We start from the raw sequence: 72,089 nt of genomic DNA on the forward strand, positions 1-72,089 counted from the left end.
AGTAAATAAAAAGGAACGAATATACTCAGTATTTTTTTTTTTCTATACCTTTACTCAACCAAGAAGGCTGTGACTTGGAACATAAACTGCTACTGTTTGCTATTCATCATCTACAACTGTCCCCACACATGAAATACAGCTGACTATCCTATCTGGACAGCTGATGTACTGAGAATGTGTTTTCTTTTTAATATATATATATATATATATATATATATATATATATATATATATATATATATATATATATATATATGTATTCTTCTTCCTGTACTAATGAAATTAACCAGTAACACGTTTAGCCTATCCCAGGAGCATTAGTGTAAATGTCACTCACGCCCATCTCCTTCACAGTGACAGTCAGGGAGGCCAACACCTTATAGCGATGTCACTATATTTCCTTGAGAGTATCTTAGATTGGAAGGCTATGGATATTACCTGTCACTGCACATGCTGCTTCATTACTTCACATACAACAATTTTATTGTAACTTCATACACTATGGGGCCGATTTATTAAGATGTGGGCGGACATGATCCGCTGTAGCGGATCATGTCTGCCCGACATGGCTAAATGCCGACAGCGTACAATGTCAGCATTTAACATTGCACAAGCATTCTAGTGAAATGCTTGTGCAATGCCGCCCCATGCAGATTTGCGGCCAATCGCATCTGATTGGGATGATTGCTATTCGCCGCCTCAGAGGTGGCAGATACGTTAAGGAGCAGTGGTCTTAAGACCGCTGTTTCTTAACACATGTTTCCGGCGAACCTGACGGCTTGTGCGGAAACTACTGCATTTGCAGTATGTTAAATTGGCCACAGTAACTTTACTGCACACACACAACAACTTTGCTGTCATTATACACACATACAACACACAAATCACCCTCATTATTTTTGCACATATAGCAGCCTCAATGTTACTGCATGCACAGCAGACTCATTTTCATCCCAGACACAGCAACATCATTCTCACTGAACACACAGTACCATAAATACCACTGCACTCACATCAACCTTTATTATCTCTGCACACACAAGAGTTTCATTATCACTGCACACAGCAGCCTCAGTTTCACTGTACACACAGTACCCTAAACTTCACTGCAACATCTGCCTCATTATCACTGCATGTACAACAGATTCATTCTCACTGCACACCCCACAGCCTCAGTCTCACTGCACACACAGTACCCTAAATATCACACATCAGCTTTATTATTACAGCACAATTAGCACCCTCATTCTCACTGCACACACAGCACCTCAGAAAAAATACAGATAAAGAAAGAATATCAGTCTTCAGAGCTGTAAATGCCAGAAAAGGATGTATTATGATAAAAAAAAATACATCAAAGGAAGAATGTTTTATTGCTAAATACAGTTATCAATCGTGAAGATATACATTCTTAACAGCACAAAGAAATGATATAATATTACCTTTAGCTTGTGGAGGTTATAAAAGACAAGTTGGTGATGAAAAGGGAGCTAGTATGGATTTTTGAGATGGAAACTAAAATCATAGATTGAATTTTTAGTAGGAGTTAAGCTATTTTGTATAATGGTACAATTACACGTTTTTTTGGGTATGAAATTGTACCAGATGTGTTTTACAAAAAAGTTAAACTGCAGTTTAGTGCTGCCATTATGATGCAGTACACATTTTCCTTATGTGTATATATTATATATTATTCATATTTAGAAATGGTTACAAGTCAGTGAGATTTTATTATTCTGTATAGTGGATATTCACTGTTCAATGCATGTGTGAAATTATGTTGTTGTGAATCATTATGAGGTAACAATAATGTTTTATTAGAGATATTAAAAAGCTACATCAGGTTTTAAATATTGCAAACTTAAAGATTTTGTGACTTGTCATGCTATGAATTCATTTATCGATCACATTTGCTAAGCATATTTTTGTGTTTAAATTATGCTATATTATACATACTATGCACATACATCAATCCCAGATCTTGCAGCTTTATCACAGACTGGTAGGTCTGTCTGCTGATCCTCAAATGTCCACGTTAGTCAACATACAATTAAAAACAAAACTAAATACCTCATTAAATGCATAGTACTAAGTAAACTTTGCAATTTACTTTCATTATTTATTTTACCTGCTTTTTGTTGAAATGCTTTTCAATGAGTATATCTGTGACGTGTTTTAGAAGCAGTTTAAATGCTTCTAAAATAATAATTTTGTAGATGTTTTGCAATGCAATGGTTAATAGCTAATATGTAAACTATTCATATACACAAAATGTCACTTTAAATAAGTTTTCTATAAATGTTGACCCCATAATTAGGCACCCCATTCCCTAGAAAATATACAACATAAATGTATGGGTTATAAAGGCCACAGCTTATAAGCAAACAACATAAACAAATAATAAGAAGCAACATAAATCAAATGATTTATAATTTCCCTGCGACTCTTGTCAGATAAGCCTCATTTCTCTGTTCTACAATTCTCAACTACATCTTAAACCTCTCCTGAAATACAGAAGGCACCCGCACAATATAACTCCATCACCCAAAGTCACGCACCCCACCAGCTGGAACTAAATACTAACAGCTAGAAATAGTAGGCTGTGGAGTGGGAACAAAAAAAAACTGAATTTACCTTGCAAGACATCGTTATAATTGTTGTGCTTCTTGCTATGTTTGATGCAGCAAATAGGGCACAGCATTCTCCAATTGCCACAGTGGATGGCAGTAAGTATAACAATAGTGAAAGCTTAATATTTTAACAGGTCTAGAGACTATATTGCTCCTTTTTTTAAGGTTTAAAAGGTGGTCTTTTGGGACTAACTTACATCAAGGAACTACCACAAGCATGAGTTCATCTGCTTAAATTGTATGTGCTACTTGGCCTAGACACATGTATAACAACAGTTATGTATGCCTTTTTTACATATATTCTTTATAATACTCCCTACAATCTTTAGATTATCTGGGTATACATAATATGGGGCTTGCAAGTTACATGATTATACTCATATAAATAGGCCTGGTGCATTAATTCAGATACCCTGCCTATGTTTAATTGCATACAGGTTTAAAGCATTGGCTTATTCTCCCCCCCCCCCCAGGGAAATGTTCTCAGCTCTCAAAATCCTTGATTGGTTCCTTCTAACCCCCCCCCCCCTTACTAATGTACTCTGGAAACACTTAACTGTGTCCAGAGGTTAACTATGAGGCTTCTCTTGCCAATGCCGCAACCTTACCTATTATTACTCCTTGAATAATAATGTTATGACCCCATATAGGTATACATTCCGCCCATAAATAACACTCAACACACAAAGAAATGGGTGTAAAGGCCGCAGCCCGCATTTATTAAATTATTTAATAAATATAACTTTATCAAATTCAACAAACTCCAATAACATAATAAATTAACTTGATAACCATAAAGTGCTTGTCCACAGGGATGAACCTTCCACCGGCTTACCACCAGGAACATCCCCCCCCACAACTCTCCCGCCTCTTAGGGAGGTCCCCACTTTTCTTAACTTACAGCATATAAAACAAGCACCCCCGCCACAGCACGTCAACGACGGGCCCACCCCACCCGGGCTAAGGCCTTTAATACCCCCTCCTTGATGTTAAAATTAAAGAGGTGAAGACCCACCTCGTTCAGGTGTACCCCATCTTTTAAGAAGAAACACCTCCCCGTTTCTCCCTCAAATTCTACATGGCGAATGCCAAACCCCCCAAGCCTTGCTACAAAACTGGTAATAGACCTATTAATCTTTTTTCTTGAGGCCTCCAACTTCTTAAAGTCCCAAGCCGCCCTCCACACTGAACGAGGTTCAATGTCAGACCATACTAACACCAAGTCTGGAAATAATTCCCTTAACCTGCCCAAGTCCTTCTTGATCCTATCTAACAACTCCTTTTGTGACTGAAAGCCAAAATCGTTCCCACCATGGATCACTAAAATAGCCGAAGGCCGAAACAATCTTGCAAAGTCTACTACCTTCCTGAGCATTTGGTCCCATCTCAGCCCCCTAACCCCAAACCACCTTAACAACACTGTCTCCTTGTCCAACCTCAACTGCATGCCTTGTTCCAAAACTGCTGCTGCCTTTCGAGCCCAATAAATGTAGGAATGACCTACAATCCAACACTCCACCGGACCTGTCAAAACAAAGTAACATTCTAAACTTCTAACTCCGGCCTCACATACAACTTAAAGCATCCAGACTTCCAGCCTCCAATCTTTCTAATCACACTCTCACCCAACCCCAAGCTGGCGGCTTCCATAGGTGCTCCTATCCTAAAAGAATGATTGCCAAACTCCTCCGCCGCATACCCCAGACTGACCAACACCCGCCTGAATACCACCAAAAACTGAAAGCGAGATAGACAAGACCCATCCCTGTGAATGAATAACGGCTTGGGCCCTGCTGGCCGAACCTCCAAAAAGGCAGCCATATTACCCACCGGACAGCACACACCAGTTGTTTCTCCAATTTGCACCCAATGCTCTACTCCTTCCTGATCCGTCTTAGACTTTCTAAGCCAAATCCATAACACCCTATCTTTAATTGAAACATCCCTAACATGCAGGCCCCCGACAGCTCTCTTATTCACCCCTACCAACTCCGAGATACGTAAAGCCCCAAAAACGCCAACACGAACGCCGCCTTAAATAACCGAACTTCAAACTCTGAGTTACACACCGACACCAAAGATTCCACAACCTGTACCAACGTACCAAAAACCACTGGTCACCTCTTATCTCTTCCTCTCTGACCTTTGCACACTCCTCTCACCGCCAACTGGACCACAAAAACTTTGTTAAATCCTCCCAATCCAACAGCTTAAACAAAAACCCCAATGCCGCCACATTCCTTCTCACCCCTGATTTCAACAAACCACTTACTCCCCATTCCCCAATCCACTCCAACAATCCTTGAGTCCACCCCTCCCGGGAAGATTCCCACCCCTTGACCTTCAGAACCTCAAGCCACCTACCCCACATCCTCACATAAGCCATCCAGGTACCTTGAGCTAACGCTTCCCTGGCCACTTTAATCAGATCCAACGTTCCAGCTGTAACAGTTCTGGTAGGCATCCGATTCCTGCCTCCTCCGCCCCTGGGGCCACCTCTCAAAAACTCTCCCACTGGAATCGAGAAAGAGCATTAGCTATTATGTTTATACAACCTGGCACATGAACAGCTCGAAACAAGACATTCAGCCGCATGCAATCCAGCACAAACACCCTCAGCAATCGCACTACCGGCAGAGAGCTAGATGTTAACCTGTTGATTGCAATTACCACACCAGAATTATCTGTGTTAAACACAACCCTCTTGTCCCTCAAGTGGCCTTGCCACACCTTCAATGCCACCACCAAAGGAAATAACTCCAGAAAAAATGAGTTCCTCGTAAGACCTACCTCCTTCCACTCCTGGGGTTCACTTCCCCGCTGACCAGCTCCCCTGACAAAAGGCCCCAATACCCACTAACCCAGCCGCATCCGTAAACAGGTGCAGCTCCCCACTTGAAACCGCCTTCTCCTGCACCAATGCCCTCCCATTAAACTCATCCAATAACAGCAACCACACCTTTAGGTCCTCTCTCAGGTCAGCCCTCAAACGAATCCAATGCTTCGGATCCCGTATGCCCACTGAGGCCAGCGACAGTCTCCTGCAAAACACCCTCCCCACCAGAATGATCCTACAAGCAAAATTAAGCTTCCCCACCAAGGACTGCAGCTCACGAAGCTGGATCTTCCTTCTCCTCATTACCCCCCCAATGGTTCCTTTCAGATCGTCCAACTTGTCCACCGGCAATCGGCATTCCATTGCCACAGAATCGATCTCAATGCCCAAAATCCTCGGCCACAGTAAAAAATTGCTCCATCAATAGACAACAAACTGAATCATTTGCCCTGCCCACTAATAAGAAATCGTCCAAATAATGGACAACAGACTTTAACCCAGAGGCCTGCTTCACCACCCGTTCCACAAAGGTGCTGAACTTCTCAAAGTACGCACACGATATGGAAGAACCCATCGGTAAGCAGAGATCCACATAATAAGCGCCCCGGAAAAAACACCCAAGCAAGTGATGGCAGACCGGATGTACTGGTAACAGCCGAAAGGCAGCCTCCACGTCCACTTTCCCTAACAAGGCTCTTGTGCCTGCGTCCCTAACCAAACTCACTGCCTTGTCAAAAGAAGCATACTTCACCGCCGTCAAGTCTGGATCAATGCCATCATTCACCGATGTTCCCTTCGGGTAAGACAGGTGGTGAATCATCCAGAACTGCCCCTCTATTTTCTTGGGCACCACTCCCAGTGGGGACACCCTCAAATTCTGGAAAGGCGGGTGGGCAAACGGGCCTGCCATCCTCCCCAATGCCACCTCCTTATCCAATTTCCCTTGGACCACCTCTGGGAATTCCCTAGCCAATTTTAAGTTACCTGAGATCTCAACGCCCCCCCCTCTACGAACGGAATCCAAAACCCTGAGCTAAAGCCCGTGAGCAACAGCTCCGCATCCCCCGCCTTCCCCTTCACCGTTCTAACCATGGCACCATTCTTGTTACCCTCACTGGGGTCCTGGCCCTTAGGAGTAACCTCACCTGCTTTCCCACTTCCTCCACCTTTCTTAAAGCATTTGCCCACAGGTGGGCCCCCTCACAACCCGAGCAGGCATGTTTATATTTGCAACTGCTCCCGAATCTACACTGGCCATCATTGTATTGGAAACACAGGCCTTTCTTACTGGCCAACGTTGTTCCCCCACCCGCGGTACCACTGGACACTCCTCCCCCCACTGCTCCGCTTGAGCCACGAAAGGACCCTCGCAATGGAGTCATTAAGTCCAACCACATGCCCATATTCCTATCATCCCATCTCATCTCTTGTCTCACCGCCAGACGCTGACGAAACTGTTCATCATAACGCCACCACGCCAATCCCCCGTAAGTTCGATAGGCCCCGGCGATTTCATCGTAATAACAGAATAATGCAGAACATTGTTCTGGAAACTTTTCCCCGATAACCGCTGCCAAAATACAAAAAGCTTTTGACCAATTAGATAGTGTTTTCGGTAGCTTGCGATACCTCTTCTTCCTCTCGTCTTCTTCCTTCTTCTCTTTGTCCTTCGAATCCTCCTTGATCTCCATCACTTATTCCAACGGTAAAAGAGAAAATATTTCCAAGAATTCTCTTTTCCAAATTTTTTCCTTCACGTCCTGCGTCAGGTGGATCCCCAAAGGCCCGATTGAACACAAACATGGACTCCTCAAAGCGCTTTCCGGAACCTTCAACACCTCACCGCTGCTCCCCCCGGTCTGCCCTGCTGTGGCCACTCCTAGCGCCTGGCCGCCTCCTCCCGAAACCATGACACCCGCCGTCCCAGCAGCCGTATTTGTGGAGAGGAAACAGTGAGACCCCTAATCTGCCTCCCCCCTAACACTCCCTTCTGTAGGTTCACTCCCTACCCTGCCTGCCCCCCTTAACTCCTGCCCGCTATTCTCTGATGCCAAAACCCTAATCAAATGCTCCAATGTGACAAGGTCCCCTACCTGCCGTTGCCTCACTGGTCCTGCCGACGTTCCCTCTCCAGGTTCCTCCATCTCCAAGTCACTGCAGGAGTAATCCAAGCACAGCAAATCCACCTCCTCATCCGGACTCACAGCTGCCCCAGAAGCCTCTGCCCCGCCGCCCACTTTCTCTTCAGCCTCTTCCCCCACACCTGTAAGGGATAAACGTGACAAGTTATACACTCCCGCCTCCTCATCCCCCCCCCCTGCTGCCCCCTTATCCAAACTTGCTCCCTGGCTCCCTGCACCCCTCTTTTTTCCCCTTTCCCTCATAGCAGCCTTATCCCCTGGCCTGCTATCAACCACCTGCAACCCAGTACCCCGCCCCTTTCCTCTCATAGCAGCCTTATCCCCTGGCCTGCTATCAGCAATCTGCATCCCAGCCCCAGTCCCCTCTGCACTATATCCTTCTCTCTCTACGTGCTGCTGTTCCATACCCCCTGCTTTTTTATCCCTCTGATCAGATCTCCCTTTATCACCCCTCCTTTATTCCCCCTCTCCCCGCCTGCTCTCTCCCTCTCCCCCCTCTCCTCTTTCCTCTGCCTATGCCCTCAGACTCATCACTGCCCCTGCCCTTCTCTAAATGCCGGCCTCTTTTGTTTCCCGCCCTCACAGCCAGCTCCCGACCATTCTCATTAGCCTGGGGAGATCCCTCCCCTGCCGTGTGGCTCCCGGTATGCGTGGCCTGCCCTCTTCCCCGTTAGCAGCTCTCCTAGTCAGATCAAGTCACAGCCCTCCACAGCTGGCCGTCTTACCTGTTGCTCCGCTGCTCCAAACAAGCTGCTCCCGCCTCCGGCCGTCATCCACCTCCTGCGTCACCATCCGGTCAATAAGCTCTGCTCCTCCTGCGCGACTCACCCCCTGTGCCTCACTCGCGTGCCCCGCCTCACAGTCTTGGGCCCTCCTCTGCTCCTCTCCGCTCCTCTGACTCACCGACCGGCTTCTCCGTTCATCTCCTGCATGATGTGGCCCCATGCCGTATCTGCTCCTGCTGCCGCCACCATCAGGAGATAAACGCTCTGGAGGCCTCGACCGCCTCAGCGGTCTGACGTTCCTGGTCCCTCCTCCATCCGCCGTTTCAACCATCTCAGGGAGGTTAGCAGCAGCCAGGTAAGCCCTCAGCCATGCCGTGCCCCTTGCCGCAGCCACCCTCTGAAAATCCTCAAGAACGCTATCCATTCTCCTAGGCCACTGCAAAACGCAAGCTCAGCTACACAAACTTCACCTTGCGCTTGCAGAAGCCAAAGAGAAAGGACAGCTTTTGCTACCAGCCTTTTATCCCTTCTCCCCAAGATCCACCTATCCTACCCCCTGGACTGCTCCATTACCTGAATGGGGTCAAATTCCCCTCCATCCAGGCTCTCCTCCAGGGAGCAATTACAGTTATTAATACTAATCTTACCTTGGTTTGAGCATTTTACAGTCACTAAAAAGTTAAATGAGGTTTTTCAGTTCAGGATCCAAAAGTGGTCCTATTTATTGGTATCAACCTCCATTGTCTTAATTATCTAGAGAGGAGGTCCAAAAGTGGCCTCGCTTATCATGATGGAGGCATATAGAATATTAGGCACAATACCTACATATTGTCATCTACTTTTGTCATTCATAGGAACGTATGTTATTTACTTGCAATGTCGATTGTTATTTGTATCCCAACATTGTCATTGTGTTATACCATTACATATTCCATGTATGCCTTTTCTTTCAAACCTCAATAAAAAAATAAAATTAAATAAAAAAAACAAAAACAAAAAAAAACCTCTGAATGCACAATTTTTTAAAAATCTGAATCTCCTTCATAAAAGCTAAATATATAATACAAATGATAAACTTACTACTATAGTAAATTATACCATAAAATATTTCATCATCACCATCTGAATAATTAGGATACATTTTAAATGTATAACCTTTATTTAAGTAGATTTAACATTATGGCTTTTTTCTGTATTTACATTTTTTGTGATATTACATTAATGAACATATGTGTATATATATATATATATATATATATATATATATATATATATATATACACTGTTTACACATACATAGAGAGAGTGAGAGAGAGAGAGAGAGAGAGAGAGAGAGAGAGAGAGAGAGAGAGAGAGAGAGAGAGAGAGAGAGAGAGAGAGAGTGAGAGTGTACAACCTCAGGTTATAAGGCAACTACTCCATGCAATGTAAATTTTGATCAACAGTCACATTTTTCAAATTTCTTTAGTGCATTTGAATAAACATATTTAAAAGGACAGGAAACCCACATTTTTTTTCTTTCATGATTTAGGTAAAGCATGCAGTTATAAACAGTTGTTAAATTTACTTTTTTTATCAATCTAATTTCATTCTCTTGGAATTGTTGAATAAGCAGCTATGAACTACAGGAAGTTAGATGAACTCATCTGGTGAACAAATGACAAAAGGCATTTGTGTGCAGCCACCAATCACCAGCTAGCTCCCAGTAGTGCATTGCTGCTCATAATCCCACCAATGTATGCCTTTCAATGAAGGATATGAGGAAAACAAAGCAAATCCAATAATAATAGAAGCAAATTGGAAAGTTGATTAAAATCACAGGCTGTATCCGAATCATGAAAGAAAAAAATTAGCTAAACATTTCTTCACAAGTTTGTTATTTTTTTATTTTTATTTTTCTAAACAGGACTTTGCATGTTCCCATTGATCCACATCTTTTAAAATGTAGTTCCTTATCAGTGATAAAGCCCAACTAAGTTCTTCTTCCAAACTAGTTATTTGTTCATCATTCAAAATAATTCTATGCATTGGGTCTACCAACTGTAAATAGCAGCCAATAAAATCTAACTTTCTAGTAAAAGTACCTCCCGTGTCTTAATAGATTTAGCAATGACATCAGCACTCAGCCCTCCAGTTGGGGACAAATGGAATGTTAGATTATTCCACTCCTTTAACAATGTACCAGAAGTTAAGTCCTCAACGTGTAGCTTTTTAGTGACAGAATATGGATGACAAAGCAAACATTCTAATTCCATCACCTGTGAACATTTTCTTTCACTTACATTTACATTTGCATTGCCCCCTTTCCTGCACCTCTCTTCATAAATGCATATATTTTAGGGTTTCCGGCTAAAGTAACTAACATCCTTCCCATGATTTTCTTGCAGACCTTTTATTGCCATCTAAAATATAATTTTGTCCTGCTTCTGTAAATTAACCTCATCTGTATTCATTCATTTGTTTGTGCTTAGCATGTTTGAAACATTGTTAGTTATGATGTATATAACCTGTTCTTTTTTATTATTTCAAAATCATTTAGAACTTACCCCACTAACATCTGAAGGTATTCACTGGTGTTATGAGGTTCTGTGTATTTTACTGCTAGTGGTAGAGTCACAATTGTATTGCTTTCATCTACAAAACACACATTAATAGCAAAATCATTTACTTTATGGTTTGTGCAGGCATCCATTTTGAGAAATATCAAGCGTCTTTTCAGAGTTCTTTGAAACTCTTCTTTTTTTTATTGTTGGCTTCTTCAATCCCCATATTTCTTATATTGGGCCAGATTATGAGTGGCATCGCAAAATTGTGCTTTCGCAAGCAAGATATTTGCTCTCCACTCGTAATGTGTACTGATATTAGACGTTAAGCGCAATGCTTCCATAGACTCCAATGGGAGCCTCGTTATGAAACAGATAGACATGGCACAGAACCTAGTACAGCGAAGGGGGTAAGTCACGCAGTGTTGGGCAGCAAAGTTTAAATATATATATTTATATAAATATATACTGTACATATATATATATATATATGTGTGTGTGTTTGTTAATATGTGTATATACACATATTAACACATAAATATATATGAATATAAGCATATACATATCTATTAACAGTTAAAACACAGTCCCCCTAGACCGCAATGTAAAGGCACCCCATATTCCCTCACTTTAACCGCTTATAACAGCTTTGTGCAGTTATTTAATAAAAAGTAAAAACACATGTTCATGTATTTTTTTCTTTTAACAATGAACAGTACACTTTATTTTGAGGTAATTGGGGGACATTTATTTCTGGTTAATGGAGTCTAGTGCAAAGTGCTACTGCTAGCTCGCTTGTAATAGCTGGTTACTTAACGTGCACCCGTAAATGGGCAAATTTGCCTATTTATGGGTGCACGTTAAATTAGCGTTCCACTTGTAATCTAGGTTGTTGTCTTTCAGAGAGAAATGCCATGTTTCTGTGCCATTTCTTCATTCAGAACAAAAATGTCTGGTTGTTAGAATAATAATAGAGACAAGCTATGTCTGGATACTAGTCCAGTGATGTTCTTCCTGAATTTCCAATGTCATAGTTATAGTAAGTTTGTTACTTACAAAGTATCTTCTAATTGCTGTTTGAGATGTTTTGGGATGATTTTCTTATTTCTTATTCCAATGCTCTTCACATAGAAGAATATGTTCTATGTATTGTTAAATATATATATATATATATATATATATATATATATATATATATATATAAAATCCCATCAGTTGTACAGTGTTACCCTCCAGTGGTCATCTGCCTGGGTGCCAACATGCAATTAATATTCCGGACAAATAGTCGCACTCTCAGGTCTTTTGGTGAAAATAGTAGATAATTTTAATGAAACGTTTTCGGGGTATTCCTCCCCATCATCAGCATAAACATACAGTGCATCAAACAAACTTAAATAGAGGCATATTACTCATCAAACTAATACAAAATACCTGTGTGTAAAAAAAATTTCTCAGTGTGGTGGCGCCAAACAGTGTGTGTGTGGACTGCATATTCTGCGTTCCACTGTGAGAACCGGAAGTGTTCAGTGCAGTGTTATTTCCGGTATTCTCGGTTTTACAGAAAAATAATAATACTAATGTTTTCGCAAATAAACTTGCGGTGTTCAAATGTATTTAACCACAAGTGACTAAGTGTATCATAGTGATTCATTGTCTGTGCCATTGTTGACAGTGCATCTCATTCTTTGTGAGTTATTCGTATTACGTAAATCTATTTTACTGATGCATTGTCCACTACTCATAAACTCTTATATGTGCACATGTGTATTATCATGATATTATTCCCTATTACCTTACATTACATCCCCCTGTTTGTTGTCTTACTAGTGTCCGTCTCGATCTTTTGTATGAATGGTTCAATAGGACACGCTGTCATAATCTGGTTGGCATAGGAACCGTTTGTTATGCCGGTTCTACTTAGGCGGATTGATCTGTTTATTTCTCTTTATTTTATCCGACTTTACTATGTCATATAACCAGTATTGGCTACCTACGTGCCTTGCTATTGTCTTGGTACTTGCAAGGTTTTGTTGAGTTTATTCATTTATGTGTGTCTTTTGCATGTCCTAGAACATGCCTGTTAGGGGTATATGTAGGGGCTAAAGGGTATTCTCTGACACTTGTTGTATGTACTATCTGTGTATCATCCCTGTTATCGTTAGGGTGCTTCTAAGTTATCAATATGGACTATGTGTTTGATCCACACAAATAGACCTAGGTTACAGTGAAAAAATAAAAGCATCAAAAAATCTAACATAGATAGAAAATGAAAAGCAACCTATACGCTGTTGCTACATTGTACACTTAGCATTAGTAATGTATAATTGGTTTCGATGTTGTTCTGAATTGTATGTATCCCTCTTGTGCCTGCATACTCTTTACATATAATGTACACATCTTAGCTCTCTTATTACATATTAAAGGAAGCTATTATTGCCCTATTAGTCCATATAGTTATTTTGTGTCACATTACTATATAGTAACTTCCATCCGTGATTCAATCTTTAGATTCATCATAGTTTGATAGTCCTAGTACAGTGTCCCTAGTTTTTTGTATTAGCACAACCTGACACTGGGGTATATGGGGTGTATTCCTCAATTTTGGGGTTAATGTCATCTCTGACATGGTTGTATGTCCATGGTTCATAGATCTGTGGCTTAGTGGTATTCCTGTTGCTTGATTTCTCATATTCTGCACGTTGAGATTATCACCTTAGGTTGATGTAGATGGATGATCTCTATGAAATTGCTATGTATTTAAAGGAGGCTCAGTGTTTTAAGATTGCATGAGAACTTATTGACAATTGGCATTGATAGCCCGAGTGCTGCTACATTGGAGGGGATCATTACCATGACTCCCCCAACAACAGGTAGTGCGCCCTGCACTAAATAGTCTACCCCCCAAGAGGCCTGACTCCCAGTGCATCGTCACATACTACTCGAGGTGTATTTGCCATGCCCCAGTGTGTGTCTCTGCTTAAATGAGCGCTTTAAAGTCTGGAGGTGAGTTTAACCCTCCTGGGGCTATAGTGCCCAATCTGTATATCCACTCTGCCTCTCTTCTAAGCAGGGCCTTGTTTCTATCACCTCCCCTATCGAGGGGGGGGATATGATCAATCAGGATATACCTGATAGTGGACACCTGGTGTCTCATATTGGCGCAATGTCTGGCCACTGGTTGATCCGATCCTCCTTGATCCAATGCCAGTCGTATTGCCCGTCTATGGTTAGCCATCCTGTCGCGGAGTGTTCCGCTCGTCTTGCCCACATAGAACCGGGCACATGGGCAGAATAACAGATAGACTACAAATGTTGTGGTGCAGGATATTGAGTGCTTGATCTTAAACACTTTATTTGTGTGAGGATGGTGAAAGTTCTTAGTTGTCATGAGGCCATTGCATGTTGTGCACCCTAGGCACCTGTATGAGCCTTTGATGTTAATATGGGCAGTGTCCATGTAGCTTGATTTAGGGTCTGTGCGTACCAAGCTATCCTTGAGATTAGTACCCCTCCGGTATGCTACCATTGGTGTCAGGTTGTGCGTAAAGGTCAATTTTGGGTCAGACTGTACTATTGGCCAGTGTTCTCTTAGTATGTTCCCAGCCTGTGTTGTGTTAGGTGAAAACGTTGTTGCCATTATCAATTTGTTCGGTTTCTCTGTCAGATTCCCCTTGTATATCAGACTGTCCTGGGTGTATGGAAGGACTTCTCTTAGGGTACTATCAATTATCTGTTGCTTGTATCCCCGCTGCAAGAATTTGTCCCTCATGAGCTGCAACTGTGAGACCCCTGTAGCTTTGTTGGAATTATTGCGCACAACTCTAGTCATCTGTGATTTGACTATACCTTTTAGTAAGGCTGGGGGGTGGCAGCTTGTTGCACTTAAAATGGAATTTTTATCAGTAGGCTTACTGTAGAGTGTGGTGCCTAAGGTACTTCCCTCTATGTAGATATTGAGGTCTAGAAATTGTATCTCCTTGTGATGGTGCGTGATCTTGAATCTCACTGGTGTAGGGGTATTGTTCCATTTCATGAACCACTCTAACAGTGCCTGTTGTCCGCCACGCCACACCATGAACACATCATCGATGTATCTTGCGTAGAAAACAACCGGCGATGTGTCAGTGCTCCATAGGAATTGGTTTTCAAACTGAGACATATATATGTTGGCATACGATGGGGCCATATTTGACCCCATCGCAGTGCCCGTAAGTTGCAAATAAAAGGATGTCTCAAAGCGAAAATAGTTCCTAGTGAGGCAATACTCCATTAGTGTCAAAAAGTAGTCAATAGGGGGTCCCTCATATTGTGTGCTGTCTATGAGGTGTTGTTTGGTAGCCATGAGTCCTGTATCATGAGGGATGATAGTGTAGAGACTGTTGACATCCAGGGTGACCAGGATGTCCCCAGTCTCCACACGCACATCCCTCATCTTCCTAATAAGGTTGTTGGTGTCTGAAATAAATGATCTGACTGTCTTGACAATGGGTTGAAGGAAAATATCTATTACTTGTGCCACAGGCTGTGTGAGTGACTGTACTGCGGAGACTATGGGTCGCCCTGGTGGGTGGTGTAGGGTTTTGTGTATTTTCGGGGTGGTGTATAATATTGGGATTCTTGGGTGTGTTGTAGTGCAGTACTCGAAGAGTTGTTCCGTTAGGTATCCTTGTTCAAATCCTAATTTAAGGATGCCATCCAGTTCTTGTTTGTATTTGACCGTAGGGTCACCTAGTAGCTTTCTATAGGTGTTGTTGTCAGTCAACTGCATAAGTATATCCTCTTTGTAATCCTCATAGTCCATTAGGACTATTGCCCCGCCTTTATCCGCGGGGCGGATGACCAAAGCATGGTCGTTTTGTAAGGTTTTAATGGCTGCTCTTTCTGTGTGTGTGAGGTTATGTCTCCATTTGTTGGACTTTCTATGTGTTTCCATGTCTTGTGCTACTAGCCTTATAAAGGTCTTAGTGCTAGCACTGCTGTTTGTTGGCTCAAATGTACTAGGCTTTTTGCACTTATATATAGGATTAGTTAGTTCTGGTCTTATTGGGGCGTTTTGAAAATATTCTTTAATTTTCATTGTCCGGTTCAATTTATGCAAGTCTAACTTAAGGTCCATTTCATTAGTATTGTGACTAGGTATAAATGATAGACCTTTGTTTAACATGGAGCTCTCTGCTGTTGTAAGAACATGCTTACTAAGGTTGATCACTATATCCTCCGTCTGTTGCGGCGTGTGGGTCTGTACCTGCCCCCTTGCCCTCCTGATGTGTGGTCTAGAGTGCCTCCCCCTCCTCTGCGTGACCTCGTGGTAACCCCTAAAAAATGATCTGGGGTAGATTGTCCCCTGTGTGTATATGGGGGATGGTATGGAGGTTGCGTCTGGTATGTATTTGGTGATGTGGGTGTGTGTCTTGTAATGCTAGTGTCTGTTTCTGACGAGTCAGCACCGCTGGTGTCAACTGTTGTAAATTGCACTCTCCTAGGTCGATAGGGTCTCCTAGCTCTACCTTCTAGTGAGTTAGTTAACCACTTGTAAACTCTACCATTAGTGTAGTCTGCTTTCACTGAGTCAGTAATGGTAGACAAGACATGGAAACACATAGAAAGTCCAACAAATGGAGACATAACCTCACACACACAGAAAGAGCAGCCATTAAAACCTTACAAAACGACCATGCTTTGGTCATCCGCCCCGCGGATAAAGGCGGGGCAATAGTCCTAATGGACTATGAGGATTACAAAGAGGATATACTTATGCAGTTGACTGACAACAACACCTATAGAAAGCTACTAGGTGACCCTACGGTCAAATACAAACAAGAACTGGATGGCATCCTTAAATTAGGATTTGAACAAGGATACCTAACGGAACAACTCTTCGAGTACTGCACTACAACACACCCAAGAATCCCAATATTATACACCACCCCGAAAATACACAAAACCCTACACCACCCACCAGGGCGACCCATAGTCTCCGCAGTACAGTCACTCACACAGCCTGTGGCACAAGTAATAGATATTTTCCTTCAACCCATTGTCAAGACAGTCAGATCATTTATTTCAGACACCAACGACCTTATTAGGAAGATGAGGGATGTGCGTGTGGAGACTGGGGACATCCTGGTCACCCTGGATGTCAACAGTCTCTACACTATCATCCCTCATGATACAGGACTCATGGCTACCAAGCAACACCTCATAGACAGCACACAATATGAGGGACCACCTATTGACTACTTTTTGACACTAATGGAGTATTGCCTCACTAGGAACTATTTTCGCTTTGAGACATCCTTTTATTTGCAACTTACGGGCACTGCGATGGGGTCAAATATGGCCCCATCGTATGCCAACATATATATGTCTCAGTTTGAAAACCAATTCCTATGGAGCACTGACACATCACCGGTTGTTTTCTACGCAAGATACATCGATGATGTGTTCATGGTGTGGCGTGGCGGACAACAGGCACTGTTAGAGTGGTTCATGAAATGGAACAATACCCCTACACCAGTGAGATTCAAGATCACGCACCATCACAAGGAGATACAATTTCTAGACCTCAATATCTACATAGAGGGAAGTACCTTAGGCACCACACTCTACAGTAAGCCTACTGATAAAAATTCCATTTTAAGTGCAACAAGCTGCCACCCCCCAGCCTTACTAAAAGGTATAGTCAAATCACAGATGACTAGAGTTGTGCGCAATAATTCCAACAAAGCTACAGGGGTCTCACAGTTGCAGCTCATGAGGGACAAATTCTTGCAGCGGGGATACAAGCAACAGATAATTGATAGTACCCTAAGAGAAGTCCTTCCATACACCCAGGACAGTCTGATATACAAGGGGAATCTGACAGAGAAACCGAACAAATTGATAATGGCAACAACGTTTTCACCTAACACAACACAGGCTGGGAACATACTAAGAGAACACTGGCCAATAGTACAGTCTGACCCAAAATTGACCTTTACGCACAACCTGACACCAATGGTAGCATACCGGAGGGGTACTAATCTCAAGGATAGCTTGGTACGCACAGACCCTAAATCAAGCTACATGGACACTGCCCATATTAACATCAAAGGCTCATACAGGTGCCTAGGGTGCACAACATGCAATGGCCTCATGACAACTAAGAACTTTCACCATCCTCACACAAATAAAGTGTTTAAGATCAAGCACTCAATATCCTGCACCACAACATTTGTAGTCTATCTGTTATTCTGCCCATGTGCCCGGTTCTATGTGGGCAAGACGAGCGGAACACTCCGTGACAGGATGGCTAACCATAGACGGGCAATACGGCTGGCATTGGATCAAGGAGGATCGGATCAACCAGTGGCCAGACATTGCGCCAATATGAGACACCAGGTGTCCACTATCAGGTATATCCTGATTGATCATATCCCCCCCCTCGATAGGGGAGGTGATAGAAACAAGGCCCTGCTTAGAAGAGAGGCGGAGTGGATATACAGATTGGGCACTATAGCCCCAGGAGGGTTAAACTCACCTCCAGACTTTAAAGCGCTCATTTAAGCAGAGACACACACTGGGGCATGGCAAATACACCTCGAGTAGTATGTGACGATGCACTGGGAGTCAGGCCTCTTGGGGGGTAGACTATTTAGTGCAGGGCGCACTACCTGTTGTTGGGGGAGTCATGGTAATGATCCCCTCCAATGTAGCAGCACTCGGGCTATCAATGCCAATTGCCAATAAGTTCTCATGCAATCTTAAAACACTGAGCCTCCTTTAAATACATAGCAATTTCATAGAGATCATCCATCTACATCAACCTAAGGTGATAATCTCAACGTGCAGAATATGAGAAATCAAGCAACAGGAATACCACTAAGCCACAGATCTATGAACCATGGACATACAACCATGTCAGAGATGACATTAACCCCAAAATTGAGGAATACACCCCATATACCCCAGTGTCAGGTTGTGCTAATACAAAAAACTAGGGACACTGTACTAGGACTATCAAACTATGATGAATCTAAAGATTGAATCACGGATGGAAGTTACTATATAGTAATGTGACACAAAATAACTATATGGACTAATAGGGCAATAATAGCTTCCTTTAATATGTAATAAGAGAGCTAAGATGTGTACATTATATGTAAAGAGTATGCAGGCACAAGAGGGATACATACAATTCAGAACAACATCGAAACCAATTATACATTACTAATGCTAAGTGTACAATGTAGCAACAGCGTATAGGTTGCTTTTCATTTTCTATCTATGTTAGATTTTTTGATGCTTTTATTTTTTCACTGTAACCTAGGTCTATTTGTGTGGATCAAACACATAGTCCATATTGATAACTTAGAAGCACCCTAACGATAACAGGGATGATACACAGATAGTACATACAACAAGTGACAGAGAATACCCTTTAGCCCCTACATATACCCCTAACAGGCATGTTCTAGGACATGCAAAAGACACACATAAATGAATAAACTCAACAAAACCTTGCAAGTACCAAGACAATAGCAAGGCACGTAGGTAGCCAATACTGGTTATATGACATAGTAAAGTCGGATAAAATAAAGAGATATAAACAGATCAATCCGCCTAAGTAGAACAGGCATAACAAACGGTTCCTATGCCAACCAGATTATGACAGCGTGTCCTATTGAACCATTCATACAAAAGATCGAGACGGACACTAGTAAGACAACAAACAGGGGGATGTAATGTAAGGTAATAGGGAATAATATCATGATAATACACATGTGCACATATAAGAGTTTATGAGTAGTGGACAATGCATCAGTAAAATAGATTTACGTAATACGAATAACTCACAAAGAATGAGATGCACTGTCAACAATGGCACAGACAATGAATCACTATGATACACTTAGTCACTTGTGGTTAAATACATTTGAACACCGCAAGTTTATTTGCGAAAACATTAGTATTATTATTTTTCTGTAAAACCGAGAATGCCGGAAATAACACTGCACTGAACACTTCCGGTTCTCACAGTGGAACGCAGAATATGCGGTCCACACACACACTGTTTGGCGCCACCACACTGAGAATTTTTTTTTACACACAGGTATTTTGTATTAGTTTGATGAGTAATATGCCTCTATTTAAGTTTGTTTGATGCACTGTATGTTTATGCTGATGATGGGGAGGAATACCCCGAAAACGTTTCATTAAAATTATCTACTATTTTCACCAAAAGACCTGAGAGTGCGACTATTTGTCCGGAATATATATATATATATATATATATATATATATATATATATTTATATTTATATATACAGTATATATGTGTGTGATTATTTTGTAAAATATATTTCTATACTCGTGTATATATATACAGTATATAATGTGCATGTGTGTATAGAGAGAGAGAGAGATGCTTTATTAAATATTTTTATCAGATGGTGTTTATATGTATGTAACTGTACTTTTTAATCTGATACGTGCAAAAAGCTGAAAAAAGCTGATATCGCATGTGTGTAATAGTTAGTGCTCCACTCGTAATCTAGCCCAACATTTTTACCATCTGAGGCACTTGTAAATTGTTCAAACACAGCTGACTTAGTTGGGATTCTCATTGCCATTTTAATGGCAGTTTAGAATTAGAGGCCGATTTATCAATGTCTGTCCGACATAATACGCTGTAGCTGAATGCTGAATGCCGACAGCATACGCTGTCGGCATTTAACATTGCACAAGCAGTTCACCAGAACTGCTTGTGCAATGCTGCCCCCTGCAGATTTGCGGCCAATCCGCTGCTAACAGGTAGTGTCAATCAGCCAGATCGTATAGAATCATGGAGGATTGCAGACCGCAGCCTCAGAGGCAGCAGACCAGTTATGGAGCAGTGGTCTTAAGACCACTGCTTCATAACTGCTGTTTCCGGCAAGCCTGAAGGCAAGCACAGAAACAGGGGCATTAAGCTCCATTCGGAGCTTGATAATTCGGCCCCTTACTCTTGTTCTGCACACAGAGTTACTGTAATTTTACAGTGAACTTCTGACCTTTTTCAGCTGGTTATGTGAATAGAACTCTTAATTAATAAATTATTGCTGGGAGAGAGTCAAGGCAAAGAGAGGAAGAGAAGAAATTTAAAAAGGCTATGCTTTCTCCAGAAAAAAATGCCTTATTGCATCCAGGACCTACTGTATTTATTGCATGTGCAGCAGCTGTAAAGAGGCAATGTATAATGACTATTTCATAAAGCTTTCTTGCAGTTGTTTTAATAATGTTTGTTTGTAGCAGTTCATACATTTTGTCATTGATGACAAGTGTGAGGTATTCCAGTGAAAGAGGTCGGTTTTCTCAGTAAAGTAAAGCAGCATTTCTTTAAAGGAGCCGAAATGGCAAAAGACAGCCAATAAGAAAGTTGAACAAATATATGATTGCCTTGGGTTGCTATTTCCCTAATTCAGATGGCAATTGGCTTTTATTCAGGACTGGACTTTCCTTTCTAGGAGGGATCAGACTGATAGCATAGTACTCCTCTGTGAAAGACACAATTGGGCTAAGAGAGGGTGCTCCCAGGGGGTGACCATTAGAGAACAAACCACAGAGTGGTTGTTCATTCATGCTTCAGTGCTTCTCTTTCTTGTATATCTGAGCGAATATATAAATTTATATATATATATATATATACACACACAATATATATATATATATATATATATATATATATATATATATATATATATATATATATACAGGGAGTGCAGAATTATTAGGCAAGTTGTATTTTTGAGGATTAATTTTATTATTGAACAACAACCATGTTCTCAATGAACCCAAAAAACTCATTAATGTTAAAGCTGAATAGTTTTGGAAGTAGTTTTTAGTTTGTTTTTAGTTACAGCTATTTTAGGGGGATATCTGTGTTTGCAGGTGACTATTACTGTGCATAATTATTAGGCAACTTAACAAAAAACAAATATATACCCATTTCAATTATTTATTTTTACCAGTGAAACCAATATAACATCTCAACATTCACAAATATACATTTCTGACATTCAAAAACAAAACAAAAACAAATCAGTGACCAATATAGCCACCTTTCTTTGCAAGGACACTCAAAAGCCTGCCATCCATGGATTCTGTCAGTGTTTTGATCTGTTCACCATCAACATTGCGTGCAGCAGCAACCAAAGCCTCCCAGACACTGTTCAGAGAGGTGTACTGTTTTCCCTCCTTGTAAATCTCACATTTGATGATGGACCACAGGTTCTCAATGGGGTTCAGATCAGGTGAACAAGCAGGCCATGTCATTAGATTTTCTTCTTTTATACCCTTTCTTGCTAGCCACGCTGTGGAGTACTTGGACGCGTGTGATGGAGCATTGTCCTGCATGAAAATCATGTTTTTCTTGAAGGATGCAGACTCCTTCCTGTACCACTGCTTGAAGAAGGTGTCTTCCAGAAACTGGCAGTAGGACTGGGAGTTGAGCTTGACTCCATCCTCAACCCGAAAAGGCCCCACAAGCTCATCTTTGATGATACCAGCCCAAACCAGTACTCCACCTCCACCTTGCTGGCGTCTGAGTCGGACTGGAGCTCTCTGCCCTTTACCAATCCAGCCACGGGCCCATCCATCTGGCCCATCAAGACTCACTCTCATTTCATCAGTCCATAAAACCTTAGAAAAATCAGTCTTGAGATATTTCTTGGCCAAGTCTTGACGTTTCAGCTTGTGTGTCTTGTTCAGTGGTGGTCGTCTTTCAGCCTTTCTTACCTTGGCCATGTCTCTGAGTATTGCACACCTTGTGCTTTTGGGCACTCCAGTGATGTTGCAGCTCTGAAATATGGCCAAACCGGTGGCAAGTGGCATCTTGGCAGCTGCACGCTTGACTTTTCTCAGTTCATGGGCAGTTATTTTGCGCCTTGGTTTTTCCACACGCTTCTTGTGACCCTGTTGACTATTTTGAATGAAACGCTTGATTGTTCGATGATCACGCTTCAGAAGCTTTGCAATTTTAAGAGTGCTGCATCCCTCTGCAAGATATCTCACCATTTTTGACTTTTCTGAGCCTGTCAAGTCCTTCTTTTGACCCATTTTGCCAAAGGAAAGGAAGTTGCCTAATAATTATGCACACCTGATATAGGGTGTTGATGTCATTAGACCACACCCCTTCTCATTACAGAGCTGCACATCACCTAATATGCTTAATTGGTAGTAGGCTTTCGAGCCTATACAGCTTGGAGTAAGACAACATGCATAAAGAGGATGATGTGGTCAAAATACTAATTTGCCTAATAATTCTGCACTCCCTGTATATATGCATATAATAAGGTACTTATTACCTGAAATACTTCTGTTCAAATACTCCTCTTGTGGTCTAGCTACTCCAGTCTCCTCTCTTAACCGGTACATTGCAAAATATAATTTCCTTACTGCATGCGTTAGTTCACAGCATTAGGGACTTAAGGAATATGTACAGGGACACTCACCACTAGCTGCCACGCAAGATCTAAGAGATGGCCAGCAGAAAGTGGCCTAATTCAGGTATCACAGTAACTTTTAAGGTAGCTTACAAAATGATGCATCCTGAGAATGCATGTGATCTGCAAGTGAAGGCCCTGCACAATGACTAACATGGCTATAAAGTGAAGTCTGTTACACACTGACCCAGCTATTCATGCTGTCTGTAGAGCTTCTCTGCAGTTTCCTGGACAGAGGCTGCTTGAGGATTAGTGTTAAAGAGAAAGTTAAGTACTTTAGTGAATTTAGAAGAGGGTATATTGTTACATTTGTACAATATTTTGTATTTTTAAAATGGATGTTCCTATGCTGAATATGTAAAGTATTCTAGTCTTATACTTGTGGAGAGGGCTTCTGTTTATTCAATAGAACTGTGAAATGGATACTTGTGTATGCTCTCCTACCAATCAGTGTGATCTACCTGTTAGTTTCAAACTCAATATAAACAGCTTTAATCTCACCTTGTCATGCAAACAAATAGTTTTAATAGGTTCAAATAGTGTTTTTAATATGCTTGATGGGAATATTTTGTGTTTCATGTCTCCATAAAATAGTGTTTCATTTAAAGAATATGTCTAAATTCTCTAAACAAAAAACAGACCTTTCTATTTAATATTTTTTTTGTTTCTTGCATCCTGTGTGAGACCTTGCAGAGCAACAGCAGTTCTTTTTCATTATTGCATATAGGTCACTGCTTGCTGTGGGCTGTTGCATGTATTCTAAATAAAACAAAAAAAAATGTTATAGACAGGGTTATTCACAAGAACCTGAAATCAGGAACATGGAAAATTACCCTCTTTTACAGACCCAAGGTGTGAGAAGATATGGGGCTGTGTAGTCGTAGTCGTGGGGTTGTGGAGTCTGACGCATTTTAAAGTGGAGCAAGGGTCAGTAAAAATAAATCACCCACCAATATAAAATCTAACTTTCTTACCAATAATGAGAGACAATCAAATGCGCTACAACATGCAACAGTACATACATTATGAAGCTATAAAAAATACATTTGACTCTTTTAACCTTAACCAAACAATTCCTTTCTATCTTTCTCTTTTTTTCTCTCCTACACCCCTTTTTCTTTATCACCCCTTTTGTCTATCACTGTTCTCCTTTGTAACTTACAATCTATTCCACTATCACTGTCATTTTTCCCTAGTTATCCCCACTTAATAGCAAAGATGTCTGTGTGTGATATTTTTCTTTGGGAACTGACTTCAAAGAACTAACAGCAAACCATACTACTAGCAACAGCTGCAACGTTGTACTAGACAGAATCCTGTCTTATTTAATATTCCACATAACCAATTTAAACACACAGGCACACATATTGTCTTGTATTTTTCAAATTCAATAACTACTGGAAAACATAGGTATAGAATAGTAAAGGGACATTACAGCCAACATTTTCCTCCACATGGATGCCAGTGACTTACGGCACTTTAGAAACTGCCGGCGCCTAAGAAAAGTTAAAAATATTTTTAAATCTCCCGTAACTGTCTAACCTGCCTCCCAAAAATAAGCCCGATACGTATACCCCTATATCCGCAATCCCCCCTCTCACTCCTAATAATAAATGTATTAACCCCTAGACCGACAACCCCCCACAATGCAATAAGCCTGATTATTAACCCCGAAACCACCATAGCCCACACCGCAATAAACCTATCCTAGTATTAACCCCTAAACCGCCGCTCCCGGAGCCCAACGCCACCTACATTATATGTATTAACCCCTAAACCCTCCTGGACCCCGCCGCACCTAAATAAAGTGTTTAACCCCTAAACCGTGTAGTGTTAGGTGTATTTCTAACTTAGGTTAGGATTTATTTTACAGGTAATTTTGTAATTATTTTAACTAGGTAGCTATTAAATAGTTATTAACTATTTAATAGCTATTGTACCTAGTTAAAATAAATATAAAGTTACCTGTAAAATAAAAATAAATCCTAAAATAGCTACAATGTAATTATTAATTATATTGTAGCTATCTTAGGGTTTATTTTATAGGTAAGTATTTAGTTTTAAATAGGAATAATTTAGTTAATAATAGTAATATTATTTATATTTATTTAAATAATAATTAAGTTAGGAGGGTGTTAGGGTTAGACTTAGGTTTAGGGGGTTATAAATTTAATGTAGGTGGCAGCGGTGTAGGGAGGTCAGATTAGGGGTTAATAAATTTAATGTAGGTGGCGGCGGGGTCCGGGAGCGGTGGTTTAGGGGTTAAACACTTTATTTAGGTGCGGCGGGGGCCAGGAGTGGTGATTTAGGGGTTAATACATATAATGTAGGTGGTGGTGGGCTCCAGGAGCGGCGGTTTAGGGGTTAATACACTTTATTAGGTATTGCGGTGGGGGATTGCGGTTGACAGGTAGATAGACATTGCGCATGCGTTAGGTTTTTTTTGCAGGCATTTTAGGGAGTTACGATGCTAATGTTCCATAGGCCCCTTATGGTTGCATTTGGTGGCTGAGGTTAAGGGGAGAATATGCAAGAGGGACTTCTTAGAATTTTTTTCCCTCCTCCCCCTGGATCAGTTTGTTGAAGTTAAGGAGGACCCGAAAGGGGAACAGGGGGAGAAGGAGGAGGAGGAAAGGAAGAAGCGGTATTGGAAGATTCCGAAGACCTTTGCTAAATGGTCTAGGGCTTTCTGTATTTTGGCTAGCGTGATTACACAGAAGTTTCCCGAACAGGGTTCAGCGCTATGACAAGCAGTTTTGTCAGAGGATAGCAGTTTTTCCTGAAATTAGGTGGGACAACAGGGACATGGGAATTTGGCTGGAGATAATGACTCCATTACGCGGTGGCCAGTCCTTTTCGGTCGGGGGGAGCGGCCCCCTGGGAACAGCCAGTAATGGTTCAGCAGTGGCCCTCCGAAAAGGCCTATGCTTCCAGTTTAACGATGGGCAATGCTGGTTCGGGGCATAGCGTAAGTATAAGCACTAATGTTCAGGATGTGGGGGAATCCACCCTTATGTTAAATGCTTCAGAAAAGGAAAGGCTGGAGGAAGACCGGGGGATAAGGGTGTTCAGGGCATTGACACCAGTGGACATCAGAAGGATGGTCCCATGGCTAAAGTGGTACGCTAAGGTTACAGGTAAATGGGGGGATGCCGAGCTGCTCTTAACTGGGTTTAGTTTGGGTTTCCCCATCCCCTTTCGGGAAGTGAAAGGGGGCTCGGGGAACAGAGAACTTAAAGTCCACCAGGGAATTTCCGGGAGTGGTCCGCGAAAAATTGGGGATGGAGGTTGCCTTGGGGAAAATGGCGGGTCCCTTTGCGGCTTGTCCGTTGCCTAACTTGAGGCTGTCTCCCCTGGGGGTAGTCCCAAAGAAGGCACAGGGTCAGTTTCGAATAATCCACCACCTGTCATACCCAAAGGGTTCTTCGGTGAACAATGGTATCGACCCAGGCCTGGTAGCGGGTCGATATGCATCATTTGACAATGCGGTCGCTCTGGTCAGGCAGGCGGGATGGGGGGCCCTTCTGGTGAAGGTTGGCATTGAGGCAGCTTTCCAGTTACTGACGGTCCACCCAGCATGGCAATATTTGTTGGGTTGTTCATTTATGCTTACCCATGGGTTTTTCTATCTCTTGTTCCTATTATGAGAAATTTAGCTGTTTCGTGGAATGGGTTGTTAAGCGTGTTTCGGGGTTGAGTTATATGGTCCACTATTTGTACGACTTCCTGTTTGTGGGCCCCCCTGGCAGTGATGCATGCCATCTATTGATAAACACATTTGAAGCAGTAGCGGGGGATTTTGGTATCCCAGTTGTGGGGGACAAATTTGAGGGCCCTTGTGTTGCACTGAGTTTCTTAGGAATACACATCTAAAACATCTATTCTGTTAAAATGGAATAGAGTCTGCCTAATGACAAGGTGACCGACTTGTGCAGTGTATTACGGCTGGCCTTGGGGCGGAGGAAGTTAACTTTGAGAGAGATGCAATCGCTGCTGGGGAAGCTAAATTTTGCTTGCAGTATCATCCTGGTGGGGAGGGTGTTCTGCCGTAGGTTATCCCTGGCTACAGGTGGGGTGAAGGAGCCTTTCCACCACGTATGCTTGACAAAAGCATTGAAAGAGGATCTGATGATCTGGATGAGATTCCTAGAGGAATTTAATGGGAGGTCCTTAATCCAGCAGGAGGGGTGGGAGGACCCGGATGTACACTTGTTTACAGATGCTTCGGGGGCTCATGTTTTTGGAGCATACCTTGGGGGTAAGTGGTGCTCGGATTCGTGATTGAAAGGGTGGCAGGCGGGAAGCCTGACTAAGAACTTGGTGTTTTTAGAATTGTTCCTGTTACTGGTGGCCTTGACTATTTGGCCGTGTTAACTGCGTGACAAGAAGGTTATGTTTCACTCCGATAATATGGGAGTGGTGTCAGCGGTTAACTCCTTGTCAGAATCCTCCCCCCAGTGGTGGTTCTCCTCCGTTTGTTTGTGCTGGAGTGCATGAGATGTAATGTGCTGTTCAAGGCTGTGCAAGTGCCTGGAAGTCTAATGGGATTGCTGATTCTCTTTCCCATTTCCAGTGGGACAGATTCCAGGAGCCGACTCCACTGGCAGAGGAGGAGGGGACACAGTGCCTGCTTGTTGAAGTTGGTACGAGGGGCTTTGGCGGGGTCCACACGGAAGGCTTATTTGCAGGTATGGAAAGAATGGTATGTGGTACTAAAAGGGGCCGGAGGGGCCCTTACGGCCTGGAGCTGGTTGTTGGTACTATTGGGATGGATGGCAGATTGGGAAAGACATAAGTTGTCAAAGGTCATGGTGAAACGGAGGCTTGCGGCAATTGCCTTTTTATGCCAATGTTTGGGCTGGGAGGATGTTACTAAATATTTTGTGGTGCGAATGGTGGCCAGGGGTTTGTGTAAGGGAGGAAGAGTGCTGGACTCAAGGAGACCGGTCATTTTCTTGTTGTTGCATAGGGTGGTGGGAACGCTGGACACAGCTTGCATGGATAGGTACGAGGTTGGGCTTTTCCAGGCTGCATATGTTATAGCCTTTTTTGGGGCCTTTTGAGTGTCGGAAGTTGTGGGAGCGACTAAGATAGATGGGGGGTATTCAGAGGGTGATGTGTGGATTCAAGGGCAGGAACTTTAGATATGACTGTGGTGGTCTAAGACCATTCAGGGTGGACAAGGGAGAGCTATTTGTCTTAGGGCAATAGGGGGGGCATGTTGCCCAGTGGAGTCGGTGGCTTTGTTCCTGCAGTTGCGTCCGGTGGGCGATGGCCCTTTGTTGGTTCATAGGAATGGGGACAATTTATCTTGTTTCCAGTTTATATCAGTTTTTAGGAAGGTGCTAGGGCTGTTGGGTCTGCCACAACTTGACTTTAGGTCTCAGTCTTTCCGAACTGGGGCTGCAACAGAGGTGAGAATGTTGGGTATGTCGGATGCTAGGATAAAAAGAATTGTGAGGGGAGCTTCTAGCAGTTTTAAATCCTATGTTCAAAGTGAATTGGTTCTGTAGTATCTCTTTTATGTCCCCAAGGGTAGGCGCCATGGAATGTTGGATTATCGTCCATTCTTACATTTATTGGGCGAGGCGAGCGGTAATGACGAAAGAAGGGGGGAGCCAGCTGGGTCTTGATGGCGAGACAGTCCGAATTCATTGGTTCGGGTTTTGGGGGTTAAGGTGGGATCAGGTGATTGTTAAGGTGGTGGAATATGCTAGATTATTCAGTCCCCTGGGTATGTTGGTGATCCATGCTGGTGGGAATGATTTGGGCTTCATCTCTCAAAAAGATTTGCTGGCAGGCATTAAAAGGGATTTGCTACGATTATGGGAGTTGTTTCCTGCATTAATTGTGGTGTGGTCAGATATAGTGCCTAGGCTAAAGTGGCATGTAGCCTGGGATATGTGAAGGCTAGAAACTTCCAGGAGAAAAGTCAATAGAATATTGAGTACGTTTGTGGAGAGGAATGGGGGTGTCTATACGGCACGTGGAATTCGAAAGAGAGTTGGGGGAATGCTTCTTTTTGAGATATGGGGTCCATTTAAATCAGGTGGGGCTCCATTTGTTTTATTTTAACTTAAGGAAGGGGGTTGAAAAGGCCTTGGATGGTGGTGGGGTTTTGCTGTAAGCCATCCTGGTGGGGGGTGATATAATTCTATCAGCCAATCAGAATTAAGGTAGAAAAAATCCTATTGGCTGATGCAATCAGCCAATAGGATTTTTTCTACCTTAATTCCGATTGGCTGATAGAATTCTCTCAGCCAATTGGAATTGAAGGGACGCCATCTTGGATGACGTCATTTAAAGGAACCTTCATTCTTCAGTCGGCCGTCGTTTGAAGAGGATGCTCCGCGTCGGATGTTTTGAAGATGGAGCCGCTCCGCACCGGATGGATGAAGATAGAAGATGCCGCCTTGATGAAGACTTCTGCCCGTCTGGAGGACCTCTTCTGCCCATCTGGAGGACCACTTCTGCCCGTCTGGAGGACCACTTCTGCCGGCTACGTTGAGGATTTTGGCCCAGTTGGATGAAGACTTCTCAAGGTAGGGTGATCTTCAAGGGGTTAGTGTTAGGTTTTTTAAGGCGGGATTGGGTGGGTTTTAGAGTAGGGTTGGTTGTGTGGGTGGTGGGTTTTAATGTTGGGGATGTATTATTTCATTTTTTTTTTACAGGTAAAAGAGCTGATTACTTTGGGGCAATGCCCCGCAAAATGCCCTTTTAAGGGCTATTTGTAATTTTGTGTAGGGTAGGGCTTTTTTATTTTGTTAGGGGGATTAGATTAGGTGTAATTAGTTTAAAATTCTTGTAATATTTTATTATTTTCTGTAATTTAGTGTTTGTTTGTTTTCGTACTTTAGATAATTTATTTAAATTGTAATTAATTGTATTTAGTTTAGGTAATTAATTTAATTATAGTGTTAGTGTTAGGTGTAATTGTAACATAGGTTAGGTTTTATATTACAGGTAAATTTGTCTTTATTTTAACTAGGTAGTAATTAAATAGTTAATAACTATTTAATAACTATTGTACCTAGTTAAAATAAATACAAAGTTGCCGGTAAAATAAAAATAAACCCTAAGATAGATACAATGTAACTATTAGTTATATTGTAGCTATCTTAGGGTTTATTTTACAGGTAAGTATTTAGTTTTAAATAGGAATAATTTAGTTAATGATAGTAATTTTATTTAGATTTATTAAAATTATATTTCAGTTAGGGTGGGTTAGGTTTAGGGTTAGACTTAGGTTTAGGGGTTAATACATTTAATATAGTGGTGGCGACGTTGGGGGTGGCAGATTAGAGGTTAATATATGTAGGTTGGTGTCAGCAATGTTAGGGCAGGCAGATTATGGGTTAATAATATTTAACTAGTGTTTGTGATGCGGGAGTGTGGCGGTTTAGGGGTTAATATGTTTATTATAGTGGCGGCGATGTCCGGTTTGGCAGATTAGGGGTTAAAATATTTATTTTAGTGTTTACGATGTGGGGGGGCCTCGGTTTAGGGGTTAATAGGTAGTTTATGGGTGTTAGTGTACTTTTTAGCACTTTAGTTAAGAGTTTTATGCTACAGCGTTGCACCATAAAACTCTTAACTGCTGACTTTTAAATGTGGTATCAGTCTTGACAGGAGAGGGTGTACCGCTCACTTTTTTGTCATACCGGCTCTATGCAAGTCCCATTGAAAATATAGGATACACAATTTACGTAAGTGGATTTGCAGTATTTCAGAGTCTGGCCAAAAAAGTGAGCGGTGAGCCTGTCATTTCAAGACTCGTAATACCAGCGGGCGTTAAAAAGCAGCGTTGGGACCTCTCAACGCTGCTTTTAACCCTAACGCATAACTCGTAATCTAGCCGATATATTTACAAAGACAAGTAACCAGTTCTTGTTCTTAACAAAAAAAAAAACAAAAAAAAAAAAAGACAAGCAAAACTTATTCTGTAGCAGAAGCAGGGAATGGGATCCATCACTGAGAGCAGCATGGCTGGGTGTGTGTAATATGATCCCTTGCTCAGCTGAGTGCTGACTGCAGAGCCACAGTGGAATGTCACCTCTGAGCTGATTAGATGCAGAGAGAGCAACTTTGAATTTGCTGCAACACCTGGGGCCCGATCCGATATGCAGCGTCGCCCGCAAATGCCGGCAACACTGAATTTTGCGCTGGTTTGGTATCCTATATACGGCGTAACCTAGAAGTTACACTCGTATATTTCTGCCTTCGCCCGTAGTTTTTTGGGCCATAGGCAGGTATACCAAACCAGCGCAGTTTGGTATCCAATATACAGCGTAAGGACTTACGTGGCGAAAATGGAGAAATCTTACTCCATTTTCAACTCGCCACAAAAAGCAGCCGTAGTAAGCCTTACGCTGAGTATTGGAGCCCCGTAACTCCCTAAACTAGCTACAAAATAAACCTAACACCTAACACATGCGCAATGTCTATGTAGCTGTCAACTGCGATATGCTAAATAAAACCTAACTCCTAACGCATGCCCAATGTCTATCAAGCTGTCAACCGCGATCCCCCACCGCAATCCCTAATAAAGTTATTAACCCCTAAACCGCCGCTCCCGGACCCCGCTGCCACCTACAATAAAAGTATAACCCCCTAATGTGAGCTCCTACCCCGCCGCCAACTACATTAAACTACCCCCTAAAATGAGCCCCTTACACTGCCGCCATCTATTTTAAAATTATTAACCCCTAATTTAATCCCCCTACACCGCCGCCAGCTATATTAAATTAATTAACCCCTAATCTAATCCCCCTACCCCGCCGCCACCTATATTAAATTTTTTAACCCCTAAATTACTAAACTATCCCTACCACTAAACCTAAGTCTAACCCTACAAATAGCCCTGAAAAGGACTTTTTGCGTGGCATTACCCCAAAGTAAACTGCTCTATTGCCAGCCCTTAAAAGGGCTTTTTGCGGGGCATGCCCCAAAGAATTCAGCTCTTTTACCAGCCCTTAAAAGGGCTTTTGGCGGGGCTTTGTCACAAAGTAAACTGCTCTTTTGCCTACAATCTAAATCCCCCTACACCGCCGCCACCTATATTAAACACATTAACCCCTAATCTAATCCCCCTACACGGCCGCCACCTATATTAAACACATTAACCCCTAATCTAATCCCCCTACACCGCCGCCACCTATATTAACTATATTAACCCTAATTATATTAGGGTTAATATAGTTAATATAGTTATTATATTATATATATTAACTATATTAACCCTAATTATATTAGGGTTAATATAGTTAATATAGTTATTATATTATATATATATATATATATATATATATATATATATATATATATATATATATATATATTAAGTATAATAACCCTATCTAACTCTAACATCCCTAACTAAATTCTCATTAAAATTAATCTAATTAATATTAATATTATTAATTAAAATATTCCTATTTAAATCTAAATACTTACTTTGGGGTAATGCCACGCAAAAAGCCCTTTTGAGGGCTATTTGTAGGGTTATACTTAGGTTTAGTGGTAGGGATAGTTTAGTATTTTAGGGGTTAAATAGTTTAATATAGCTGGCAGCGGGGTAGGGGGATTAGATTAGGGGTTAATCAATTTAATATAGCTGGCGGCGGTGTAGGGGGATTAGATTAGTGTTAAATAATTTAATATAGGTGGCGGCGGGGTAGGGGGATTAAATTAGGGGTTAATAATTTTAAAATAGATGGCGGCGGGGTAGGGGCTCACTTTAGGGGGTAGGTAAGGTAGATGGCGTCGGGGTAGGGGCTCACTTTAGGGTTTAGGTAAGGTAGATGGTGGCGGGGTAGGGGCTCACTTTAGGGGGTAGGTAAGGTAGATGGCGTTGGGGTAGGGGCTCACTTTAGGGGGTAGGTAAGGTAGATGGCGGCGGGGTAGGGGCTCACATTAGGGGGTTATATATTTAATATAGCTGGCGGCGGGGTCCAGGAACAGCGGTTTAGGGGTTAATAACTTTATTAGGTGGCGGCGGGGTCCGGGAGCGGCGGTTTAGGGGTTAATAACTTTATTAGGTGGCGGCGGGGTCTGGGAGCGGCGGTTTGGGGGTTAATAACTTTTTTAGGTGGCGGCGGGGTCCGGGAGCGGCGGTTTAGGGGTTAATACATTTTTTATTGTTAGGATAGTGAGGGGGGATAGCAGATAGAGGGTTAGACGTGTCGGGCTTTGTTAGGGAGGCGTGTTAGACAGTGCGGGTGATTTCATACTTTAGTCAGGTTTTGTAGGCGCCGGCAGTTTCTAAAGTGCCGTAAGTCACTGGCGACTCCAGAAATTTGTACTTACGCAGATTTCTGGACATCGCTGGTTTGTGAGACTTACGGCACTTTAGCATCTGACGGCGCCGTATATAGGATAACTCGAGTTGCGAGCTGAAACTGCGGGCGGTGGGGGTTCCCTCGCTTGTGCCGCAAACTATGCTGCATATCGGATCGCACCCCTGGTAGGGGATTTTAGTGCTCCAGAATGCACTGCACTGAGGAAGAGATTCAAAGTTGCTTTGCCGTTCTGCAAGCTGATCAGTGGTGATTGCTTTATGTTTGTGCTGAAAAATGATCACACTGATCTTCAGGAACACAGGAGGAGGCAGCAAAAATCCAGGGGTGGGCAGTTGCCCCCTATTGCTCCTGCCTGCGGACGCCCACGCTCAGGAGTGAGGCAGTCCAGTGTTGCACAAAAATGTGGCATATTGTCATGTGATCACTGTGACAGCCAGTTACAGTGATCATATGTCAAAAATGACAAGCCATTGTTTGCTTAAAATGGCTTGTCTTGGCCCATCCTCTTCTGTCCCAGTAAACACCAACAGTGATAAAATTATGTGGGTTTTTTTTCAACATGTTTTATTTTAATAAAATAAAGTTTCTACCCTTGGAGAAAAAAAGGGTTAAACATAAAGGGCTCCATTTATGAAGCAGCGAAAGCTGCTTCGCAGGCCCATCATTTCAGGTTCGCCCTAAACGGAAGTTAAGAAGCAGCGGTGGTGGATTGAAATCATTACAATCCAATACTATCAGATGATTGACAACCCCTGCTAGGAGCCGATAGGACGATAGTGAGCAGGGGCGGCATTGTACAAGCATTTCACTAGATATGCTTGTGCAATGATAAATGCCGACAGTGTATGCAATTTAATAAATTGACCACACTGTTTCAAAAATACCTATAGATAAATACCCTGGAGTGTCTAAATTCTACAAATATATACTTTTGTGTAACAATTTTGAATTGGGTTGCTGTTGTTTAGTTTTCTACTGGGTTCAAACAAAAGCTTTTGTTCCTTTATGTGACGGATTTGCAGGTCTCCTTCAAGGATCAGTAGCAAAGATCCTGCAATGTTTTAAGGAGAGATCATATTACATAAGATATAGAAGTATAACATAAATAAGTAAGTATTGTTATGTAGCTAGTATTAACCCCTCTAAGTTCATTACTAGAAGGTAATGGGTTGAAAGTAGTCGTGCTGTACTTAATGAGGAACAGGTACACTTATTATAAAGTGAGAAAATATCCTGCATTAACCCCTTAATGACCACAGCACTTTTCCATTTTCTGTCCGTTTGGGACCAAGGCTATTTTTACATTTTTGCAGTGTTTGTGTTTAGCTGTCATTTTCCTTTTACTCATTTACTGTACCTACACATATTATATACTGTTTTTCTCACCATTAAATTGAATTTTTAAAGATACCATTATTTTTATCATATCTTATAATTTACTATAAAACCTTTTATAAAATATGAGGAAAAAATGGAAAAAAAACACACTTTTTCTAACTTTGACTCCCAAGATCTGTTACACATCTACAACCACCATAAAACACCCATGCTAAATAGTTTCTAAATTTTGTCCTGAGTTTAGAAATACCCAATGTTTATATGTTCTTTGCTTTTTTTGCAAGTTATAGGGCAATAAGTACAAATAGCACTTTGCTATTTCCAAACCACTTTTTTTCAAAATTAGCGCTAGTTACATTGGAATACTTATATCTTTCAGGAATCCCTGCATATTCCTTGACATGTATATATTTTTATTAGAAGACATCCCAAAGTATTGATCTAGGCCAATTTTGGTATATTTCATGCCACCATTTCACCGCCAAATGCGATCAAATAAAAAAAAATTGTTCACTTTTTCACAAATTTTTTCAGAAACTTTAGGTTTCTCACTGAAATTATTTACAAACAACTTGTGCAATTATGGCAAAAATAGTTGTAAATGCTTCTCTGAGATCCCCTTTGTTCAGAAATAGCAGACATATATGGCTTTGGCGTAGCTTTTTGGTAATCAGAAGGCCACTAAATGCCGCTGCGCACCACACGTGTATTATGCCCAGCAGTGAAGGGGTTAATTATGGAGCTTGTAGGGAGCGTGTAGAGTTAATTTTAGCTTTAGTGTAGTATAGTAGACACCCCCAAGTATAGATCTAGGCCCATTTTGGTATATTTCATGCCACCATATCACCACCAAATGCGATTTTCACAAGTTTAGGTTTCTCACTGAAATTATTTACAAATAGCTTGTGCAATTTTGGCACAAATGGTTGTAAATGCTTTTCTGGGATCCCATTTGTTCAGAAATAGCAGACATATATGGCTTTGACGTTGGTTTTTGGTAATTAGAAGGCCGCTAAATGCCGCTGCGCTTCACATGTGTATTATGTCTAGCAGTGAAGGGGTTAATTAGGTAGCTTGCAGGGTTAATTTTAGCTTTAGTGTAGAGATCAGCCTCCCACCTGACACATTAGACCCCCTGATCCCTCCAAAACAGCTTTCTTCCCTCCCCCACCCCACAAATGTCCCCGCCATCTTAAGAACTGGCAGAAAGTCTGCCAGTACTAAAATAAAAGTTAGCTTTTTTTTTAGCATATTTACATATGCTGCTGTGAAGGATTCCCCCTTAGCCCCCAACCTCCCTGATCCCCCCCCCAAACAGCTCTTTAACCCTCCCCCTCTACCTTATTGGGAGCCATTTTGGGTACTGGCAGCTGTCTGCCAGTACCCAGTTTACAAAAAAAATATATTTTTTTAATTTTTTTATGTAGTGTAGCTTCCCCCCCCAAAGACTAACATCCACCCCCTCCCAGATCTGTTTTTATTGCACTTCCCTCCCCCCTCTCTCCCACTTTTGCCAAACATTTTTTCTGTAGTGTAGTGGTTCCCACCCGCTCCCTCCCCATGCACGTGCCTGCCCGCCCACCACCCCTGTGCACGCGCAAGTGTCCGTGCCTGCCCCCGGTGACCCCGCCCCCAATCCCACCCCCCTCTTACTGTTCCAATTCATCGATGGCCGCCCACCCGCCTCCAACACCGGCTCCCACCCACCAACGATACCGGCCATTGATGTCCGGTGCAGAGAGGGCCACAGAGTGGCTCTCTCTGCATCAGAGGGGTAAGAAATGTTATTGCAGGATGCCTCAATATCGAGACATCACTGCAATAACCGGAAAGCTGCTGGAAGTGATCAGGATCGCTTCCACTGCTTTCCAAGACCGACGACGTACAAGGATCGCTTCCACTACTTTCCAAGACCGACGACGTACAAGGATCGCTTCCACTGCTTTCCAAGAACGACGACGTACACCGCACGTCCTTGGTTGTTTAGGGTATTTTTTGTGAGGACGTATGGCGTACATCGTCGGTCATTAAGGGGTTAAGCTTTCAGTAAGTACAACAGACTGCTGTATACAGAAAGTATTTATGTTATACAACAAAAGAATGCTAAATATTTCTCAAGACTCAACACTTTATAATAAATTAAGTCTGTAGCTGTATCAAGTAAGCCAAGTATTATATGCTGTCCAGCAAACTTTACAATGTTAAGTTGTCCAGGAGTATACAGAATGATATGTTTGCCCAGGATTATTTACAAGTGGTATATTATCCAGGATATACATGAATGCAACTTTAAGTGTTGTACCTTAGTTATGGCTGAGCTGATCCTTCTGCGGTAAGGAGATAAATTAGGTTGTGGCCTGGTCAGAGACGATCTCGCTAGTTGGAGCAGACACCGAAAATTCAGCGGGTTGTCGAAAAGGGCGTGTCGGGTCAGCTGACTTAGGAAACCTGGATCTGTGTCAGACGGAGCGCAGCAGTCAGGAGTCCAGAGGATTTCAGATGTTCCCAGTGAGTATAATTAGCCCAGTATGAGCTGTTTTAAGCTTAGGAGAAACCGTGGTTTCCAAATTAGTTGCAGGGTAGAAGTTCTTTGCTGAAGTAGAGGACCTGGAAATATGTAACTGAGATTTGTAGTACTTCTCAGTATTATCAAGATTACCAAGTAAGGTAGAGGTGTTGGGAGGAGCTTTGAATATGGTAAAGAGATTCCTTAAATGTATAGTAACAAACAGGTGGAATGTGGAGAATATGTGACAGTTTAGCAGTGCTTTTTCAAAGACTGTGAGACTAATACAAGACCTTTTCAATTATTTATAAATTAATTGTTTTATTTGTGAATAGGTATAATTAAATAGCAAAAAGACAGGAAATAGAAAAACACTGCTGCATTTCTTTACGTATTTCCTTATCATTAAACATAATTATTTTTTAATTTTTTTTACAAGACATTTGCCTGCTTTTCTCATTTGAGTGAGAATTGAAACTCAACTATGCATGTACATTTTTGCTGGTTCATTAACCATATATATATAAATATGTCATATGACATGTATTTCTGCCAAATGGTTAAGGGTACTCAAACTGTACAAGCTTAGAGGGCTATTTTAGCATGTAAACTTATATAGCACAGAAGTACTACTTAGAATTTAAACATTTCATATGTCCTCTAGAAGATTTGCATTTTAAAATTACATCACATAAGGATGTAGATGGTTAATCAATTTTAGACACAAGGGAAATGTGTTTACAAGCCAACTATTACCTTCAGAATACAAATGTTTGTAAGCAAATAAGCAAGCATATTAAAAAATGTATATTCCTTTAGCATTGAAACAAGTATTCATTTTCTTTAAATATGTTACCTTTGTAACCTGAAAAATGCCTTTGCTCTAAAATCAAAATAAAACCAGGACTGCATTAAAAACACCTGTGTTTAGTTAAAATATAAAATCCAAGATAATTACTTATCTGTTCATGACAAATTTCTGCTTATTTTAAATGCTTCTTACTTTACCTCTACCTCAGGGGCCGATTTATCGCGGCCCGAATGGGGCCATATACACATTTTTTTGCTTGAACCTATCTTAAAACAGATTCCCTCAGGCAGAAAACAACCAGCACATCTGAGAAACATGAAGCATCTCTGCTTTTAAGGGCCTGATATGGTTTTCAGCTCTATTTTAAATTATTTTAATAAATGTAGTTTTAATTGAAAAACCCTTGTGTTTTACATCTGTGATCCTATGGTTGGCAAATCAGGTCAGCTGGGAGTAGCCGACTCCACACCCTGGATCAGTGAGCTGAGAAACTGTGAGATCCCAGTAGGCCCCTATCAACACACTTGGTGCTGCAGAATTTGTGTGTATTTCTGTTTCTCACAAAGGATATCCATATTTGAAAATGTATTGCACCAAGAGGCGCCGTCTTTGCTTTTTGTTATTTTAGATTTTTTTACATAAAGGTTTCATAGATGTTTTTGTAACAATCTATAGTTTTACTTATTTTTTAATAACATTGTACTGATTTTCAGGTTCCTAACCAAGCCCAAATATATCAGATGTAGACCCAAGTCTACAGACTCCTGCTTTTTCCTGTTTAATATGCAGGGGAGGGTCTTCTCTTCCTGCTTTCTCAGCCCTTTTCAGTAGACATGCTTGGCCAGTCCATAACCTTGACCCTCAGATTCTTTAGCAAGGCAGTGGTCATCTTGAAGGTGTTTAGGGTCGTTATCTTGTTGGAATACTGCCCTGCGGTATCATGCTCTGCTTCAGTATGTCACAGTACATGTTGGCATTCATGGTTCCCTCAATGAACTGTAGCTCCCCAGTGCCAGCAGCACTCATGCAGGCCCAGACCATGACACTCCCACCACCATGCTTGACTGTAGGCAAGATACACTTGTCTTTGCACTCCTCACCTGGTTGCCGCCACACACGCTTGACACCATCTGAAGCAAATAAGTTTATCTTGGTCTCATCAGACCGCAGGACATGGTTCCAGTAATCCATGTCCTTAGTCTGCTTGTCTTCAGCAAACTGTTTGTGGGATTTCTTGTGCATCATTTTTAGAAGATGCTTCCTTCTTGGATGACAGCCATGCAAACCAATTTGATGCAGTGTGTGGCGTATGGTCTGAGCACTGACCGGTTGACCCCCCACCCCTTTAACCTCTGCAGCAATGCTGGCAGCACTCATACTTCTATTTCCCAAAGACAACCTCTGTATATGATGCTAAGCATGTGCACTCAACTTCTTTGGTCGATCATGGCGAGTCCTGTTCTGAGTGGAACCTGTCCTGTGAAACTGCTGTATGTTCTTGCCCACCATGCTGCAGCTAAGTTTCAGAGTCTTGGCAATTTTTTTCTAGCCTAGGCCATCTTTATGTAGAGCTACAATTCTTTTCTTCAGATCCTCATAGAGTTGTTTGCACTGAGGTGCCATGTTGAACTTCCAGTGACCAGTATGAGAAAGTGTGAGAGCAATAACACCACCAAATTTAACACACCTGCTCCCTATTCAAACCCGAGACCTTCTAACACTAACGAGTCACATGACACCGGGAAGGGAAAATGGCTAATTGGGCCCAATTTGGACATTTCCACTTAGGGGTGTACTCACTTTTGTTGCCAATGTTTTAGGCATTAATGGCTGTGAGTTTAAAAGCTAACATTTTGCATTCTTTATCCAGAAGGTGGGTTGTGGTCTGTTTTATATTTTGCAAATCCTCGGTTAGTTGTTTATCAGTGGGGTTTTTTTGAGTTGGGTTTCTATTTCGTTTAGTTTATATAAAGAGTTATGAAGGAGCTGTCTCTGTTGTTTATTAAAATGGGATTGTATACTCATAAGTTCACCTCGTATACGGCTAGATCAGGAGTTTTGTCGGTAAGGCTGTGCATTGCTAACACTCCTTTTTTTCTTACCGCTCCCTTTAAACAACACTGGTATTACGAGTTTTCTGCAAGCCGGCGTTAGCCTCAGAAAAGTGAGCGTTGAGCTAAATTTAGCTCCACATTTCACCTCGATACCAGCGTTGCTTACGGTAGCGGTAAACTGGCAAAACATGCTCGTGCACGATTTCCCCATAGGAAACACTGGGGCTGAGCTGGGTGAAAAAAAACCTAACACCTGCAAAAAAGCAGCGTTCAGCTCCTAACGCAGCCCCCATTGTTTCCTATGGGGAAAGAAAATTTACGTCTGCACCTAACACCCTAACTTGAACCCAGAGTCTAAACACCCCTAATCTTACACTTATTAACCCCTAATCTGCCGCCCCCGCTATCACTGCCACCTACATTATACTTATAAACCCCTAATCTGCTGCCCCCAACATTGCTGACACCTACATTATAGTTATTAACCCCTAATCTGCCCCCCCCCCAACATCGCCGCAACTATATTAAATGTATTAACCCCTAATCTGCCGCTACCAACGTCGCTGCCACTATAATAAAGTTATTTACCCTTAAACCTAAGTATAACCCTAAACCCCCCTAACTTAAATAAAATTTAAATTAAACTAAATTAATTTAACATAATTAATTAAATTAATCCTATTTAAAACTAAATACTTGCAGATAAAATAAAACCTAAGCTAGCTACAATATAAATAATAGTTACATTTGTATCTAGCTTAGGGTTTATTTTTATTTTACAGGCAACTTTGTATTTATTTTAACTAGGTACAATAGTTATGAAATAGTTATTAACTATTTAATAACTACCTAGCTAAAATATATACAAAATTACCTGTAAAATAAATCCTAACCTAAGTTACAATTACACCTAACACTACACTATCATTAAACTAATTACCTAAACTACCTACAATTAATTACAATTAAATGAAATAAACTAAATTACAGAAAAAAAATACACTAAATTACAGAAAATAAAAAAAGAATTACAAGAATTTTAAACTAATTACACCTAATCTAATCCCCCTACTAAAATAAAAAAAGCCCCCCAAAATAAAAAAAAATCCCTACCCTATACTAAATTACAAATAGCCCTTAAAAGGGCCTTTTGTGGGGCATTGCCCCAAAGTAATCAGCTCTTTTACCTGTAAAAAAAAATACAATACCCCCCAATTCCCCCTTAAAAAACATAACACTAACCCCCTGAAGATCACCCTACCTTGAGCTGTCTTCACCCAGCCGGGCACAAGTGGTCCTCCAGAGGGTCCAAAGTCTTCATCTGATCGGGGCAGAAGAGGTCCTCCAGACGACAGAAGGCTTCATCCAGGCGGCTTCTTCTATCTTCATCCTTCCGGAGCGGAGCTGGTCCATCTTCAATCCAGCCGACGCAGAGCATCCTTTTCAAATGAAGTCCTAACAAAGAATAAAGGTTCCTTTAAATGACGTCATCCAAGATGGCGTCCCTTGAATTCCGATTGGCTGATCGGATTCCATCAGCCAATCGGAATTAAGGTAGGAAAAATCCTATTGGCTGATGCTATCAGCCAATCAGATTGAAGTTCAATCCGATTGGCTGATCCAATCAGCCAATAGGATTGACCTTGCATTCTATTGGCTGATTGAAACAGCCAATCGGAATTCAAGGGACGCCGTCTTGGATGACGTCATTTAAAGGAACCTTCATTCTTTGTTAGGACTTTGTTTGAAGAGGATGCTCCGCGTCGGCTGGATTGAAGATGGACCCGCTCCCCTCCAAAAGGATGAAAATAGAAGATGCCACCTGGATGAAGCCTTCTGTCGTCTGGAGGACCTTTTCTGCCCCGATCAGATGAAGACTTCGGACCCTCTGGAGGACCACTTGTGCCCGGCTGGGTGAAGACGACTCAAGGTAGGGTGATCTTCAGGGGGTTAGTGTTAGGTTTTTTTAATGGGGGATTGGGTGGGTTTTAGAGTAGGGGTGTGTGGGTGGTGGGTTGTAATGTTGGAGGGGGTATTGTATTTGTTTTTACAGGTAAAAGAGCTGATTACTTTGGGGCAATGCCCCGCAAAAGGCCCTTTTAAGGGCTATTTGTAATTTAGTATAGGATAGGGAATTTTTTTTATTTTGGGGGGCTTTTTTATTTTATTGGGGGGATTAGATTAAGTGTAATTAGTTTAAAATTCCTGTAATTCTTTTTTTATTTTCTGTAATTTAGTGTTTGTTTTTTTTCGTAATTTAGTTTATTTAATTTAAGTGTAATTAATTGTAGGCAGATTAGGTAATTAGTTTTTTTTTTTTTTATATAATTTTTTATTGAGGTTAGCTTCACATTACAGTACAACTGTGATACATCGAGATATGCATGAACACAACACATTATGCACATAAAAAAAAAAACACATAAGGTCTATTCTGTTTCATCACAGGATACTCCAATCAAATAAGAAATAAACATAACCTCTTTTTTTTTTTTTTTACCATTATAGAACAGTATAAAGTGTAGAAATACTGACATATGAAAAATGGACTAAAGAACAGTCTAAATTTTTGAAAATAATGCAAATGTTAATGTCCATCTTAAAACTGAACAATCTATCAAGTGAGACCAACCAGAAAGTAGTTAGAGAGAAAAAGAAAAAGAAGAGAGAGAAAAAAAAAAAAAAAAAAAAAAAAAGGGTAAAAAGGGAAAGAAGAGGGGGTGGTGGGGAGATGAGTGGGTAAAGGAGGGGGGAAGGAGAAGGAGTTAGTTGATGTATGGGGCCTACAGCTACTGTTCTCGTTAGCTGCCCTGTAATAGAATTAGTTCAGGAGCTTCCACTTTGCCCAGATTTCTGAATGCAAAAAAACTTTGTTACGTTGAGTAAAGATTGGACCCTCCATTGTCTCCAAGTAGGACATGGTTTTGACCACTTCTCCCCATGAAGGTGGAGCTTGCTGTCTCCAGAGTCTCGCTATAGCTAGTTTGGCTGAGATAAGTATATAAACGGAGAGTAAGGCCTCTGGGGGCGTGGCTGTGTCTAGGTTTAAATGTAATAAGGCTGTTTGCGGAGAGTTGTGTAAGTGGGGGATTAGGTTTCTACATTTGTGTGATATATCTTGCCAGAAGGTAGTCAACTTTGGACATTCCCACCAAATATGGGCCGGCGATCCCACCATCCCACACTGCCTCCAGCATAATGGGGAGTTAGTCTGGGAAATTTTATATAACCTGAGCGGGGTGAGATGCCACTGTGTACACATTTTAAGATATAACTCTAGTAGAGTAACACAGTGAAGTGCTTGTTTGGTTAGGGCCACTGCTCGGGCCCACTCGTCCTGTTCCGTACGAAAGTGAAAAGCCTTTTCCCAGGCCAAGGTGTAAGCTGACCTGTAGAATAGGGGAGAGTTCATCAGATCTTTGTAGGAAACCGATAGCGACCTGGGAATCCTAACGCTGCTGGTCCATCTTTTTTCCCACATGGTGGGTGGTCTGGGGGGTTGGCTTAAAAATCCCCAGGATTTTAATAGACTTCTAAGCCTCCAGAACTCAAATAGAAGAAGTTGGGGGGGATTGTAATTATTGGTAAATTGTGCGGTCGTGATGAATTGGCCGTTGAAAAACAGGTCCGCTATACGGTGGATTCCATGTTCCTGCCAGAGATGGGGGTGGGAGTCTCTAAGGGCCGCTAGCAGGCCCGTTAGAGAGTGTACAGGAGAAGGGTGTGGGGCTATTTGAGGTAGCGAGCGCAGTCTATCCCATATTCGAAGGGCATGTGAGATTATTGTATTATGGATTTTGAAGAGCGACCTGACATGCTTGGGTAGCCAAATGAGGTCTTGCAAGGTAAGAGGGCTAGGGAGCATTGCTTGTTCTAGCGCTTGCCATTTGTTTTTGCTGTCAGTGGTCTTCCATGCTAGGACTTGAGAAAGCCTTGAAGCTTCATGGTAATACGTTATGTTAGGGGCGCCCGCGCCCCCGCACAAGAGCGGTTGCTGAAGTATTCTAGTAGCAACCCTAGGATGCTTATTTTTCCATATATACTTATTGCAGATCTGTTGAAATTTGCTAATCAGACATTTAGGGACAGGGATGGGGAGTGAACGGAACAGGTATGTGAGCTTGGGGAGCAGGAGCATCTTAAATGCAGCAATACGTCCCAGCCAGGAGATGCATGGGACACTCCACTTGTCAGTACAAGATTGGAACTGCTGGAGGAGAGGGTTAAAATTAGACTCTATAATGGTGGTGATGCTCGAGGAGAGATAAACTCCCAGATGCTTGATCCTCTGCCGGGACCAATTAAATGGGTACCGTTGTTGAAGTTCTGTAAAATCAGAATCTGACACGTTAATGGAGTATGCCTCCGTCTTGTTGATGTTAAGCTTGTAGTAGCTAATCTGTCCAAACCAATCTAGTAACCTGAAAAGGGCAGGGAGGGAATGGAGAGGGTCGCTAAGAAATATGGTTAGATCGTCCGCGAATAAGGCGGTTTTTTGCAAGGTATTCTCTAGTTCCACTCTCTTGACATCAGGACTACCTCTGATCGCCTCCGCCAATGGTTCCATGATTAGAGCGAAGAGTAGCGGAGAGAGGGGACAACCTTGGCGCGTCCCGTTGGTAATCAGAAAGGTCGGGGAACGGGATCCTAGACCTCTAACCGAGGCCGAGGGGGCTGAGTACAAAGCTCTAACACTAGAGCAAAATCCCGGGGGGAAGCCAAATTTATCAAGGACCTCAAATAGGTAAGTCCAATTGACCCTATCAAAAGCCTTTTCGGCATCTAAGGCTAGGGTCGTGCAGGAAAGATTACGCTGCTTGGCTTCGAAGTATATGTTGAGGATCCGACGAGTATTGTCTGGTCCTTCCCGACCCGGGGTAAAGCCAACTTGATCACCGTCCAACAGTGACGGAAGAACTTTATTTAGTCTAAAGGACAAAAGTTTCGCCATCAACTTTACATCAACATTGATTAATGAGATGGGGCGGAAGTGTTCACATACGTTAGGAGTTTTGCCCGGTTTCGGGATGGTCACTATGGTCGCCTCTAGAAACTCAGTTGGTAGGGTGCCAGACTGTCTGGCCAGAGAGCAGATTCTAGTAAGAAGTGGAGAAATCTGGAGTCTGAACGTTTTGTAGAACAGAGCTCCAAAACCATCTGGGCCTGGGGCTTTGTGGGATTTTAGGGAGTTGATGACCTGTAGTACTTCTTTAATGCTGAATGGAGCATCAAGCTGGTCTCTCTGGGCTTCTGTCAAGGTCGGCAGAGAGATGGTGCCTAGGAAGTCCTGAATATGTTGTGATATCGGGACGCGTTGGGTAGGGGAACTCGCTAGGTTATATAATGCAGAGTTATAGGAAGCAAAAGCTTTCCCTATGTCTGCTGGGAGCCGGACATTGCCCTGGGGAGTTTTAATATAAGGGATGCGGGCTTCTGCAGTCTTTTGCTTAAGTTTATTGGCCAATAGCCTGTCTGCTTTGTTTCCTTTGGCGTAGAATGTTTGTTTGAATTTCTGGACCTGAGTCTGTTGTCTTTTTAATTCTAGGGTTGCAATTTGTGTCTTAATAGTTTCGATTTGGGTGAGAGTTTGCGGGTCAAAAGATGTTACATGCAATGCGTTCAGGTTTCTCAGGGAGACATGGAGTTGGGCAAGCGAACTACCCAACCGTTTTTTATGCTCTGTATTCAATTTAATGAATACCCCTCTGAGAAAGGCCTTGAGAGTGCCCCACAAACAGAAGTCGTTAACTGCTCCATTATCATTTATGCTTAGGAACTCGGAAATCTCTTTCCGGATCAGTGCGACCTGTTCTGGACTAGAAAGGAGGTGTTCCGGGAGCACCCAGGAGGAGCGATAGGGAGTGCTATTGGGGTTTTTTAGGGTAAGCTGAACCGAAGAATGGTCAGACCATGTACACTCAGGCATAAGTATTGATTGAACCGAGTCTAGGAGTCTCGGTTCACAGAAAAAGTAATCAATCCTGGTGTAGGTATTGTGTACTTTAGAAAAAAAGGAGTAGTCTCTTGATGAGGGATGGTGGGAACGCCAGATGTCAAATAGGGCGTGTTGGGCCAAGAGATTGTGGAAATGCTTTGCAGTCCTAGAGGCTTGTTTGTCACAGGGTTTGAGCTTAGGAGAGCGTCTATCTAATGTTGTGTCTAGCAACATGTTAAAATCACCAGCTAGAAGTAAGTTTTGTGATTTGTGAGAGGCCAGCAATCTTAAAAACTTCCTAAAGGCTCTAATTTGTCCAGAGTTTGGGCCATAGTAATTGGCAAGAGTATACGGAGTATCGTCTATCCTACAGGTCAGTATTAGGAATCTGCCCTTTGGGTCCTTGAAGGTTTCTATTTTTTCAAAGAGAACAGATTTATGTATTAGAATAGCTACGCCTCTCGATTTCCCCATATATGAGGCTGTCTCCATTATCGGGTATTGCTTGCATCTAAAGGGTATAGGGGTTCCTTCTGCCCAATGGGTCTCCTGGAGAAAGGCTATTTTAGTCTTGGCACGAGTTAAGTAACTAACTAATCTACTTCTCTTGTTAGGGGAATTGAGCCCTCTAGTGTTAAGCGAGGTGCAAGTGAGAGACATGATGAAGTTTTAAGGAGAGGTGGGGAATGAGAAAGCAGGGGAAGAGGGGAGGAGAGAGGAAAGGAAAAAAAAACAAACAAAAAAAAAAAACACTAAAAGACTAGGAGGAGAAGGAGGTGAGAGAGAGGTGTGAAAAGAAAAAAGGACAGAAAAGAATGGTTGTTCTTAAACTTCTAGTAGAGTACAGAAAAATATTACATTCAGTCAAATATATGTTGGTACAGATAAATTGGCAAGTAGAAATTGCGGTATGTTCGAGAGAAACCGCGTTAATCGTCTTCCCTGATAGGGGAAGCGCATTAAGGTGAAGGGAGAAAAAAAAGGGGGGCTTGAGTTTGTTGTGGGGGGGGGGGAGGGGGGGAGGTTGTTGGTAACTATAGAGTAGTGAACTGTTAATAGCTAATCAGGCAATGGGGATTGCCAATCGTGCCACTGTTTATCAGCGGAGTGTTAGAAGTGGCGGGAGGGAAGTGGGTAGAATAACGGCCTAGTAGCCTGTCTGATGAAAAGGTGGTGTATCTTTTGGAGTTATGTGACAGTGACATTAGAGAACTTACAATTTACTTATAAGAGAACAACAGTGCAATACATAAAACAGGAACCAGAACAACAAACAATTTAAAACAACAATACTGAGACAGATGATCAGGTATATTTCTCGGTGTAGACCTTACAGAGTAGGTTGAGGAGACAAGATTGCGGTGTCTTAATGTAGGCAGTGAGTTCAACTGATGAACTATTCTAGGTGAGTGTGTTTCTGGTCTTGCTGCTGTGGGTATGTGTTGGGCAACTGAGGATGTAGAACTGTGGTAGAGTGCTCAGATGTATGAGGTAAGGTGTTCTGTTAACAATTAAGTGATCAGAGTGGTCTATTCTAGGCGGATGATCCGCTAGACTAGTTGCTGTAAGTTTGTAATGGGCAGCTGAGGTTGTGTTGTTGTGGTGTAGCGCTCTAATGCATGGGGTGAGGAGTGCTACCAACACCTAAGTGACCAAAACACTAAGTGAGCGGGTGTGCTATAAGGGTACTTCGAGTGTTATATACTTAGGGGTTACTTTTTTAGTGTGTCTGTCTAAGTCCCTGGAAGGTTGTGTGCAGGGAGTGTGCTACAGCCGGGCCCTCGCTGAGCACATGGTGCCTGTAAATCAGAGTAACCTTGTTTGGAGGCAGAAAAAGTTGTGTGTGTGGTCTATGGATGTTTGAGAGCTAATTGTGGTAGGATTGAGACTTTAATGTTCCAGAGAAAAAGCAATGATAACAATTGGTAATCGATAAAACCTCTGTTAAAAAAATGTAAACAGTGATCACTAGGATATAAGTACTATATATTGTAAAGGAGCAAAACAAGTTAAAGATACTTATCGTCTAAAGGTCATCAAAATCAGCATGCCAGCTACTAGAGTCCCAATATTGTGTGACCACCTGTTATCCGAATGAGCTAAAAGGAGGAAAAAGAAAGTAACTTCACATAGCAAATGTCCAGGAAGAGTAAGCTACATCTTAGGGTTTGTGATGCACTTCCTAGGGAGCTGGTGATCCAGATCTATGTCTCTGCGTAAAGGTCGGCCATTTCTGGCTCTCAAGTTGGTTCTGAAGGCCAAACCTTCGTGTTGTAGGGGTAGTCCAGTCTCCCTCCTCGGAGGCAACTAAGTTGTTCCGTCGGTCTTCAGGGGCGGAGGAGCCCCCCCATTCTGCTGCTGTGCTTCTCAAATGGGATTGGCTGGTGTGCGGTTTGTCCTTTTGCGAGGGGTATAGATTCCAGAGCTTGAGTAGTTCATACCCTCTGTTAGGGGTCTGTATGGTAAACATCTGATTGTTCCGGAAGATGAGTAGCTTTATGGGGTAGCCCCACCTGTACCTGATCTCGTTTTTTCGTAAAATGGATGTGACTTCTGTAAAAGTTTTTCTCTTCTGTAAAGTTCTTGCGGAGAGGTCAGGAAAAATTTGTAGTTTTTTAAATTTTTCTGGGAGGGAGGGTTTCTGAAAATGGGCTCTTTGGATTCTCTCTTTGTAAGTGAAGTAGTGTAGCCGGACAATTGTGTCTCTAGGTTGGTCATCTGGGAGTCCTTTGGGCTTAAGAGACCGGTGTGCCCGGTCCATCATGGCTTCAGTCTCCGTGGCGGGGGGAGCTAGTACATGAAACAGTTCTTTTAGGTACGGCTGTAAATCGCCAGCAGAGACGGACTCAGGGATACCCCGGATCCTGAGGTTATTCCTCCGAGATCTATCTTCCAAGTCCGCTATCTTGTCGTCTACAACATCCAGGTAGTCTGCAAGGCGTTGTGTATAAGAAAGCAGGTTAGAATGTTCCACAGCGGCATCCTCCTGCTTTCTTTCCAGAGTGTCAATTCTTTCATTTGTTGAAGAGATCTCTTTCTTGAGCTCAGCTGTTGAGGCCGCCATTTGGGCAGTGAATGAAGCGTGATGCTTGTCCAGTAGGGACTTAAGTGAGTCCATGATGAATGAGGGAGTAACTGCCTCAGATGAGGCTTGTTGGATGTTCTGGATAGCCGCCAGTGTCAGATCCGAAGTGTCAGACCCAGGGGAGTCTGGGGGTTCAATGTCACCTTGTGAGAGCCCTCCAGGGGGCCCAAAGTGATCCATCACAGTTTTTTTGGGTATAAAAGGTTGTTTGCTTTTTTTCCCTCTGGCTGATTGTGACATGGTGAGGGGGAGACAAGGCTGGGTTTTTTTGCAGAAGGAGACTTTGAGAGGTTAGAGGTCAGGTATGGCAGGGCGGCCCCACTTCAGGACAGCAAGGGGTCACTGTGTGGTAGACAGGCTTAAGTGGCCTATGCGTGCCTATTCCATTTTAAACAGATGTGTATCTTAGAGAAAATGAGAAAGTCACTGGCGTGGAAAAATCTGGAAGTGTTCAGAGTAGGTTAGGGGCACTCTCCCTAGGGAAATTGCCACCTCTGGGCCAGGCCGGAAAAGGGGTGGTGGATATGACCTGCTGCATCAAAGTGCAGCAGGAAAGGGGGCAGGAGAGTGTACTTCAGCTATGAATTAAAGGCAAGATATATTGCGGCTCCTAAGCAGCTGCAGTTGGTGTAACACAGTCCTACTTTATGTCAGAACCAATGCTGCAATTGGTGGGTATGCAGATTGCTTTCATTCGTAACCTGGAGGTAATATTGTGGTGTAAGCCTGGGAGCCCCTGAGTTGTTGTGGGTAACTGCTTAACCCCTTGTGTAATCACTATCCCCGCAGGGGAGCTGTTGGTGATGGAAAGGCAAATAGTAGTTGCTGCACCGTTAATTTGCAGGCCCCTTTATAGAGTTCAGGTTAGTAAGAGATTGGTAAGCTGATAGTAGTTGTACTTTGTTAGGAGAAAAGTACATATACTGAGAAGAGTCTTTGTAAGTGCCTGTGCTGCAGTTTCTTCTGACACTCTGAGTGTGACTGTGAGGAAGGCCGCGCTGACAGGCTGCTGTGCTTATGTGACTGAAGGTTAAAGATGGCGATTTCGCGCCACTCTGTGGGGACGGAGTATCGGCATGGAGTGGCGCCCAGCTAGTGTGTTAGCTCAAATTAGGTAAGTCACTGTCAGTCTCCAGATCCCCTTAGGCTCGAGTGTTTGTAGGTAGCTTAGATTTAAATAGGCAGTGTAATCCCCTGCCGATCGGGCTGCGTGTACTTACAGGGAGGAGATCTGCTGGGCGCCACGTGGAAGCTGCTCTTCTATGGGGTCCCAAGTTGTGCGGAATCCTTGACGGCTTCTCAGAGTGTCGAGGGAGAGCAGGCTCCGGGGAGGGCAGTGGTCCTCCTCGGTTCAGAGCTCCAGTCCGGCACCACTTCTGTAGAGTGTGTGTAGATGCGGGGAGTTCCGCTGCGGCACAGCTCTTTCAAGGCCAGATATGGAGGGTCGATCAAACTTCCAGTGCCACTAAGTCCAGAGTCCCTGCATTCGCGGCTGAGCAGCACAGTAGGTTACTGGTTGTTAGAGTTACGGGCATAGGGCACAGGAAAGGCGGCCCGGGACAGGTCAGATCCTCCTGCAGCAGAGGTAGTGCCAGTAATTCAGTAACTTCCTCTGACGACGTGCTGGTACTTCAAAAAGGTAATTCTGTGTCCCTACTAAGGATATGGGATCGCAGCTGGTGAGGAATAGCTTAATATTGAGGGAATCTATCTGGTAAATTTTGCTTTTTGGCTAACTAGAACTCAGAGCTCTAGCTAGGTGCGACCGGCCAGTATGGTGGTTGGCTCCACCCGATTAGGTAATTAGTTTAATGATAGTGTAGTGTTAGGTGTAATTGTAACTTAGGTTAGGATTTATTTTCCAGGTAATTTTGTATTTATTTTAGCTAGGTAGTTATTAAATAGTTAATAACTATTTAATAACTATTGTACCTTGTTAAAATAAATACAAAGTTGCCTGTAAAATAAAAATAAATCCTAAGCTAGCTACAATGTAACTATTACTTATATTGTAGCTAGTTAGGGTTTATTTTATCGGTAAGTATTTAGTTTTAAATAGGATTAATTTATTTAATTATGTTAAATTTATTTAGTTTAAATTATATTTAAGTTAGGGGGGGTTAGACTTAGGGTTTGACTTAGGTTTAGGGGTTAATAGATTTATTATAGTAGTGGCGACGTTGGGGTCAGAAGATTAGGGGTTGATAAATGTATGTAGGTGTCGGCAAAGTTGGGGGGGCCGATTAGGGGTTAATAAGTATAATGTAGGTGTCGGCGATGTTAGGGGCAGCAGATTAGGGGTTCATAGGTATAATGTAGATGGCGGCGATGTCCGGTCGGCAGATTAGGGGTTAAAAATGTGTTATTTTAGTGTTTGCAATGTGGGGGGCCTCAGTTTAGGGGTTAATAGGTAGTTTATGGGTGTTAGTGTACTTTTTAGCACTTTAGTTAAGAGCTTTATGTTCCGGCGTTAGCCCATAAACTACTGACTTTTAAATGCGGTAGGAGTCTGGACAGGAGAGGGTCTACCGCTCACTTCTTCCAAGACTCATAATACCAGCATTAGGCAAATCCCATTAAAAAAATAGGATACGCAATTGACGTAAGGGGATTTGTGGTAGCCTTGAGTCGCAGAAAAAAAGTGAGCGGTACACCTGTACCTGCCAGACTTGTAATACCAGCGGGCAGTAAAAAGCAGCGTTAGGACCCCTTAACCCGTGACCTAGCCGATAGTTCCTTTATGTGCCTCCCAGACATTCTGGAATGAGGGGACAGAATTCATATTTAAATCAAAGTATTCTTTTATAGCCTTTTGAATTTTATCAGTATGTTGTGGAAGATTTTAAATTTCTTTGTTTAGTTTCCAAATATTTGTGGTTGGGGAAGCCAAGGGCCAAATTATTGAGCATGAGACCATAGAATGGTCTGTCCAAGATGAGGGGATGATGGATGACTGTGTAATTAATGACATCAGCTAAAATTTAGTCAATTCGGGAAAAGCGTGAGTGTGGGTGGCAGAAAAAGGTGTAATCGTTAGTTTCAGGGTGGAGTAATCTCCACACATCGTGAACAGCTAGATCTCTCAGGCTTTGTTTTATAACAGATATTGTCCTGTGTGATGTAGACGAGGTGTGATTCGAGTTGTCTCGATAGGGGTCTAGTGAAACATTAAGGTCACCGCCTATTATGAGCATGCCTTTTGTGACTTCTAAAAATTTTTTAGAGAGAGAGGATATAAATTTATCTTGATAAGTGTTCGGTGCATATGCACAGACTATTGTAGTCATAGTATTATACAGTCTCCCCACTAGTATTAGATATCTGCCTTCATCATCTTTGTATGAGTCAAATAATTGGCAGGGTATTCTATTCCTTATTAGGATACCGACTCCGTTTTAGTGCTATTTGAGGAGTAGTATGAGGGTCCGAATTTGTAAAGAAAAGTTTTGGGCTCCTGGCCTTTAAGAAAGTGGGATTCTTGCAGGAAGATTAGGTCGCCCCCTTTGTTTTTAAGATCCAGTGCAACAATGTTCCGTTTATGTGGGTTATTTAGGCCCTTAGAATGAATTGACAGGAAGGTCAGATTTCTTTTAGTGGGTGTGGGCATGGATAGTATTTTGGGGGGGGGGGGTATAGTGAAAAATATGTGGTGGTGTAGAGTGTCTGAGGTCCAATCTAGAGTAGTATGAAACTGAGATTTTATTAGCGTAAAGATGAAAGCAATTTGAGGAAGCCTGATGAAACAGACAGCAGTCTGAGAAACGCGTTGCTTGTTCTTTTAATATCTAGTGTCATGAGACACTGAGATTTTTATTTTATTAATAAAATTTGGTTTTATGTAAACCTCTTTGTGAGAGTCTGAGCTTTATCAGTCCGGCAAGACGTTGGAGAAACCAGTTTCCTTGCAGTGTCAGTGAGCTGGGACACTGTGAGATCCCAGTCTGTTTGATTTAGCACAATTGGGTGCTGCTCCACTTGTGAGTACCTTTTTGATTACCTAACAAATCTCTTTCACCAACTGTATTACACCAGGAGGCGCCTTTGTCTTTTTGTGATTTTTTTCACAGAGAAAACTTGCTCTTAGATCCTGATTTCCCTGACAAAGCAGCTGACTCCAGTCATCATCTGTGTTCCTGATCATTGATCATCCTGGTATTTGATCACATTCATCATTTGGGACTATACCCACCCCAATTGGGACATTTACCATCTATATAACATTGCAGAAGAAGACAGCATTTCCAGATAAGAACCTTTCAGGAATTTCTTATTACTGTATTTGCTATTATTTGTGTTGTATCCTATGTTTCTCATAGTCCCATATTTATAAGAATTGTTTCTTTTTTGTTTACATTATTCCGTATAGTATATTTTATTATAGTTATTATATGTAATATCTTGTTCTCTTCTCTCTTAGCCTATTTACATAATAATCATATAAGGTCCTGTGCGCCCCCTAGTAGTAACACACCCTTAGTGTTACTGATTGTTTCTTATCCTGATCACTGACTATCCTCTTGGTGCGTAATAACTGACTTCTTGGGATAGAATTGAACACTGTCTCAGGATGAAAGCTTTCATACCTCAAAAGGGTATTTCTATCCGTAGGTTTAGTAAAGAGATCAGTGTTCAATTTATCATCTTGTATGTAGACAGTGGTATCAAGAAAATTAATCTCATGTGCTGAATATGTCAATGTAAATTTGATGTTTATCATTGAGGCATTGATTTCCTCCACAAAAAGTATCAAGGACTCCAATGAGCCCCCCCATATGCCAAAAATATCATCTATATACCTTAGCCAAAGCTTACAACAGTGATTGAATGACTTATTAGCATAGACAAATTTATTTTCAAAGCCACTCATAAACAAATTGGCATATGAGGGGGCTACATTGGAGCCCATGGCCGTACCTCTCTTCTGCATGTAGTAAGTGTCCTGAAACAGAAAATAATTGCAGTATAAGACAAGTCTTAACAGATCATCAATAAAATCTATCTGTGTTAGATCATACAATTTACTGTTGTTCAAGAAACTTTTTATGGTGTCAAGGCCTTCCTCATGAGGGATAGATGTATACAGATTAACCACATCTAGAGATAAAATAAACCAATTTTCTTCCATTTTTACCTTTTCTAATTTTGTCAGGAAATCATTAGTGTCTTTTATAAAAGACTTCTGTTCTTTAACCATTGGAAAAAGGATTCTATCCAGAAATATTGATACATTTGAAAAAACAGACTCTGTACATGCCACAATGGGCCGCCCTGGTGGGGATGACATATTCTTGTGAACCTTGGGCAAAGTATAAAAAACTGGTGTTATAGGATGTTTTTTTATAAAGAAAATCAAATACCTGTTTAGTTATAATACTACATTGAAATGCCCTATCAAGAATTGTTTTTAACTCTTTTTGTATTTCCATAAGAGGATTATGGTCTAATACTTCATAAACCCCGCCATCAGAGAGTTGATGTAAAATTTCCTGAATATAATATTTAGTGTCCAATATTACAACAGCTCCGCCCTTGTCGGCGTTCTTTATTGTAATATTCTTGTTGTTTTTTAAGGACAACATAGCTTTATATTCTTCTCTTGTTAGGTTATAATTTTTCATTTCTGGATTTAAATTCAATTTTTTCATCAAATTACTAATATCCTGTTGTACAAACTTAATAAAAGTTTCCACGCCAGAGTTACTGGTAGGAGGTATAAATGGAGACTTTTTATATAAGTTAACATATTTCAAATCAAGGGGATTCGTTTGCATAACACTTTCATTTATTGTGCTTTCAACACCCACATTATTTACATTGTTACCACCATACATAGCTTTTAGCCTGAGCATTCTAAAAAATTTGTACAAGTCCTTATCGACTTCAAATTCATCACAGTCCTTAGTGGGGCAGAAGGAAAGTCCTTTCATTAACAAACTATGCTCCGTCTCAGTTAGCTTGAATTCCGAGATATTGATTACCAGACTCTCCTTGTTCTGTATGGGGGAAATGTAATCAGGCAGTTCATTTACCTCTATTTCCGCATACCTCGCCAGAACATCCCTCCTCGTTGGCGTCTCGGCATCTGCCGGTTTTGGTTCCAGGAGCTCCGTGTATACATCCGCTGCTCTTTGGGATCGGCGGTGCTTCCGCCCTCCCCTCCGGTGTCTCCTTCCGAGCCGGAATCTAAAAAATTTTCCCCAGAAGATGATCCTTCGGCCATTCTGTCCTGCTCTGTTAGCGCTCTCGGCGTTCTCCTCCAGTATGGTACGTCACGTGATTCACGTTGTCTTGACGTGTGGTCATGTGACCAGTTGTATACTCTGTGATTGGTGTAGTCAAGCTCATCGCGAACAAACTTTGATCTTTTCCTCTCTTCAAGATCTGAGCGATATTGAGCTAACAATGTGTCAATTTCTTCTTTAGTGGTTTTCAACATTTCCAAGGTATACTTTGTTTCCATTCCCCGCTCTGCTTCCAGCACTAATCCTTTTTGCTTGTCAATCTCTAACTGCAGACATTCTACAGTGAGCACAATTAAATCGAAAGAGCATTTATTAAGTATACTCTCGAACCTTGTTCTGTATAATTCATGGTTAGCCAGTATGGTGGGTCTCAGTTTTATCCTTAGGCCTCTAGGAATTCTTTTAATACGGTAATATTCTGCCAGTGTGACTGAATGCAGCTCCAAAGAGATTAATCTCCTCTTTGTTTTTTCATATTCCTTTTTTAAATCCACTTCAGTATTAGACCATAATCCTCTTATGGAAATACAAAAAGAGTTAAAAACAATTCTTGATAGGGCATTTCAATGTAGTATTATAACTAAACAGGTATTTGATTTTCTTTATAAAAAACATCCTATAACACCAGTTTTTTATACTTTGCCCAAGGTTCACAAGAATATGTCATCCCCACCAGGGCGGCCCATTGTGGCATGTACAGAGTCTGTTTTTTTCAAATGTATCAATATTTCTGGATAGAATCCTTTTTCCAATGGTTAAAGAACAGAAGTCTTTTATAAAAGACACTAATGATTTCCTGACAAAATTAGAAAAGGTAACAATGGAAGAAAATTGGTTTATTTTTTCTCTAGATGTGGTTAATCTGTATACATCTATCCCTCATGAGGCAGGCCTTGACACCATAAAAAGTTTCTTGAACAAAAGTAAATTGTATGATCTAACACAGATAGATTTTATTGATGATCTGTTAAGACTTGTCTTATACTGCAATTATTTTCTGTTTCAGGACACTTACTACATGCAGAAGAGAGGTACGGCCATGGGCTCCAATGTAGCACCCTCATATGCCAATTTGTTTATGAGTGGCTTTGAAAATAAATTTGTCTATGCTAATAAGTCATTCAATCACTGTTGTAAGCTTTGGCTAAGGTATATAGACAATATTTTTGGCATATGGGGGATGCTCATTGGAGTCCTTGATACTTTTTGTGGAGGAAATCAATGCCTCAATGATAAACATCAAATTTACATTGACATATTCAGCACATGAGATTAATTTTCTTGATACCACTGTCTACATACAAGATGATAAATTGAACACTGATCTCTTTACTAAACCTACGGATAGAAATACCCTTTTGAGGTATGAAAGCTTTCATCCTGAGACAGTGTTCAATTCTATCCCAAGAAGTCAGTTATTACGCACCAAGAGGATAGTCAGTGATCAGGATAGACTGCCTTACAGGCTAGAATCTATGGGTAATAAATTTATCCAAAGAGGTTATCCTCAGGAGATTATCAATAAAAATATTACAGATCTCGACAAAAGTAAAGCTAAACCCAAAACCAAAAATGATGTAAATAGATTAGTACTTACTATGGAATATAGCCAGCGAAGTCAACACATTTTTAAAGCAGTTAAGAAACACTGGCATTTACTATCAAAATTTAATCCAGAAGTTGAGTCCTTTAAATTACCACCAATGCCATCAGGGATAATCTAGTTAGGGCAGATGTGGGGACAACTAAACAGGCTGACATTAATTATTTGACCACTCCCAATAAAGGATGTTATCCATGTCTTCATTGTGCACAATGTAATTCAGTAATTAGAGGTAAATTTTTGGCCCAGAATGATAAGCGTAAACAGTATACCATCAATGGTCTATACACTTGTCAAACCAATTATGCCATCTATCTACTCAAATGTCCATGTGGCCTCTGTTACATCGGAGAGACCACCCAGGCCGCTAGGGATAGGTTCAGTCAGCATAAGGCATCAATTAAATCTAAAGACATGTCTTTACCAGTATCTGCACATTTTACCCAAATGGGACATACAGTTAGTCAGTTGCGCTTCCAAGTAATCGATCATATTCCTACACATAGAAGAGGGGGCGACAGAGAACTTAAATTAAAACAAAAGGAGGTCTGGTGGATCAAGAAATTAAATACACTACATCCTTATGGTCTGAATAGGGACTATGATTTGTATTTGTTTTTATGAATTTTCTGATATTGAAATAGGGTGACATTCTATATGGTACCACTAGAGGCCACTAATAGAAAAAGTAAATACTTGTATTTTGATACCTGGATAGGTATGGGTTAATCTAATTAATAATGTGAGCTGAAATCTGATTGGTTACACCACCCTTTTTAAATGTGTGTTTTACTGTATTTTAACTATGCATGATTAAGGACCATGTAGGTCCGAAACGTCGCTGTTTTAATGGTTGTGATATCACCAATAAAGAAATAATTCACCTTTAAGAATATTGATGCAGTGGTGCTGTTACTTTCTACATATGGACTGTATCTGTTTGGGTTTTTGCTGATAGCCCATTGTAACGAGCACACAGCAAGGTAAAAAAGCTCAATAGTGCTGGACTCCATCTGTTTATTTTATATATATATATATATATATATATATATATATATATATATATATATATATATATATAACACACAGAAAACCTGTCACTCGCCAGCAGATTCACAGTAATGTTTAAAACAAAACTGGGGGAAGTCAGTTACATTTGACGTCAAAGGATCAAGCCCAGGACCACGACAAAGTCTCCCCCTTCCTGGGACCCTAAACCAGCACCCACAAAATGCATACTTCCAAACAAACCAACTGGAATCCTCCCAGGGTGACACAGGCTTTTGTAACCTCCCCTATGTAAATAAAAAACACAGGAATGGACGGCACTCACAGACCACACTAGGTACACATCCTAAGCCACAGCAAACTCCACAGCCCTGAACACTGACAGACAGCTGCAAAGTTCCCAGCAACCCAGGCAGTTAACCCTAGAGCAGCCTGGGTAACAGGCCCGCAGGGAAGCATTACAAACATTATCAACACAACACACAGAAAACCTGGCACTCGCCAGCAGATTCACAGTATATATAAACTTTCACAAATAAGTGTTCTGTCACTTATAATGATCTGTATATTGTCCATATTAATCATCTTGGTGGTAGCTGAGTATTTTATTTCAAAGTTGGCCCTGTGACTGATCTTGGAGTGACCCCTATACAATCTTGTCTGTTATCTGATGCATGTGGTATTTGTACCTAGGAAGTTATAAGTATTTCAGTGTCTGAACCTGAGACCTTTGTCTCCTAAATCTAGAGAATATAAAAAAAATCCTTTCTATATTTTAACTTTTTATTAAAAAATAAATATTTACAATAATTCTAGCAAAATGACTAGCATTTATATACTCTGCACAAACAGCTAAAACTTGTCTTGAGGTGTTTATGTGTTACAGTATAATCATTCACCAGCAATACATTTAATAGATCTGTTTAGTACTGTACAAAAGATGAATATGTTTTTATTATTTTTCTTAAAACTGGATGCATGAAACAGGAGGCATTTACCTTTCACCAGCTGTTCTTCCACAATATCACTATCCAAAGAGTATTTATAATGCACTACTTTAAATGTCTGCAGGCCAACATGTGACATTTGAAGTATGTATAACAGATGGCCTAAATCCCTGGGCACTAGCAGTCTGTTTGTGCCATTAGGTAAGTTTGTTTTTTTTGTTTCTTTTTGGGCTGTGGATGGTGGAGTCTTAAAACATTATTAGGTAGAATTTTACTTCTGCATTTATTAAAAAATTAAACAAAATCTAGAACTGTAACATATTCAAAATTGGCATTTAATAATAAATGATGAGATTTCTCATAACACAACTTTATTGTGACACCAGCTTATTCTGATCTTTAGTAAGAGACTGTAATTAAGAAATTAGTTGTAAAATATGAATCTGAGTCTGCTTATAAATTAAGGGCCTGATTACCAGTGGAGCGGGTTTAATGCTCCCGCTCACACGCTAACACAGCTATAAGGAAGCTGTTTCTGCGCATCGGGTAGTGCTCATATAACAAGTTAAGAAGTAAAAAGTTTTCACTTGCGTGCTAGCCCAATGCATGCCAGAGTTAGCATATTGCGACCACATTAAGGTATTCCTCCATTGAAGTCAATAAAGCAACAAAAGTGGGGGAAAAACTACACCATACTTGTGCGCAAACCCAATTACATTTTCTTAAGTGGCTAACCTGACATGAAAATATAAATATTTCTAATGTTCTTTATATAATAAAATATGTTCTATTTATTCATAAAAACATATTTTTTATATACATACGTGATGGTATTTTGGTACACTATATATCTATACCTATATCTATAGATTATTATATATAGTTATATTTTATTTTATTTATACAATATTTTACCAGGAAGGATACATTGAGATTTCTCTCGTTTTCAAGTATGTCCTGGGTCCACAAAACATTGCATTGATACAATAGGTTACAAATAAAATTCAAAAACAATAATAATACACAATATATGCAAACAATTTACATAGAACAGGTAGGAAATATATAATCAACCATGTCAGGTGCATTCTGTTTTGAGATATGTAGAGAGGGATCTCTTAAAGGATATTAGGCTTGGGGAAGGTTTGAATGTGTGACAGAGGTAATTCCATAACTGTGGCGCTCTGTAGGAAAAGGAGGATTGAGCTGCTTTCTTTTTGTATTGAGGCAAGCTAAATAATGTGCTGTTATTGGATCGGAGGTTATAGGAGGTGGGAATAGCAGGGGAGAGCATTCTGCTCAGGTAGGGTGGGAGCTTCCCAGAAAGGCTCTTAAACACAAGGCAGGAAAGATGGAGGGTGCGTCTGGATTCCAGCGTCAGCCAGTTTAGTTCTTTTAGCATGTCACAATGGTGAGTCCTGTAGTTACATTGTAGCACAAAGCGGCAGAACGAGTTATACAATGTATTAAGTTTATTAAGGTGAGTTTGCAGTGCAGGTGCATATACTACGTCCCCGTAATCCATGATAGGCATTAGCATTTGCTGTACAATCTTTTCCTTTACTGTAGGGCTGAGGCAAGATTTGTTTCTGTACAGAGCACCTAATTTTGGATAAAGTTTAGATGCAAGTTTTTCTATATGAAGGCCAAAAGATAGATTAGGGTCTAACAACATACCTAAGTATTTGAAAGAGTGGACTGCGGTAAGTGTGCAATTGGATTTTGTTTTGATGCGTAGATGGGAATTTTGTAATTTGTGTAATTTAGGACCTGTTCCAAAGATCATTGTGACAGTTTTGTCAGTGTTTAGGAAGAGTTTTTTTTTTTGAGATCCACTTTTCTACCTCTGTGATCAAGCTGCGGCAGATCAGATTTGTTTGCATAGATTACTGTGTCGTCTGTGTATATGTGTACAGTTGAGGATTTGCAGACATTACGCAGATCATTTATAAATAATGTGAATAGTAGGGGGCCGAGAATGGAACCTTGGGGAACACCACACGTGACTGGGAGAGAGTCACTGTTAGAAATGGAGACATATTGTGATCGATCCGATACATATGATCTAAACCAGGTTAACGGACGATCAGCAATACAATAGAGTTTTTTAGTTTGAGCAGTAGTATGTTGTGGTCTACTGTGTCAAAAGCCTTTGCAAAATCAAGGAAAATAGCTCCAGTTAGGTCTCCTTGCTCCATGCCAGTTTGGATGTCGTTGCAAACTTTTAGGAGGGCAGTTGTAGTGGAGTGATTTGGTCCAAAACCTGATTGATCAGGGGTCAGATAGTTAAAAAGTTGGTAATACTTGCATAATTGCATATGGACGCATTTTTTCTAAGATTTTTGACAATACTGGGAGCAATGATATAGGGCAATAGTTAGAAACCAAGGTTAACTCCCCAATTTTATGAATAGACACTACTCTTGCAGTTTTCCAGAGTTTGGGTATGTATCCAGACATCAAGGATTCATTAATTAGGGTTGTGACAGGCTTAGCAATTTCCAGCGCACTGAGCTTAAACAGCATTGCTGGGATTTGATCAGGTCCAGACTGGTTTTTCATTTTTATATTATTAAGGTGTTTCTTAATGACATTGATGGGTACAGGTCTAAAATTAAACTTCTCTATATTGGGTCTTTGCTGTTTTAGTGGGGCCTGATCCACATTTGTAGTTTCAGGATGCGTGCCATTTATTAGTTTGTCAATCAGGTTGGTGGAGCATCCGACAAAATAATTGTTGAAGGCATTTGCTACTTCTAAGGGGAGTTGCAGGTTTTGGTTATCCACATTGACAGTGGAGGGTTGGGAGTGGATTGGTGGATTTTGTAAGTTAGTTTCCAAAACGTTCTAGGGTTAGATATATTATTGTTCAGATTTTCACAGAAATATTGGGTCTTGGCCAATTTGATTTGTTTAGTGCATATATTTCGCCATTGTCTTATATGTATGAATATATATTTAAACATACTTAGAACATATTCTGCTATGTAAAGAACAATGGTATGTGAAATATTTAAAGTAAATACACAGTATAAAACTTTATTAATATCAATATTGCATAAAAATGCTTTTTCATGTTTTCATCTAGTTAACGCAAAGGGCTCCAATGCACTTCTATATATGTCTATATATGTATACATATGTATTTATTTGTGTATATATGTCTGTAAATACATTTATATGCATATAAATACATAAATACATCCTTAAACACATATAAACATATATATACACATATATAAATATATTTATATACACACATACATACAGGGAGTGCAGAATTATTAGGCAAATGAGTATTTTGACCACATCATCCTCTTTATGCATGTTGTCTTACTCCAAGCTGTATAGGCTTGAAAGCCTACTACCAATTAAGCATATTTGGTGATGGGCATCTCTGTAATGAGAAGGGGTGTGGTCTAATGACATCAACACCCTATATCAGGTGTGCATAATTATTAGGCAACTTCCTTTCATTTGGCAAAATGGGTCAAAAGAAGGACTTGACAGGCTCAGAAAAGTCAAAAATAGTGAGATATCTTGCAGAGGGATGCAGCACTCTTAAAATTGCAAAGCTTCTGAAGCGTGATCATCGAACAATCAAGCGTTTCATTCAAAATAGTCAACAGGGTCGCAAGAAGCGTGTGGAAAAACCAAGGCGCAAAATAACTGCCCATGAACTGAGAAAAGTCAAGCGTGCAGCTGCCAAGATGCCACTTGCCACCAGTTTGGCCATATTTCAGAGCTGCAACATCACTGAAGTGCCCAAAAGCACAAGGTGTGCAATACTCAGAGACATGGCCAAAGTAAGAAAGGCTGAAAGACGACCACAACTGAACAAGACACACAAGCTGAAACGTCAAGACTGGGCCAAGAAATATCTCAAGACAGATTTTTCTAAGGTTTTATGGACTGATGAAATGAGAGTGAGTCTTGATGGGCCAGATGGATGGGCCCGTGGCTGGATTGGTAAAGGGCAGAGAACTCCAGTCCGACTCAGACGCCAGCAAGGTGGAGGTGGAGTACTGGTTTGGGCTGGTATCATCAAAATGAGCTTGTGGGGCCTTTTCGGGTTGAGGATGGAGTCAAGCTCAACTCCCAGTCCTACTGCCAGTTTCTGGAAGACACCTTCTTCAAGCAGTGGTACAGGAAGGAGTCTGCATCCTTCAAGAAAAACATGATTTTCATGAGGGACAATGCTCCATCACACGCGTCCAAGTACTCCACAGCGTGGCTGGCAAGAAAGGGTATAAAAGAAGAAAATCTAATGACATGGCCTCCTTGTTCACCTGATCTGAACCCCATTGAGAACCTGTGGTCCATCATCAAATGTGAGATTTACAAGGAGGGAAAACAGTACACCTCTCTGAACAGTGTCTGGGAGGCTGTGGTTGCTGCTGCACGCAATGTTGATGGTGAACAGATCAAAACACTGACAGAATCCATGGATGGCAGGCTTTTGAGTGTCCTTGCAAAGAAAGGTGGCTATATTGGTCACTGATTTGTTTTTGTTTTGTTTTTGAATGTCAGAAATGTATATTTGGAATGTTGAGATGTTATATTGGTTTCACTTGTAAAAATAAATAATTGAAATGGGTATATATTTGTTTTTGTTAAGTTGCCTAATAATTATGCACAGTAATAGTCACCTGCACACACAGATATCCCCCTAAAATAGCTATAACTAAAAACAAACTAAAAACTACTTCCAAAACTATTCAGCTTTGATATTAATGAGTTTTTTGGGTTCATTGAGAACATGGTTGTTGTTCAATAATAAAATTAATCCTCAAAAATACAACTTGCCTAATAATTCTGCACTCCCTGTATACATATTTAGATATGTATGCATCTCAATGTTAAAGCCCTTTGCAGTCTTTTCTTTTCTAACACCTGAACACTCATATATTTGAGCCCTTATAACTTGTTTGTGCATTATTATTTTTTTAATCATTTTTATTAGACCGTTTTGTTATGAGTATAACTGTTTTTTTTTTCAATGTATTTTTTATGTGTTTTGATGCACTTTTTTTATTCAATTGTGCTCAAATGATCATGTTTACTTTAAACTTGTAATACGCGCGCAAACAGCCGCTACAAACCCAATAGCGCTCGCATGTAATTGCTAGTTTGCCACTCGTACTCTGGCCATAAATGTTTTAAAAATATTTATGTCTTTCAGTTTGATAACAGTTTTTTAAGTTTAAAAAGCCTAGAAAATTATTGACCTTATCTCCCTTGCTGTGGCCTATTAAAGACAGATATAAACGTGTTACAACACTTATCATGCAAGCAGCATGTTTAGGTACAAATTCCCAAATCCAGGATTTCAAATCCGAAATTATTATGAAGTCTACACTCTTACATAATTATAAAATATATATATATATATAGAGTTAATTACCATGTTTTGCCCATCAGTAAGTCACACTCTTCTCTGCCTACATATATGATTTTGTTTTTGTGTTCCAAAATGCAAATGATTTTTATTTTTTTAAGGTGATTTATATTAGCATGTAACTAGAAAATACTACCTGAATATCTTATTTAAATTGGGCCAAAGTTATTTTGTCATGTATAAATGATTTATTTTAAAGACAGACAAACAGACAATCCAGATATAGCACAGAGCACAACATAGGTGGTGAGCTGCCTAATAGGAGCAAGTCCTTCATAGGGTCAGATACCTCACTTTGTTATATAGTTTGACAGTGCATCAGCTGGTGTCCTTATACCAGTGATGTATTTAAGTCTTTTACTCCAAGTCTCAAGTCAAGTGTCAAATCTCTTCTTTTAACTCATCTCAAGTCGAGTCTCAAGTCCTCGCAAGATACTTTCAAGTCAAGTCTCAAGTCTGGGAGCCAACTTTAATGGAACAAAAAGGACGTGGTGGTGGGGTGTGTTTGTGTGTGTGGGGGGTTATATAACTAAAACATCAAGACGACATGCAAACACAGCTAGATTACGAGTTTTGAGTGCTATAGGGAAATTAATTTAGTTATTTCACCTCCCTATAGCGCTGCTATTACAGGTTTTTAAAAAGCCGGCTTGTGCGGGCGATATGGTGGCATTTGAGCTCCATACCTCACCCAAATACAAGCGGTGTTTTGACATGCTTGTGCACGATTTCCCCATAGACATCAATGGGGAGAGTCGGCTAGAAAAAAGCCTAACACCTGCGATCATGGAAACAAAAGCTCAGTAACGCAGCCCCATTGATGTCTATGGGGAAAGAAAAAGTTACGTTTAAACCTAACACCCTAACATAAAAACCACACCCCTAATCTGCCATCCTTGACATTGCCGCAACCTACATAATGTTATTAACCCCTAATCTGCTGCCCCTAACATCGCCGCTACCTAAATAAAACTATTAACCTCTAATCTGCCGCTCCCGATATCGATGCCACCTACATACAGTTATTAACCGCTAATCTGTTGCCCCTAACATCGCCGCCACCTACATTACAGTTATTAACTCCTAATATACCGCCCCCTATGTCGCCGCCACTATACTAAAGTTATTAACCCCTAAACCTCTGGCCTCCAACATCACTAACACTAAATAAATATATTAACCCCTAAACCTAACCCTAAGGTAACCCTAACCCTAAGCATACAGTAACTCTAACCCTAACGTAACCCTAAGCCTAAATCTAACCTTAACCCCCCCCAACTTAAATATAATTAAAATAAATCTAAATTTAAACTTACAATTATTACCTAAATAATTCCTATTTAAAACTAAACACTTACCTGTAAAAAAACAACAAATAAGCTAGCTACAATTTAACTAATAGCTACATTGTAGCTAGCTTAGGTTTTATTTTTATTTCACAGCTAAGTTTGTATTTATTTTAACTAGGTAGACTAGTTAGTAAATAGTTATTAACCATTTACTAACTACCTAGCTAAAATAAATACAAACTTACCTGTAAAATAAAACCTAAGCTGCCTTACACTAAAACCTCACATTACAATAAAATGCATTCAATTATTAAAATACAATTATCTAAATTAGAAAAAAATAAACACTAAATTACACAAAATAAAAAATGAAATTATCAAAAATAAAAACGAATTACTCCTAATCTAATAGCCCTATCAAAATAAAAAAGCCCCCCCCCCCAAATAATAAAACTCTAGCCTACACTAAACTGCCAATGATCCTTAAAATTGTCTTTTGCGGGGCATTGCCCCAAAGAAATCAGCTCTTTCACCTGTAAAAAAAAATACAAACACCCCCCAACAGTAAAAAACAACAACCCACCCAACCAACCCCCCCAAATAAAAACCTAAATCTAAATAAACCTAAGCTAACCATTGCCCTGAAGAGGGCATTTGGATGGGCATTGCCCTTAAAAGGGCATTTATCTCTTTTACATTGCCCAAACCCTAAGCTAAAAATAAAACCCACCCAATGAACCCTTAAAAAACCTAACACTAACCCCTGACGATACACTTACAGTTTTAGAAGACTGGATATCCATCCTCATCCAGGCGGCAGAAGTCTTCATCCAAGCAGGCTGAAGTCCTCATCCAGACAGCATCTTCTATCTTCATCCATCCGGTGCTGAGTGGGTCAATCTTCAAGACATCCGGCGCAAAGCATCCTCTTCTTACGATCACCACTGGAAAACAAAGTTTCCCTTTAAATGACGTCATCCAAGATGGCGTCCATTACATTCTGATTGGCTGATAGAATTCTATCAGCCAATAAGAATTAAAGAGGGAAAAATCCTATTGGCTGTTGCAATCAGCCAATAGGATTGAGCTGTCATCCTACTGGCTGATCTTTTGTGCTCTCTTTCTCTTCCCCCTTTTTTGCGCTCTCTCTGTCCCCCCTCTCTTTTGCACTCCCCCCTCTATTTTGTGAACTCTCCCCCCTCTCTTTTGCTGTCTCTCTCCCTCTCTTTATCCCCATCTTCTGCTCTCTCTCCCACCTCTCTTTTGAGCTCTCTCCCCTCTCTTTTGCGCTCTCTCTCTCCCCCTCTCTTTTGCGCTCTCTCTCTCACCCTCTCTTTTGCGCTCTCTTTTGCACTTTCTCCCCCTCTCTTTTGTGCTCTCCCCCCCTCTTTTTTGAACTCTCTCTCCCCCCTCTTTTGCGCTCTCTCTCCCCCTTTCTTTGCGCTCTCTCTCTCCCTCTCTTTTGCGCTCTCTCCCCCCTCTCTTTTGCGCTCTCTCCCCACACTTTTGTGCTCTCTCTCTCTCCCTCCTCTCTTTTGCACTCTCCCCCTCTCTTTTGCGCTCTCTCTCTCTCCCCCTCTATTTTACGCTCTCTCCCCCTCTCTCCCCCCTCTCTTTTGCACTCTCTCTCCCCCCTCTCTTTTGCGCTCTCTCTCTCTCCCCCTCTCTTTTGTGCTCTCTCCCCCTCTCTTTTGCACTCCCCCTCTCTTTTGCACTCTCTCTCCCCATCTCTTTTGCGCTCTCCCCCTTCTCTATAGCTGAGATGCCAGATAAGAGGTGAAATGGTGTGGAATACATGCTTTCATTATGAAAAAAGGACAAAACTTTAATGCTGACTGACAACTGCTGAGATTCATAAAGTTCATAAATAAGACATGATTTCATATGAGTCTGTTTGTTGTAAACCTATTAATATACTTAGCATTTTGTATTTAAGTGTTTATTTTAATAAACTATGACCTAGTTATTATAATCTTTGGTTTTATGTTTCTTGACATGACATTGTGTTGAATAGTATCTATTGATGCTCAGTATACATTGATGCATCAAAGTTCTGTTCATAGTCATAGACAGTGTACAGATGTTGCAGAACATATTCTCTATATATATGATATTGTTTTATCCTGGTGCTGGGGCAGCACAGACTAGTTCTCACAATAGTACTGAGAAAGGGAAACTGATGCACTGTCATTGTAAGCAGTGATTCTAGTACAGTAGAAAACAGCAGTAATTAAATTATAAATGCATTATTTATCTTCAGGTTTTGGATAAGGCATTTATATCATGCAACAGCGCTGATAGTGATAATTTACTGGAACACAGGCAAGGCAGCAGATTCCACAGGTGCTGTATGAGCTTCTCTCCAATATGTTACCCACAGACTCCCTTTCTCCCCTTATTAATTCTAATAATTAAACCTACAGTTTAGAAAGGTGTGTCTGGAAAGCATTGCGCTCATGAGAACGTGCTTCCATAAGCTTCAATGGAAACTTAGTTCTGATACCGTCATACACAGCACAGAACCAAAGTGCAGCAAAGGGGGTAAGTCGCACAGCGATGGCAGCAAATTGTAAATATATATGTGAATGCTCATATACATATATATTTATGTGTTAATATGTGCATATAAATAAACCAAATAGCAGGATGAGGAAGAGATTAAAGTGGCTTTGAAATCACTCAGTGTGGTAGATAGTGGGTGTTAATTCAATTGAGAACAACATATACAAAAAGCAAGTAAAAATGTTCCATTTCAGCTGAGATGCTGCTCCTTATATGTGGATGCTAATTACTGTTGCTATCGAATGTCCACAATGACAGTGGGGAAAATAAATCCCTTTATGCAATTTGAGGAAACAGTACCTGCCAAAAAATGATATGTCTATGTTTGGAAGCCGGCTCAACGCACTCACCGATCTGTCCTCTCGAAGTCCAGGCTCCATTACAGATGCTGTCAATCGACCGCCCCGCACCTCAACTGCTGCTTGTCTTTCCTTTATTCTCCAGTCATCCCTGTGAAGACCAGGCTTCGTCACAGTGGGTCCCGGTAAAGAAACGCTGCACCGATGTGCAGCCGCTAGCTTCTCAGGAGCCGTCAAACCGGAAATGACCGCAATACTCTGTGAACCAATGGGGCAGCTGGAAACAGGAGGTGCGTCCGTGGGCTTGTGCGTCTGGGCCAATGCAAATCTCCAAATCTCAATGTTGTGAATTGTCTCACCAAAAAGCCGACTCCACGGCTTGCCACTTAGGAAGTGTTGCTGCTCGTAAGGGCATTAGACATCCAACCAGAAAGAAAGAGCAATGAGCAGCAACGATAAGGTAAAATAAAACGTAGCTTTTATTGATGCAAAAGCATTAAAAAGTTCATGGAGGTGCAAAGATACAAGTGAGATATGACAGTAACTGTCATATCTCACTTGTATCTTTGCACCTCCATGAACTTTTTAATGCTTTTGCATCAATAAAAGCTACGTTTTATTTTACCTTATCGTTGCTGCTCATTGCTCTTTCTTTCTGGTTGAATATGTGCATATAAACATATTAACACATAAATATATATGCATATAAGCATATACATATATATTTATTGAAAACACACAGTTCCCTGTATTGTAAAGGCACCCCACACCCGCCAACTTTAGCCCCCAAAACTACCTTGTGCAGTTATTTTATTAAAAAATAAAAATGCTACAATATTTATTTTATAATAAAATACACAACATTGTATTTTGGGGGCATTTGGGGCACTTTTATAAAATTAACCAGAGATCTGATCTCTGGTTAATTTCATAAGCACTAATTGCTTCCACAAGCTCGCTATAGCAATAACCAGCCACTTGTAATGGCTGATTATTTATTGCACAAACGCAAACAGGAAAATTTGTTGGTTTGTGGGCGCATGATAAATTAGCTTGTAATCAAGCCCTATATTTTCTCTCTCATCTCCAAATTTACCCGACTCGTCCGTTTCGATTAACCTCTGACCAACATCTCTCCACTCCTATTATCTCTAATTGTTAATGAATAAGGTGTATAATAAAGCACTGGTTCTATAAGAAAACACACCATATAAAATGCTTTTTCATTGTTCATATGTGCTCAATGTACCCAAATACAGTAATTGCTTCCATTGAATCAGTAATAGATTTTTTCCTATAAAACATTTTTTTTCTTCAAAACAAGTCTTAAAATTGCAAACATGCTTCAAAAGTTGCATAAAAAAGCATGTCTCAATATTTGCTTGAATGTCCCTTTAAAAAAAATATTGTGCAACACCAGCTAGAACGTTAAAATGTATGCATGAAAATGCTAGACAGACAGACAATTTCCCACATATATAAATACAATTATTGCTAGCTGTAGTAGGATTGAGTACTTTGAAATAATACATTTCTTTTCAAGAAAACCTTATGTTATGAAACAAATAATAGACTTTCTGTGCAGCACTTTCTTTCTATTTATCCTTAAAATGAAATCCCCTTCAAAATAATACTATTCAAAAAGAAATCTAGCTCGAGGGCGGCATATATATTGTTAGCATTTATTTACAAATGTTTTATCTTATGAATGTCAAGCAGAAATACAATATTTCTCTCATACTAATTTGATGGCAAACATTTCACCCAGCTAAATTTTTGATTTCTGGCTTTTGCACCTGCATTGCAGTGACTGTTTCGTTATAAAGACTGCAGCAGCACTATAGAACAGAAACAGCTCAGCAAATGAGGCATCTGAGAGGGGATATAATTCATTTCTTATGCCACACACCAGAGACAGAAAATTACTGTCAGAGCTCAGAACTGCATCTTTCATCATCTTGTGGAACAAAAGGTGCAGTTATAAAAGATTGGCACAAAGAAAGAAAAGGAGAAGAAAAAAGAAAAGGAGAGGAAAAGGGACCTTTGGTCTTGAACCTAAAATGTCATACATTTGAGATGGTCTAGTGCATTTTTCCATTCCTATAAATAGAAACTGATTTTCAAAGACAGTGTACTGGTGATGCAAAATTAGGATATAAAGGACCTGAACTTTCTGCCACTGAGACAAGCAGTATTATATTCAGTCAACAAAGGAAATATTAGGTGACATGTGTATTGACTTTACAAGTGACATCAGTGACAAGAAAAATAACTGTAAATAAACAGTAAGATAATGTACTTCTTTTCATGTAAAAAAAACAAACACTTGTAGCTGCACAATAACCTACAGAAGATACAGATATAATATATATATATATATATATATATATATATATATATATATATATATATATATATATATATATAGTAATCCAGTCGCACCAGATGCCAGCTGCCTGGGTGCAGATGTGATTCAATATAGTAACAAATGATTGTACTCACAGGACTTTCACAAACCAAAATCATAATTTTTTAAAACGTTTTTGGAGATATGATCTTGTTCATCAGCATGAAAAAACAAATGTTTAATATGAGTATATTACACATTTGTTTTTTCATGCTGATGAAGGAGATCATGGGGCATATGTATCAAGCTCCAAATGGAGCTTGATGCCCCTTGTTTCTGGTGAGCCTGCAGGCTCGCCAGAAACAGCAGTTATGAGTTTATGAGCAGACGGACAGACATCGCCACAATACAACCCGATCGAGTACAATCGGGTTGATTGACACCCCCTGCTGGCGGCCTATTGGCCGTGAGTCTGCAGGGGGCGGCGTTGCACCAGCAGCTCTTGTGAGCTGCTGGTGCAATGCTGAATACGGCGAGCGTATTGCTCGCCGTATTCAGCGAGGTCTGGCGGACCTGATCCGCAGTGTCGAATCAGGTCCGCCAGACCTTGATAAATATGCCCCTATATCTCCGAAAATGTTCCAATAAATTTTGATTTTGGTTTGTGAAAGTCCTGTGAGTGCAATTGCTTGTTACTATATATATATATATATATATATATATATATATATATATATATATCTATATATATATATATATATATATATATATATATACTATTGTGTTCTGATCAATCACATAAAATTCAGATTAATAAAACATTGAACTTAAGGCTGAAATGTAACAAAAAAGGGAAAAAGTCAAGGGGGGTGAACACTTTTGCAAAGCATTGCACACAGAAAGAAAAGTGCACGCTAAGGAACGAACACCAGTTTAATAAATTGTTAGCTTGTTCTAGGCGATTTACCATCCGGTCGCAGGTTCTTTTAGACCAATAATGCTTTTCACAGAGAATAACTGATCCTGCCTAT

The sequence above is a fragment of the Bombina bombina genome, chromosome 3 (assembly GCF_027579735.1).
Source record: "Bombina bombina isolate aBomBom1 chromosome 3, aBomBom1.pri, whole genome shotgun sequence".
Classification (NCBI taxonomy): Eukaryota; Metazoa; Chordata; class Amphibia; order Anura; family Bombinatoridae; genus Bombina; species Bombina bombina.